The sequence below is a fragment of the Muscardinus avellanarius genome (assembly GCF_963383645.1).
Source record: "Muscardinus avellanarius genome assembly, chromosome: 22".
In the NCBI taxonomy this organism is placed as follows: Eukaryota; Metazoa; Chordata; class Mammalia; order Rodentia; family Gliridae; genus Muscardinus; species Muscardinus avellanarius.
In genome coordinates, this window is record NC_137808.1 from 6,816,356 (window position 1) to 6,887,757 (window position 71,402).

The 71,402-nt window shown below is 48.2% G+C and overlaps 1 protein-coding gene across 1 annotated transcript; it reads left to right on the plus strand.

The window, feature by feature from the left end:
• Positions 1 to 4,906: 4,906 nt before the first annotated feature.
• Positions 4,907 to 45,655, plus strand: TAMM41 (TAM41 mitochondrial translocator assembly and maintenance homolog; the record flags this gene model as incomplete). Its single annotated transcript, XM_080718056.1, has 8 exons — positions 4,907 to 5,041; positions 7,072 to 7,254; positions 8,408 to 8,500; positions 16,283 to 16,433; positions 29,882 to 30,027; positions 33,341 to 33,506; positions 35,472 to 35,534; positions 45,579 to 45,655. The coding sequence occupies 8 exons, from the start codon at positions 4,907 to 4,909 to the stop codon at positions 45,653 to 45,655; spliced, it is 1,014 nt and encodes a 337-aa protein (XP_080574182.1).
• Positions 45,656 to 71,402: the final 25,747 nt, after the last annotated feature.

A 71,402-nucleotide genomic window follows, 5' to 3' on the forward strand; every position in this document is an offset into this window, starting at 1 on the left:
ACACATTTATTAAACTGGCATGGTGACACAAACCTGTCATCCAAGCTAGTCAGGAGGTTGCAAGTTTGAGGCTCATTGGAAGGATGGGTAGAATCCCAATTACTGCAAAAAATTAAAAAGAAAAAAAAAAAGAAAGGAAAAGAAAGGGCTTGATGTAGTGATTTCAAGCCACCCACCCTCTCCAATGTGGAATGTCCTTGGACTTACCTCTGGAGCTTCAAGAAATCGACTTTTGTTTTTAAACAATTACCCAGCCTACGGTATTTTGTTACAGTGGCATGAGGAATACCTCTGTTCCTCTTTGTATGGGAAACATGCTTTAGCTGGCCAAAGGATTTATCATTTTATTTTATTTTATTTATTTTATTTTTTTTTTTGTGGTACTGGGGTTCCTGGAAGCCCTTCTCCCTCCGGGCTACACTCCCAGACCTCTTTTTACATTTTATATTTGGAAACAGGGTCTCCTAAGCCAGCGCGCGCAGCTGGCTTCGAACCTGCGCGATCCTCCTGTCTCTGCCTCCCAAGCGCGGGGATTACAAGCGTGCGCCACCACGCCCGGCAGGATTTATCATTTTAAATGTATCAACCTGCCAGGCATGGTGGCACATGCTCGTAATCCCAGCAAGCTTTCAGACTCCAGATGGTGTTACAGACCCTGACAAGATCATCTGTCGGAGTCCTCTGGATGGTCATAGACACACACCGCATGGACCCATCTGATCTCCCCATGCCAATTACATACATATGTACCCTAAGCCGGGGGCCCCCTTACATCGCCCCTGTTCAGCTCGAAGCAGCTCGATGAGTCGTCGCCCTGATTCCTTTGCTATGGGTACATGTATGTATGTAAAAATGGGGTGACATTGATGGGAAATTAGCTCATGTTACATGTCTGTACACTTGTAAAAGTCAAATTGTATTTTCTGTACTTACCTTTGACCTGACAGGTGTCAGGAAGTTACTAGACAGAGGGGGGAATGTACCAGTATTGGGAACGGGCTAGCCACCCCCCCCATGCCATTTTGGCATGAGACTGTATTTCTATTTTCTGTATTTCTATCTTTCTAATAAACTTCTTTAAATCTTCAGCAAATGTCTAAGCTGTGCATATTTATTCTTAGCTTAGGACAAGAACCTGCAGTAATTTTCTGTTTTTGTTCATTTTGGCTTTTGTTTTGGGTTGGGGGAAAGTGTGTCCGGGACCCTAGCAGGGGTCCCTGGGGAACAGTTTCACCACAACCATACTCTCCCCAAACTGCAACATGATTATTAATATATTTGAAAAGAAAATAATTGATATATTTCAAAAGTAGTTGTGTCAAAATGGCGGCTGACATGGGTAAAGAAAGGACTTGATTTCTGCCTAAAACAGGCAGCTATTCCAATGTAAACTGACCTAGCTCAAAATAATTAACAAGTCAGTAGAGGAGAGCTAGGACTTGTGCTTTCTAAAGACAGATCTACATGATGGTCTAGGGAGGGTGGGGCAGGGTTTGACCTTGCCCTTCAGGAAAGCAGCTGCCTTGCCACACCTGGTTGGGAGGTATCTTACAGGGACAGTTACTACATCAGGATTACGTGAACAAGATGGAGGTCATGGGTATAAAAAAGGCTGAGTCCACGTGTAATTCCTTTGGTGTACTCACTCGAGTCATCCTTCCGTGCCAGTCTAGTATGGGGCTGTTCCTATTCTCTGTATTTCTGTTAATAAACTTCTTTAAATCTTCAGCAAGAGTTCGGGCTAATGTGTATTTATACTTAGCTCAGAACAAGAATCCGCGGTTTTTCTCTGTTTTCCTGTTTGTGTGGTTGTGGTGGGGGAATTACTTCTCCCCTCACACACCAAACACATTTCAACCGCAACAGGTCATACCCCAGGCAACGCATGACCCTTAAAATCCAGGCGTTGGGCTCCTTGGGGAGAGGCTCAGGAGGAGGTGGTACGTGTTCGCCCTGGACCAGCCACGGGTGCCCTAGAATCTCTTCAGCTGTCGGTCTCTCGGCCTGGTCTAGTATGAGCAGCTGCCTGATGATATTCTGAGCCTTGGTGGAAAGGTGAGTGGGCACCCTGTATCCTCCCAGTACTACTTGCTCTTTCAGCTCCTCATAGGTATTTCCTTTCAAGGGGAGAGTCTTTGTCAACAATAGGAACAGAAGGACGCCCAGGGCCCAGATGTCCACCTCAGGGCCATACGGTAGGTTCTCACAGGACTCAGGGGCACAGAATTGGAGAGTGCCACGAACAGATGTGAGCTGCTGCCCAGCCGTGATTACGACTAATCCTGAAATCGATTATCTTACCATTCCCCTCACGGTTCAGAGGAATGTTCTCTGGCTTCAGGTCCCTGTGAATGATGCCTTCATGTCTGAACAGCCGCTCGGCCTCCTCCTCCCTTAGGCCAATGGGCAGCTGGCCCCCACTCACGGACTCCATGACTAAAAATATTGTGTTCAGTGTCTCCACAATCTCAAAAAGCTGGACCACGTGTTGATGGTCCACTGTCCTCATTATCTCCACCTCTGCCATAAGGAGAGGGAGTTGATGCCTTGATTTGTCTATAACTTTAATAGGCACCTCTGTCCCAGTGAGGTTTTGTCAGGCCAGGTGGATGCGGTGAAAGGTGCCCTTGCTTATTTCCCCCATGATTGTATATTGGCCTTTGAGGGCATCCTCCCGGGGACTGGCAACACCTGGTGTTGCCTCAAAACTCTGTATTGTACCAGCCATTAAGTCCCCAGAGCTTGAAGATAAAGCCTAATGTTCCAAAATCCAAAGTCCTAAAATTGAAGCCAAAGTCCAAAATCCAAAGGTCCAATGGCAAAATGCAAAATCCAGAGGTCCAAAGCCAGAAGAAAAAGCCAATCTGAATTCAAAACCACACAAGCACCAAGACACAGTCCTACAGGTCACCACACAATAGCTCCCTGTACACACGGACAAAGGCCCAGCCATGGCCAGGTCCTTATAGAGCTCTTTGTGAAGTCACGGCTAGACATGGCCCCTGCTGGGGCTGCCTTACCTTTCGGCCTCCAAGACCTTTCCCACGTTAATAACAAGAGTGAGAAAAAGTCTAGAAGCTTCTTTGCTTCCATAAATTATGGAGACTAACTAATGTGGAAATTAAATTGTATAGGAAGCGCCAATGGCTTTCTTAATTTAAGTAAAAACAATGTGTAAGTTTTGGCTTTTAAAGACTTCATCATAAGCTGGGCATGGTGGCTCACACCTGCATCTTAGTACTTGGGAGGCTGAAACAGGAGGATCACAGGTTGGATGACAGTCTCAGCAAAGAGACTTTCATCTTCCTGTTTGAAGATGAAAATTAAAAAATAGGACTGGGGGTGTAGCTCAGGTGTGTGGATTACACACACACACATACAATGCCCTCAAGACGGTTGGGTCCACTGTCAACTGGCCTCCGCCGCAGAACTGCTCATCTACATTTCCCGCCTCTCAGAGGCCATGTGTCATCAGCCAGTGATGCCTGTGCGGGGACCGTGGGTCGTGCTGGGAGTTGTGGTCACAGGCGGAGCTCAGCCTATGGTACTGGTTCTGCGCATGTGCCAGACTTCCAAGGGCCCTTTCACAGCAAAAATTTGGGTTTAAAAACATCCCAGTGGCCAGGCGTGGTGGTGCACGCTTGTAATCCCCGCGCTTGGGAGGCAGAGACAGGAGGATCGCGCAGGTTGAAGCCAGCTGCGCGTGCTGGCTTAGGAGACCGTTTCCAAATAAAAATGTAAAAATAGGTCTGGGAGTGTAGCCCGGAGGTAGAAGGGCTTCCAGGAACCCCAGTACCACCAAAAAAAAAAAAAAAAAAAAAAAAAACCAAAAAACCAAACATCCTAGTGAAGCCGGCGTGGTGGCACACATTTGTAATGCCAGCATTTGGGAGGCTGAGACAGGAGGATCGCGGTTAGCGGACAGCACCAGCTACTTAGTGAGGCCCTCTGCAACTTAATGAGACCTTGTTTCAAAATAAAGAATAAAAAATAGGGCAGGGAGTGTAGCTCAAAGGTTGAATTCCCCTGGGTTCCATCCCCAACCCGAATCCCCCCAAAAAAAATTGTCGAAGGGCCTCCTTGTCACCTTGAACATTTTAGCCAGACCCACTTCCAAAATAAAAAATAAAATAGGCCCGGGGGTGTATCTTAGAGATAGAATACCCCTGAATTCAATTCCCAGCACCCAAAAAGAAAAAAAACCCTCCTGCAATTTAGACCCCTATAGAGACGATGGTTGTGAATGAATAAATGCCACTAAACTATGCTTTAGAATGCTTACTTTTTTTTTTTTTAAGCGGTAATGGAGATGCAACCCCGGGGCATTGTACCTCTGAGCACCACCCCCAGCCCTATTTTTCAATCTTTTTATTCTTGAAACAAGTCTTTTATTCTTGCAAAACGGAGTTGCAAAGGGCCTCGCTAAATAGCTGGGGCTGTCTGCGAACCGCAATCCTCCAGCCTCAGCCTAACGAATGCTGCGATTACAGGCGTGCGCCGCACGCCCAGCTTGTTACAGTGTTTGTTTGTTTGTTTGTTTGTTTGTTTGTTAAGGGTCAAGCGTGGTTTAACCAGTTAGCCATCGCCCTCACCCCAATTGGTCTGAGGGGCGGGCCTGCAGTGCGCTCATCCCACCACCAGAGGGCGCTGCAGCGCCACCCCGCTCCACTCGGCGGCGCACGCCGTCCTGGGCGTCTTGAAAGCGCGTGCGCGGAGGGGCGGGGCCGGGCGGAAGCTGCGTGCGTCATCGCCGCGCGCCGGAACTGCCGGGTCTCCCGGGTCACGCCGGCCGCTGACAGCCGGGCGCCCCAGGCTCTCTCGCTCGGGCGCTCCCCAGCCCCCTGCCCCGCGGCCGCGGCCGTCCCAGGCCCTGCCCCGCCGGGTCCTCCGTCCCGAGCCGCGGCCCATGGCGCTGCAGGCGCTGCAGAGCTCGGGGGTGGCCTTCCGCAGGATCCTGTCGCACTTCCCCCAGGAGCTGAGCCTGGCCTTCGCCTACGGCTCCGGGGTGTTCCGCCAGGCGGGCCCCAACGCGGACCAGAAGGTGAGCGGGACCTGGAGAGGCCCTCTGCCTTCCTCCTGCGAGCCCGAGGGGCCAGTCCGCCCTGCGCACTGCAGGCGCCGGCCAGCGGAATGCAGGTCGTGCGGAAGGGCTCCAGGAGCAGGGCGCGAGCTGAACTGTGAAAAGTGGGCGTCCCCTTCAGTCTGCGGGCAGGAGCTGCAGTTAGGCCCGGGGAAAGCTGTCGCATAGGCAAGCGGGAAGAAGGGAAAGAAATAGTTAAGTACCAGGTCGGTGTTTTCAGCCTTGACTGAGCTTTGGAATGTTCTAGGGAATCTCAAAAAACTAAACAACAACAACAACCCGGACGTGGTGGCGCACGCTTGTTATCCCGGCACTTGGGGGGCTGAGACAGAAGGATCTCGCAGGTTCGAAGCCAGCCTCAGCTACTTAGGGAGGCTCTCAGCAATTTAGCGAGACCCTGTTTTCAAATAATGTATAAAATAGGTCTGGGAGTATAGCCCGGAGGTAGAAAGCCCCTGGGTTTTACCCTCAGTACCCTCCCCCCACACACACACACACAGAAAGCAACAACTTGGTTTCCACCTCAAGAGATTCTGATTTAATTGGTTCATGATGAGACTTGGACTTAAGGGTTTTAAAGACACCCTAGGTGATTCTAATGCGGAGCCAAGTTGAGAGTCTCTTTTGTAGCTGTAGAAAAAAATGCAAAAGAGTTCTCTGAGTCCAGAACGCTGATAAATTGACCGTAGGCCCAGGGCGGCTGCTTTGAAGGTAACGGCAGCGGCTAGTGGGCGCCAGTATATTTACTCTTGCTTAGCACATTTAACAAGAGTCTACTTGGGACTCAACATTTTTATTCTTCAGAATTAGCTGGGTACAGCAGCTGTGAAGTTCTCGCTGGTTTGCAGAATCCAGTGTGCAGGTTGCCATAGGGCCTCACTAAGCAGCTGCGGCTGGCCAGGAACCTGCAAGCCTCCTGTCACAACATCCCAAGTCCTGGGGTCACAAGTGTGCGCCACCACGCCTGGCCCTGCAGGAAAGTTTTTCTAGCATGGCTTATGGCCTGCTTGTCTTGTCTCCTCTCCCACCACGTAAATATGTCCTGTTCTAGTGGTATGCTGCAGGTTCCAGAACTTCCTGGCTCTCCTGTCTATAAGAGCAGCTTCCTCTAACACGACTCCCTACCCTTCTCCACACTCCCCCAAGCCCTTCTGTTTACTCCGTGTCCATCTCATACATTCCTCAAGACTCATACTTCTCACCTCTAGGAAAAGTTATACTTCCCAAGGCTAGCCTTGAACCTGTGATCTTCCTGTCTTGGCCTCCCAGGTACTGAGCTTACAGGCGAGTGCCACTGCTCCTGGCTTGCTTTCTGTTTTCTTGATCTGACCCCCACTCTTGAGTGAAGCATTCATCCCTCTATCGAGTCAATTTAGTGAAAACTCGTCTGTTATCTCAGTAGACTGAGCTCTTCTTCCCTAGTACCTATCAGAACTCATCATAGGTACTTCAGGAAGAATGGGTGAATGACGCATTTCCCTTTACGTACCACTGTGTAGAGTTTATTCATGTGATGTTAGTGTGATCCGGAAGAAAAGTGGATATTTACATTTAGCTATTTTTAGTTGAAAGGCAATAGAGCACAGCTCAGCACACAGAATCTGGTAGCACTGCTCAGGTGTGTGCCCGTTAGCTCTGCCCTTGTGCACAGCGCTCTCTGGGCCTCGGTTTCCTTCCTCATAAAATTGGGAGAGTGGCACCCCTGCCATGTGAGATTGTTTTGAAGATAAAATGTGTTACTGTGTGTGATATCTCTAAAGCATTCAGAAGACTGCTGGCACAACACATGTGAAATGTGTGTTTGGCTGCCTCTTTTGTACAGATGAAAATGAATCTCACCTTGTTTCCCGAGACTTGCTTAAGTATCTGATGATAACCATAGATCTTCTGATTATTGATCGTGATAGCATAGTATTTGAGGCCTTTCCACTCCCTCTAGCTGCTTTTCTAGGGATTGAAACTAAACCCACTCTCTTTTCTTGGCTTTCCAGAATGCCATGCTGGACTTTGTGTTCACAGTAGATGACCCTGTTGCGTGGCATTCAGAAAACCTGAAGAAGAATTGGAGCCACTACTCTTTTCTAAAGGTTTTAGGGCCCAAGATCATCACATCTGTCCAGAATAATTACGGCGCTGGAGTTTACTACAACCCGTTGGTCATGTGTGACGGCAGGGTAAGTGCCTTCGGCCCTCGTCTTCGCTGGGTGCTTCTTCCTTGGAACACCTGTGAGATATGTGTGTTCTTGTGGTCAGGAAAGGGTTACACGCCTGCTGGATGTCGTGAGCCCAGAGACAGAGCAGAAACTGGACTCCTCATCTCCCCATGGCTGCAGTGTGAAAGGGCTCGAGGTCATTGATTTGAGCTTTTGGTCTTTGGCCTGGTGATTCTTAGGTTTTAGTCTGTTGGACACAGAGATTGTGGGGATCCATCCCCAGAGTTTCTGCTCCAGTAGATCTGAGGTGCAGCTGGAGAATTTGCTTTTCTAACAGACTCGCTAAGTTGCTGAGGCTGGCCTGGAGCCTGTGATCCTCCTGGCTCAGCTTGCCAAGTCCTTGGATTATAGGCACGCTCCACCACACCTAGCTCGTTGTTTTGTTTTTGAGGGTTTCTCTATGTTGTTCAGGCTGGCCTTGGACCCCTGGGCTCAAGCAGCCCTCCTGCCTCCGCCTCCCTAATAGCTGGGAGTACAGGCACATGCTACCGCGCCTGCTGTTGGGCATGTCATTTACTCTGATGGGCCTCCATTTCTTATTCCTCGAATAAGGAACACTAATTACATAATCATTTCTTAAACCGTCTGTGGGAATAGACCATTGAGGACCAGTACTAGATGGTGCCCAAGGGCCATTCTCCTTTCACATCACACGGACCTAAGTTAAACTCATGGCTGCTTCACCTCACGGACAGGCTCTCATTAAGTCTCACTTACCTGGGGGCCAAGTCAGTCTTGTCCTGAGAGATGTGGGTTTTCACAAGTAGGCATTTTGACTGTCTTAGAAATGAGGGTCCAGCGGGCGTGGCGGCGCACGCTTGTATTTCCCACACTTGGGAGGCTGAAACAGGGGGATCGCACAGGTTCAGAGCTAGCCATGCTGACTTAAGAACCCTGTTTCCAAATAAAAATATAAAAATAGGTCTGGGAGTGTAGCCCTGAGGTAGAAGGGTTCTAGGAACCCCACTACCACCAAAAAAAAAAAAAAGATAAAAAGAAAAGAAGTCAGGGCCCCCTCTGCTCAAGAACTTGATCTGTTTCCTCGTATCTTGACCTTGTAAAGCAACAGCCTGGCACTTAGCTCTTTGTGATGCCCACTTCTTCTCTGTTTCAGCTTATCAAATATGGAGTTATTAGCACTAGTGTCCTGATTGAAGATCTCCTCAACTGGAGCAACCTGTACATCGCTGGACGCCTCCAAAAGCCGGTGAGTAAGGGCTCGGGGCCTAGCTAGGAGGGTGAATACCCCAATATCCCTCCACACACACGTACAAGAACTATGTTAACTGGTCGTAGTTGCTGCTCTCACACCTCTACCAAGGAAAGCTTTTATTACTGTAAGAGGTTCTTTGGCTCCAGAGACGCCACATGGGTTGTTCCCAGGTGTCTCCCACAACGGTGACTTTGACTTCTGTAGTGAGTACTATAAAAGTGCTTCTCCTTTTCTAGTCAGCTATGGGGAGAAGTTGGAGATTTATACAATTTTATCTCACTTGGTTTGAGTCTGAAAAATCTCTCTTTATCGGTGTATATGGACTATTAACGTGCTCTTCCCTTGCACCTGGGCTTGAAATTCATTAGTGTAAATGGAGTTTTACTTAGCCATAAAGAAGAATTAAATTATGTCACTGCAGGAAAATGGAACCGGAGACCATGGTTTTGAGCCCAATAAGTCTGATATTCAGAGAAAAGTATCTTCTGATTTCTCTCACCTGTGGAAGCTTAGAGGGGAGAAACAGGGAGACGAAAGGGATGCCGTAAAAGACGGGAGGGGGCGAGCAGGGAGACATCAGGGAGGGAAGCTCATCACATTGCTTTACGTGTGCGTGTGTGTGGTCCTGGGGATTGAACCCAGAGACATTTTACCTTTTAGCCTCACTCCAGCCCCATTTTTTATTTTGAAACAGGAGCTACCTGAGTCGCAGGAGCCCCCTCTAAGTAGCTGGCATTGGCCAGGAACCTGCGATCCTCCTGTCACAGCCTCCCAAGTACTGGGATTACAAGCATGCACCGCCACGCCCGACTCAGCTTGGGGAATTTAGGGAGACCCTGTCTCAAAAATAAAAAGAGCTGGAGGTGTGGCTCAGTGGTAGACCACCCCTCGGTTCCATTCCTAGTACTGCAAGAAAAAAGGAAGACTATCTCGAAAACTTGAAAATAAGCTGGGAGTGGTGATTTACGGGTGAGGCCTGCAATCCTAGTACTTGGGAGATTTAAATAGAAAAATTGTAGGCTCGATTCCAGACTCAGCAACCTATTTGAAAATTAAAAACAAAAAGGGCTGGAGGTGTAGCTTGTAGGTAGACTGCCTCTAGGTTCAATCCTCAGTATCACCATAAAAATTTTTTGAAAATGATAAATGAGCAGGACGTGGTGGCGCACGCTTGTAATCCCTGCACTTGGGAGGCTGAGACAGGAGGATCGCGCAGGTTGGAAGCCAGCCTCAGCTACTGAGTGAGGCTCTCTGCAACTTAATGAGACCCTGTTCCCAAATACCATATAAAATAGGTCTGGGAGTATAGCCCAGAGGTAGGAAAGCCCCTGGGCTCCACCCCAGGACCCCCCAAAATCAAAGAAAATGATAAATGAGCACTGTGATGCTCCTCCCCTCTCCCGCCCCCATCTCCCTTTCCTGTGGAAATCGCTGTCAACCAGGTTTCTTGATGATACGTTTTAAATGATTTCTTACCTCTAGATGTTAGTATATATTAGTTAAACCAGAAAATCTGATAAAAAGAAAGATGGTAGTATTTTCAACAAGAAAGTTGGTAAATATCTTAAAGAATTATGACAATATAAAAATGAATTCTTTGTTTTTGTTTTTATTTTTATTTATTTATTTATTTATTTATTTGGTGGTACTGGGGTTCCTAGAAACCCTTCTACCTCCGGGCTACACTCCCAGACCCCTATTTTATACTAATACTTTAGTAGACTCTGGCCAAAAAAAGCCTAAGTAGAATGGCCACCAGGTGTCCCAAAGAGGCAGGTACCAAGTCACGGTAGGCACAGCACTCCTGGCGGCTTTCCACGCTGAGGAGCTGTCGACTGTATTGAAGTTGCGCAGCCATGACGCTCGCTTGTGTATCCTGTTAGTGTTGTTCCCGGGTATCCCTGGTGTGTTCATGGAGGTGCAGTAGGTTTTGTTCAAGGTTGCACATACACCACCTCTGTCTGCAAGCAGATAAGCTATTCAGTTGTCAGATGCGACTCCTACTAAAGGTGCATGTTCCCTTTGGGACCTTGTCAGGCGTCGCCCGTGCTGACCATGAAGTTTTCAAGGGGACGGGTTAGATTTGTAATCGTGGCCTCCTGATAGGCAAACCTTCCCCGAGAGGCCAGTCGTCCAGCGCTAATGTGCCCTGCCATTAGGAGCCACACGGTGGCGCCCTTGCTGTTGCCTATATTGTTATCTCATAAAAATGGCAGGTGACCTGACCAGAGGACAGTGACCTCAGAAAGATTTGTTGTTGATGCAGGAATATGTCAAGGCTGTGGAGGGGACTGGAAAGAGCCTGCTGGAGAATCAGAGTCAGGGAGTTCTTTCTGTGGGTGGCCACACAGGATGAGATATCTGGTAGGGCGTACAGGCTTGTTGGCAGGTAGAACTATCAAACTTCTGCTAACAGTTACTGAGCCAGAGGGGTTGTTGGTACAATTGGGGGGCAACAACCCCCTCTGGAAGTGTGGTCCAGTCTTTCCTGTATCGGAGTAGTTATCGCGATGGCATGAACCAGCGAGGTATTTCTGTTCCCATCCCCCTTTCCTAGAGGTCCTGCCCATATACTGCGGTGTGACGTAGGAGTAGGCCTTAGGACCAAATGAGTTTGATTAGCTCAGCGATGCCCCAGTGGGCCCAGCAGAGGACCCTCAGCGAGACGGTGAAAGCAGGTGCATCAGTTGTGCCCATTTGGACAGGGACAGCAAGGAATGTTACTAGGACAGTAGTACTCCCCCACTGTAATATGATTCTGCAGAGGTTTGCTTGTGGCATCAAATCAAAACGGGTTAGATTTGAAGTGTTGTCATTAGTTAGGAAGACAAGCTGAGGATGGCTCAGATCCAAGGAAGCATTGTTTAAGTAGACAGGCTCAGAAGCGTCTACAGTGCGCCCCTGTGGTTTAGCTTTGACACTTACCTCTGGGGAATACGCAGGCCTCGTGCCAGGTCACAGTGACCCTCCCCACAAGATCGGACAGACACTTGTTAGGTCTGTGCAGGTGGCAGCCTCTCGGGCTGCCCTGATGGCCAGGTAATTACCCTGACAAGGTCTGTTCCCTTTTGATCCTCCCTGCAGTGAACTACAGCTACTTGTTTTGGTGGCAGGACAGCTGTTAATAAGCCCGTAATCTGGGACTTGTGCTAATAGAGGATCCAGATGAAGTAAAAAGCCCCCTTTCCTTCCATGTAGCCCCATGGGCATGAATGACCAGGACGGCATATTTGGAATGTGTATAGCTATCAACCATTTTTCCAGCAGCCCTATTAAGGGCCTTGGTAGCACTATTGCTTGGCTAATTGGGCACTAGTGGTGGGTGGCAGTGGCCCTGCCTCTCACTTCAAAAGGTGTCGTGATGGCATAACCAGCACATCGTAGTCCCTCCTTCACAAAGGAGCTGCCATCGGTGAATAAGTAGTTGTCAGAGTTCAGCAGAGGCTGATCTGCGGGTCTTGTTGGGGCATCCGAAGGTGTGTTAGTGTCTCTTTGCGTGAATGGATGGGCCTTCAGTGTCTCAAGGCAAGAAGGTGGATGGGTTGAGGACCATACATTTCTTGAAGGATATATCAGACTCATCCATAAAGATGGCCTGATATTAAGGATGCAGCTGTCTGAGGGCCACAGGTGTCCTTTGGATTCTTTATTTTTTAATTTTGTTTGTGGTACTGTGGGGTGGAACCCAGGGCCTTTCTACCTCTGGGCTATACTCCCAGCTCTGTTTTATACTTTATTTGGAAACAGGGTCTCACTAAGTTGCTGAGAGCCTCACTAAGTAGCTGAGGCTGGCTTTGAACCTGCGCCATCCTCCTGTCTCAGCCTCCCAAGCACTGGGATTACAAGTGTGTGTCACCACGCCCAGCATACAGATGTCCTTTTGATTCTAATGGGCTCCAGAGACCATGGGGAGTTTGTTTTATAAGACGTCTCCCTATTGTTTTTGGGCCTCGGGGATTAAGGTACCCACTGCAGCCATTGCCCGCAGGAGGCTGGCCAGCCATGAGCAACAGGCTGGAGTTCTTTGCAGAGATCAGCTACTGGCTGCAGAGTCTGTCCCTTATCTTGTGTCAGCTCTCCCAACGCTACCCCCGCTTTTTAGAGGTGCAGCCATTGAAGTCTTCGTGTGTCAGCAATCCAAGATCCCTGCCTCGGTCGGGCCTGTTTTAACCTTTCGAATGCCTTTGCTTGCTCGTGGAGGGGAGGAGAGGGCAGGCTGGGAGTTTAGGGCATTCTTGGCATTCTTTAAGGAATCTGTACAAGGGGCTCTCTCAGCATAAGCCAGGAGTAACCTGCAGCTCCTAAAACTTGAAATCTCCTCTGAAAGCCCCGTGAAGCACTGCCCTTCTCTACGGTAAAGACGTTCGCCCTGGCAGTCGTGCTGATGTTACCTGTGCAGTTAGGTCGGCGTTCCCCGTGAGGGCCAAACCCCATTCACGGCGCTGAGGACTTTCTTCTTTCCCCAGGCCCCTCCGGCAGCGCCCCACGCGTACTGGCTTTTCTCTCTGCGCCACGAGTAACCGTGCTGCCGACACGAGGCCCTGGCCCACGTCTCGCTGAAGAGCCAGGTCAGCACAGTGCGGAGCCTCCACACTGGCCTTTTTCCTTCGAGCGCGGATGCCTTTGTTTTTCACTCTCTCAACCTTAAGAGCGAACAGACTGATTTCTTACAGCCTCAGTGTGGAGAACAAAGGGTATTTCGTTAACTGGAACATTCTTACAAACTCTTTTCTTTGCATCTTTGAATTGTTAGCATCTCAAAATAGCTTCTGATTTCACTGGGTTTCGGTAATTTCACAGAGGGGCAGCGTAGAGTTCTGGAGAAGGACCCTGGCGACCAGGGATGCAGGGTGGGGGTGGGGAAGCAGGAGCATCCTGGGGCAAGCCAGGGCCGCGGGTCCAGTGTGGCACCGCTTCTCTTGGAGGAAACTTATAGCCACGCTGTCCTCAGTTTCCCACGCAGTAACACGAGGAGGTTGCCCTCCTAGATCAGCGGTTGCATATGGAATACAAGACATGGGGGAGTTGGTCAGGGAACAAACACAGGCGTGTGTCTGGGCCCTTCGTGTTTGGGGAGCTGGGGGTGTTGCTCAGAGGTAGAGCACTTGCCTGGTGGGTACAAGGCCTGCGTTCAATCCCCAGAATTGCAAAACAAAAACCTTTTTTGTTTGTTTTCATCACCTATAAGATAGGAAGTTAATCAGAATATATCCCTACCGGATTCCACAAGAATAACTCAAGTATGTAGAACTTGGGGTGCACAGTACAAGGGTGCCCCGACTTTCACCACAGATGCATCCTGCAGCCTTAGGCAAGTCCTCGCTCTGGGTCATTCCATGGTGTTACTCTCCAGAGATGACTGAGACCATAGTCAGCTCACCCAGGAGCTGGGTGGCTTCATTAAGGTCTACTTGGTTCACATAATTGTGAGGGTGGACGAGGAGGTGGTGCGGAACAAAGTGGCTTACCCATCATGTGAGGTTTGTTATAAATATTCCCTTAGGAAAAAAAGCAGGGAATGTTTCTTCTCTCTCTCTCTCTCTCTCTCTCTCTCTCTCTCTCTCTCTCTCTCTCTCTCCCTCCCTCTCTCCCTCTCTCCCTCTCCCCCCCCCTCTCTCTTTGGTACTGGGGATTGAATCCAGGGCCATCCTACCTCTGAGCTACAACCCCAGCCCTATTTTATTGTTTATTCTTAAATAGAGTCTTACTAAATTGCGAAGAGCCTCACTAAGTAGCTGAGCCTGGCCACACACCTGTGATCCTCCTGTCTCAGCCTCCCAAGTACTGGGATGACAAGTGTGCGCCACCAGGCCCAGCTAGAGTTTCTTTTATATGCCATCTTAATTTGTCATAAATTGTACGTATTTGACAAAGGCAACCGATGCCCTTTATCTAAATAGGAAGAAAATGTGTTGACAGCACCACATTGTTTAGTGGGAGCAGATATATTTCAGACATGTGAGAGTCCTGTCAGGGGACTTCTAGGCCCTTTGTAGAGAAAATCAGTCAGAAGCAGCAGGCTGAGAAGATTATAGTGAAGTGTAAATTTGCACAACCACTCTCCAGAGCAATTTGGCAGTTCCACTTTTCTAAGTATAATACCTTCGTGTGCTCAAAATGTGCTCCCTAAGCCAGCAACACCAGCATTCCCGGGCCCTTGTTAGCAGTGTACATTTGAGGCCGCACCAGGCTGGATCAGATACTGGGGTTGAGCCCACTAGTAAGTGTTTCCTCCAGCCCTCCAGCGATGCTAATGCTGGCAGAGATGGGAAGCCCCGGCCCAGAAAAACTCTTGCCCTGTGCACCAGGAGGCGCCCAAGGAAGCTCCCTGCAGCTGGGCGCTGGCGGCCTTACCTCCTTCACCTTCCCAGCAAACCTAGGAGCTTGGTTCTGCCCCCCATCTTAGGGATAAGCAATCATGCCTGCCATCGCAGAGCTGGAGAGAGGTGGAGCTGGGCCTGAACACATTCTTAAGTACAGTGCAGCTTTTGGTCCTGGGGGCTTTTGGTCCTGGGGATGGAGCCTAGTGCCTGGTACCTGCCAGGCAAGCACTGCACCCAGTGAGCTACCTCCCCAGCCCTACACTGCCATCTTTTTTCTAAAACATACTTTAATTAGTGCATTGCAATCTCACGTCACAATGAAGTTCAGGGTGACGGGGACATGCGTGCACTGGTCAGCCCCCTGGCTCCTCTCTGCCCTTCCCCATGCATGTCATTGAAGTGGGCGCTGGTGAACTCACGTCTGTACATGGCTTCAGTGAGTGTTTCCTTCAAGTCTCCCTCCTCCTCCCACCTCTGAGGATCTCAGAACGCACTGGAGCTCCTCACTCGGGGGCCTTGGCGAAGGGCAAAGAGAGTAGCCTCTGCTGTGTATTTAGGATAAAAGTCCTTGTCATTGAGGAAGGCAACTGCCTACACCCCGGTACTTTACACTTAGTGTATTCAGTCTGTGACGATTCTTTGAGGCAAATTTGTTATCCCTATTTTATAGATGATGACTTAAGTTCAGAGAATTTAACTCACACACTAGTAAGTACCTGGACTTGAGCCAGACCTGTCTTCAAAACCTGCGATTTAGCCAGGCGTGGTGGCACACACTTGTAATCCTGTAATCCCAGTGCTTGGGAGGCTGAGACAGGAGGATTGCAGGCTCGCGGGCAGCCTCAGCTACTTAGGCCTCTGCAACTTAGTGAGTTCCTATTTCAAAATAAAGGGGAAAAAAATAGTCCCCAGTTCTACACACACACACACACACACACACACACACACACACACACAAATATATCAACTCGTAATTTTTCTGTTGTAGCTAATTTTCTTCCCTTTTCTTTAGTCACGTTTAAAATCAGTGCATCTAAAAATCCTAAGTAGAGCATGAGCTGCCTGCTTGAGCTATATGTGAGCAAGAGAGAGAGGAATTCTAAGTAAAAAATTAAATTTCATCTTTACCAGAAAATTAAGTGATGAATACTAAGATTATAAAATAAAATGATTGACAGTCCCAAAGGATGTTCATTCTCTTTCACAGCCAGAGGTGAGTTTCTTAGAAGTGTAAATTTCGTTTCTTTGGCATTGTGATCCTGTCCCGAGTCACGATTTCTCTGATTTTGGTACACGGCAGGAGGTGCTGGATTTCTTGCTGGATGAACGCTACTTGGTGTCAGTGCAGCTGATCCTTCACGGCGGCTCTGGGGGCTCCAGTGCGTGTGTGAACACGTGGGTTGAACGGCACCCCACTTCCAGGACTTTCCTTCTAGTGTTCTGCTCTTTCCAGGTAAAAATCATCGCAATGGATGAGAATGCCGCCCTCAGATCCGCCCTGGACAAGAACCTGAGGAGCGCTGTGGCCGCCGCTCTGCTCATGCTCCCGGAAAGCTCTTCTGAGGAGGACCTCTTCACGGAGATCGCCGGGCTCTCCTACTCAGGTTGGTGCGGTATGCGCCGAGCCCCCCACGAGGCGGAGGCCACCCCAAGGCCCCGCGGTCCTGCCGCCCTGGAGCCGCCGAGCTCGAGCTCCTGGCCCCTTGCTTAGCTTGGCGGAGCTTCCAGATCTGCCTCGGATCCTCAGTGCCTCCCCCCTCCCTCCCGCATCCCTGCAGAGGCTGCTCGGGGTCCTTTCGGTTGTTACCGTTCATTTTCGTTTCAAAATCATTGCAAAGGTACAGGAAAGTTTCAGGCATTGTACAGAAAACTCCCACGAGCCCTTTCCCCGTCCCACATGCTAACATCTTACCAGTTGTGCTCTTGTTCTGGCAGTGGTTTTGGGGCTCAGCGTCTCTCAAGCACCTGGAGGGCTTGTTAGGACGCGGCGATGAGTCCACCCCAGGCAGCTGGGTTAGTTCCCGGGTGATGGGGACGCTCCTGCTGAGATCCCGCTTTGAGAACCGGTGCTTTCTCTCTATATAAATACATTGTAGGCAGGGTGGTGCCACACATCTGTAATCCTCGCACTTGGGAGGATGAGACAGGAGGACCACGGGTTTGAAGCCAGCTTCAGAAATTAGCGAGGCCCTCCACGACTTAGTGAGACCCTATATCAAAATAAAATAGGGCTGGGGGTGGAGCTCAGAGGCAGAATGCCCCTGGGTTCAATCCCCAGTACCATGCAAACATACACAAAAAAATACATTGTATTATTTATTTTTTTCTGAACTGTTTAGAGTAGGTTTCATATACTGTGTCTTCCTTCGGCCATATACTTTCCTTTGTGTTTTCTAAGAATTAGCAAATTCTCATAGTAACTGTGATACAGTTACCAAATGCAGGAACAACATTTTTTCCTTTGTGATACAGGGGATTAATCTAGGGATGCTTTACCTTCGAGCTATGCCCCAGCACTATTTAATTAAGTAAATAATTGTTTGTGGTACTGAGGATTGAATCCAGGGGTTCTACCCCTGAGTTACACTCCTAGCCCTGTTTAATTTTTTATTTTGAAACAGGGTCTCACTAAGTTGTGGAGGGCCTCACAAAGTTGCTGAGGCTGGCTGCAAACCTGTGATCCTCCTATCTCAGCCTCCCAAGTACTGGGATTACAAGCAGGCACCACCTTGCCAGACTCTTAATTTTCGTATTTTTGTTTGTTTTCTGCGAGTCTGAGAACAGAACCCAGGGTCATTCGACCTCTGAGCTACACCCCCTGCCCTATTTTTTTATTCTTTAATTTGAAACAGGGTCTCACTGAGTTGCAGAGGGCCTCACTAAGTAGCTGAGGCTGTCCGCGAGCTGTAATCTTCTAGTCTTAGCCTCCCGAATGCTGGGATTACAAGCGTGCGCCACCATGCCTGGCTCTTAATTTTTTATTTTGAAACTGGGTCTCACTAGGTGTGGAGGGCCTCGCTATAAGTTTCTGAGGCGGGCCTTAAACCTGTGATCCTCCTGTCTCAGTCTCCTAACTATAGGGATTGCAGGTATGCACCACCACACCTGGCTGAATTCAGGAAATTCAACACTGATACAGTGTTTGATCACGTTGACAGTCTCTATGCTAAATGTCAGGCATCCCAACAATGTCCTTTATGGCATTTTCCCCCTCAAGCATACGACCCAATTAAGATCATATCTTGTATCTAGTGGTTGCTTTTTATTTTCTGGCAGGGGGTTGGAACGGGCCTGGTGATGCTGAGCTTCCTGCACTGTATCTAGAGCACGCCATCAGTCTACCCTGTCTTAGATATCCACAGGCCATTGGCATTCGCCTCCTCCTTTAGCATGCTTCTCCCTTAGGTGCAAGCTGTCTGTGTGCAGATCATAGAAGTACCCTTCTCACCAAACTTCCCTTCTGAGTCTGGCGTCCACTGACGGTTCTTGCTCAAGTCAGTCTGAGCTCTGCTGGTGCACAGTGGTGACTTTCCAGATCACTTCTTCCTCCACGTGATGGGGCGGGGAAAGCTTTCCCTACTTTCCATCTATCTGTTACCTTGTCTCACTGTTAACTTCCTTCCCCTTCCAACCAGGGGTGTTCCTCGGAGCTGTCAGCGGCTCCTGTAAAGGGCAAGGAGAAAGCTGAGAGGACGGAGCCCCTGGCCCTTCACCCTGCTCGCAGCCAAGAGGGTCGCGTTTACCTGTTTCATAGAGTGGCCCCGTGTGGAGCTCTGTTGATTTTCTGAGGGAGTAGCTCAGTGACGGAGTGCTTGCCCAGCATGCCTGAGGCTCTGGGTTCCATCTCTGTCACTCTAACCCCTGCCCCCTAAAAAGATGTCATTAGCAAGAAAAAAGTTTCAAAATCACCATCTTAAATACTCTTCTTTTCAGGTTATTGTGTGTGTGTGTGTGTGTGTGTGTGTGTGTGTGTGTGTGTGTGTGTGTGTGGTACTGGGGTTCCTGGAAACCCTTCTACCTCCGGGCTACACTCCCAGACCTATTTAATACTTTTTTATTTTTGGAAACAGGGTCTCTTAAGCCAGCGCGGCTGGCTTCGAACCTGCATGATCCTCCTGTCTCCGCCTCCCAAGTGCGGGGATTACAAGCGTGTACGCCTGACTTTTCAGTTTTTAAGTATAAGTCAAAGAACCCTATGAACACATTGCAAAAGCCATGTATTTATTCTCCAAATCCTGGCACAGGTAAGATTTTACGGAAATTTAATGCTGAGAGAGTCAGAGGTCTTGTTCTTCCTCCTTCTCTCACTGCATCTAGCGGGGCACAGTAGCAGTTGCCAGGCAGGCAGGGCGGGACGCGCAGTAGCCCTGGCCTTGCGTTGCTTCTGGCTCCACCTGCAGTGGGTGTGGGAGCGCTTGCTTTATCAGGGCGCCTCCTCCCCAAACTGCTCTACGCAAACAAGCTGCAGGAGTTCTCTCTGCGCGGCCCACGGCACCACCACTCCTCCATTTTTCCTTTTTTTTAATTTTTATTTTTTCAGCACTGGGGATGGAACCCAGTAGCATTCTACCTCTGAGCCACACTGCCAGCCTATTTTTTATTTTATTTTTTATTTTGAAACAGGGTCTCACCGAGTTGCAGAGGGCCTCACTAAGTAGCTGAGGCTCTCTGCGAACTGTGATCCTCCTGTCTCAGCCTCTCAAATGCTGGGATGACAAGCGTGCGCCACCGCGCTTGGCCACTCCTCCTTTTTTACCCCAGGTAATTGACATCCATAGTGCTGGGTGGGTTTCAGAGTTCTCCATAAATTTTAACATTGCCTAAAGAAGCTTATGGCTAGACATGACTGTTGTTACCTGTCTACAACTGCTTTTAGTGCCAGGGATCAAACCCAAAGCCCAGTTCAACTCTAAGCGTGTGCTCAACCTCTGAAGTACCCCTCAGCTCTAGACCCCCTTGAGTGCACTCAGGCTGGTATGGCTCTGTGGCTGGTTCTGCTGGGAGAGACTAAGAAGGGTGGAGGGATTCAGGTAGGCCTCTTCACCGGCATGAGACTCGCCTCCGGCGGTGTCGGAAGGCAGCTTCCCTCCTGCCTTTCCTAGGCGTCTGAGAACCCTGATCAAATGCTGTGCCTATGGCAAACTGCTGCCCAGCCCCCAGAACACTCGAAGCTGTCCGCCAAGCTCACGTATGAGTTTGCTATTTCCCATCTTCCCATGTGGGAGGCGAGAGGCGGTTCCTAACCTGTGAAGTTCAGCACTTCTCCTGGAGGGAGAAGGAAAGAGAGAGACAGAGGAAACAGTGTTTCTCTGGGTCACTGGGCAGGTCCCTCTGGTAGTTACTGGCAGAGCAAGATCAGTCAGTGCTGCTAGTAATGATAGCCCTGAGCATTTTATATAGCCCTTAAGGGCCACTCACCGCTCTGGGGCCCTGTTTATGGCGGCATGATTGCAAGTGATGGGTGAGAAAGGAGTCGGTGGAGGAGAGCCCGCAAAACCAGGGAGGAGGACGCTCCCTAGTCCTTCAGCTATTTTTAGAAGCCAGCTTTTAAGTAAATGGAGAAGGAACACCAAATGAATTAGAAGATTCGCTTTGAACTTTCTTAAGTACGTATAAACTATATAAAAACGACTAACTTTAGATAATGACCCTGTTTTAACACTTGTTGAGTGAACCGGCCTCCCATATTCTAAAGAGCCGAAGAGAGAATTTCTGCTCTAAGGAACTTAGTGAACACGTGCAGTCACAGCCAGTCAGCAGTGAACTTAAAAATAACAAGCATGAGAAAGACGGGTGTTTACGGAAGAAGCAGCAGACTGATGCTTAAGGCAGGAGGAAATTGCACTTATTATCGTGTGCCAGGACTTAGTGTCCGCACTTCCAGTGTTACTAACTTAACTATCTCATTGCTGCATTTTACAGGTGAGAAGACAGACGCAGGGAGGTCACCTGGGTAAGGTCCCTCACCTAGTAGGGTGTCAGACCTACTCCTGGCTTTCTGGACTTGCTTGGCCCCTTCTAAGCCTCCAGGTTTTGGGGTGGTTTTTTTTTTTGTTTTTTTTAATGGTACTGGGGGTTTCCAAGCTAAACCCTCAGCACTTTTTATTTTATAACATGCACGCATCTACTCACTGTGCCTGGCCAGTTTTCTTATTTGTGGAATTGAAATAAGAAGCTGGACATAGGTGCACACCTGTAATCCCAGGTACTTGGGAGACTGAGGCAGGAGGATCACAGATTTGAGGCCAGCACATGGCAACTGAGTGAGTCTTTCTCTCAAAAAAAAATAAAATAAAAAGGGGTTGGGAGTTCAGTAATAGATCACTTCTGTGTTCAATTTCCAGTATAAGACAAAAAAACAGAAATAAGTATTTGATCAGGAAGTTTTCAGTGAGATGGTATATATAAGAGCCCTAGCGCCTTATCTCATTGATAGTGCTTAGATAATGACTTTATCATTTGTTATTTTCATGTATTATTATTATTATTATTATTATTATTATTATTATTATTATTTGCAGTACTGGGGATGGAACTTAGCGGTATTCTACCTCCGAGCTAGACCCCCAGCCCTATATTTATTTATTTATTGATTGATTGATTGGTGGTACTTGGGTTCCTGGAAACCCTTCTACCTCCGGGCTACACTTCCAGACCTATTTTATATTTTTATTTGGAAACAGGGACTCTTAAGCCAGCCTGGCTGACTTCGAACCTGCGCCATCCTCCTGTCTCCGCCTCCCAAGCACGGGGATTACAAGCGTGCGGCACCACGCCCAGCTTTATTCTTTACTTTGAAACAGGGTCTCGCTGAGTTGCGGAGGGCCTCGCTAAGTAGCTGAGGCTGTGTGCGAACCGCGATCCTCCTGTCTCAGCCTCCTGAATGCTGGGATGACAAGTGTGCCCACCAGGCCCGGCTTCATGTCTTCCTATTGATTACGTAGATTTTTCTCAAGTTTCAACATTACTTGCTCATTCAGTGATTGACAGGCACTTGGGTTATCTTTGTCGCCGTTTTATTAATGAGATCTTATAGGCCCCTTTTTACCAATGACTTTTGGAGATCGAGGAGCAAAGGTGGGCACTAACTTGAATATGTTCTCCCAAGTGGAGTTATGTTAAAGAATTATAAAACTTGTCACCAAAACACTGCTCATCAAGACTAGCAGATCACTTCCATCAGGGAGACTGGAGCCGGCAGCCCCGCTCTCCTGGCCCTCGGGGCCCTCGGCGCCTTCAAGCACGCCTGTAACGGGCTGCTCTCAACGCCAGATTGTCTGAGCACAGGCAGAGCTCCTTCTAGGAATGCACTAAAGCTGTGGGGCCGTTGCCAGTGGAGTGATTCTTGGGAACGAATCAGTAGCGAGTGCCAGCCCTCTGAAGTTTGAGTAAGCACCCTGGATCGTAGTAAAAGCCAGAGAGAGCCGACTTCCCGAGTGAAAGCCATGCGACTCGCTCTGCCACGGCCACCCCGCGAAGGTGCCCTGCACATGCGGGCTGGCCAGGGCAGGAGTTGGGAGCTGCTCCCCTCTGCTCAGCTTTCTTGAAGGCTCAGTGATGCTGGGGGGCTCAGGGCCACTTTCTAGTTTCTGAGCCTCGGCATTCCCAAAGGGATATGAGTTGTGAATAATGCCTAGCTGTCTTGGAGCTTACTGTGTGTCAGGAACTATCTAAGGGTTTTACGTGCAGCTCATTGAATCCCTGGCATTTGTAAAGTTGAGGTTTGAGCTCGGTGCCTGGTCCTGGAACCCGTGCTTATCCTTTCACCGTCCCTGTGGCGGCCGTGGTGATGGAGTCATGCCTGGTTCATACCCGGGGCGCCCTGAGGCCCACCGGGGCCCTGGTCCCCATGCTCTCACTCCTGGCTCACCTTTGGGCGCTTCCACTGCCCTTTTACCTCTCCTGCCTTTCCTTTCTCCAAAGCGCTTGCACTTGAGATTGGGCCCAGGGCCTTGCATATACCGAGCACATGCGGTGCCCTGAGCTGCACCCCGAGCCAGCTTTTTATTTTGTTTTGCTCCCTCTATTCCCATGCTTACAGTTTGTGTGGGACATGTGTGCAAGGTGCATAGTAAATATTTGCTCAATGAGTGAATAGTTGTTACATTGGTTCCTTCCTGAACCAGCACAGTGAGCCTAAGGCTTCTTTATCCCTCCTTATGTCTCTGAAGTGTTAAAAAAAAAAAGAAAAAAAAATGGGTTCAAATTTATATTACCAAGCTGGGCGTGGTGGCGCACGCTTGTAATCCCAGTATTTGGGAGGCTGAGACCGGAGGGTCTGGTTCACAGACAGCCTCAGCTACTTAGTGAGGCCCTCTACAACTCAGTGAGACCCGGTTTAAAAATAAAGAATAAAAAATAGGGCAGGGGGTGTAGCTCGGAATGTCCCTGGGTTCCATCCCCAGATCCTCCCAAAAATAAAAGAAGAAAAACGTATATTACCAAGTACCTCAGCAAGCCAGGCATGGTGGTGCACACCTGTAAACCCAGCAACTCAGGAGGCTAACACAGGAGGATCACAAGTTTGAGGCCAGCCTTGAAATGTTAGTGAGACTCTGTCTCAAAATCAGAACTACAGCCAGGCGTGGTAGTACACACTTCTAATTCCAGTACTGAGAAGGTTGAGGCAGGAGGATAACAGGTTCAAGACCAACCTCAGCAATTTGGCGGGATCCTGTTTCAAAATAAAAAATAAAATAGGTCTGAAGGTGCATCTCTGAGGTAGAATTCCTCTAGGTTTAATCCTCAGTACCACAAAAAATTAAGTAAAATAAAAACTACAAAAGGGAGTGTAGCTAGTGGTAGAGCATCCCTGGTTCAATTCCCAGTACCACACACACACAAAGTGCCTCAGCGGTTAGTGTGTGTGTGTGTGTGTGTGTGTGTGTGTGTGTGTGTGTGTGTGTGTTGTTATGTAAAAGAAAGCACAAGACCAAGATGAAACTCGGGGCATTCTACTTCTGAGCTGCATCCCAAGCCCTATTTTATTTGTATTGCGAAACAGGATTTGCTAAATTGCCATGCGCTGGCTTTGAACCTGCAATCCTCTTGTCTCATCGTCAAGTACTAGGATTACAGGCAGTGCCAGTGCACCCAGCCTCAGCGGTTCATTATTCCATCCTCTTCTGCGTGAGTTAGTGCAGCTATCATGTCCTTTTTGTAGCTATGGAGACATTTTTTTTTTTTTTTTTTTGGTGGTACTGGGGGTGGAACCCAGAGGCCTTCTATCTCTGGGGCTATACTCCTGGACCTATTTTATATTTTTATTTGGAGACAGGGTCTCACCAAGTTGCTGAGAGCCTCACTAAGTAGCTGAGGCTGGCTTCGAACCTGCGCGATCCTCCTGTCTCAGCCTCCCAAGCACAGGGATGACAAGCATGTACCACCATGCCCGGCTTTTTTTTTTTTTTTTTTTCTTTTGGTGGTACTGGGGTTCCTGGAAGCCCTTAGACCTATTTTATATTTTTTTATTTGGAAACAGGCTCTCTTAAGCCAGCGTGGATGGCTTCAAACCTGTGGGATCCTCCTGTGTCCGCCTCCCAAGCACAGGGATTACAAGCATGCACCACCACGCCCGGCTGGAGACAGTCTTAAGAATGTCTTTTTTTTTTTTTTTTTTTTTTTGGTACTAAGGATTTAGCCTAGAGGTATTCTGCCTCTGAGCTATACCCTAACCCTATTTTATTTTATTTTTTAAAGTACTGTGGATGGAACCCAGGGGCATTGTACCTCCAAACTACACCCCCAGCCCTATGTTTTATTCTTTATTTTGAAACGGAGTCTCACTGAGTTGCAAAGGGCCTCGCTAAGAAGCTGAGGCTTCTCGCAAACTGCAATCCTCCGATCTCTACCTCCCGAATGCTGGGATCACAAGCGTGCGCCACCACACCCAGCCTCTGTTTTATTTTTTATTTGGAAACAGGTTCAGCCAGGTCTGGCAGCACATGCCTGTAATCCCACTACATGGGAGGCTGAGACAGGATCACAGGTTTGTGGTCAGACTCAGCAACTTAGGCCCTTAGCAACTTAAACCATTTTTCAAAATAAAAAAAATAGCCGGGTGTGGTGGCGCACACTTGTAATTCCCGCGCTTGGGAGGGGGAGACAGGAGGATCGCGCAGGTTCGAAGCCAGCCTTGGTGGCTTAAGAAACCCTGTGTCCAAATAAAAATATAAAATAGGTCTGGGAGTATAGCCTGGAAGTAGAAGGGCTTCCAGGAACCCCAGTACCACCAAAAAAAAAAAAAAAAAAGCAACAACAAAAAATAAAATAAAATAAATAGCCGGGCATGGTGGCACACGCTTGTAATCCTAGTACTTGGGAGGCTGAGATAGGAGGATCACACAGCTTTGAAGCCAGCCTCAGCTACTTAGTGAGACTGTTAGCAATTTAGCAAGACCCTTTTTCCAAATTCTGCAACTTAGTGACACCCTGTTTCCAAATAAAATAGAAAATAGGTCTAGGCGTGTAGCCTGAAAGTAGAAAGCCTCTGGCTTCCATCCCCAGCACCACAATAAAAGAAAAGAAAAGGAAAGAAGAGAATAAAAGAAACTATGGCCTGAGGTGTAGCCCAGAGGTAGAAGGCCCCTGGGTTCCATCCCAAACAAAAGCCAAAACAAAAGCTCATATGTGAACGTTAATTTATTTCTAATGCATAGCCAAAAGAGGAAACAATCTAAATCCCCGTCAGCTAAGGAATGGATATATAATAATGGCATATCCAAACCCTGGGATATTATTTGACACAAATAGGAGTGAAGTCCTGATAGATGACACAAAATGATGAGCCTCAGAATCATTTTGCCAAGGTCATAAAGGACCACATGATATATGTATGATCCCACACACAGTGAACTGCAGAACAGACAACTCTATTCTATACTTTTTTTTTTTTTTTGAAACAAGGTCTCCTAAGCCAGAGCAGCTGGCTTCAAACCTGCGCGATCCTCCTGTCTCCGCTTCCCAAGCGCGGGGATGACAAGCGTGCCCACCACGCCCGGTCAGACAACTCTAAAGAGAGAAAATAAAGTAGCTTTTGCCCTGGGCTGGGAGTAGAGGGGCGGGGGAAATGGTGAATGGCTACTAATGGGTGCCAGGTTTCTTGTGGGGGGCCAAGATGTTCTTAGGTAGGAGATGTTCTTAAATATACTAAAAACCACTGAATTATGCACCATATGTATGTATGTATTTTGGGTACGGGGGATTGAACCTGGGGGGCATTTTGCCTCTGACCTACACCTCAGCTCTATTTTAGTTTTTATTTTTGAAACTGTGTCTCACTAAGATGTGGAGGGTCTTGCTAAGTTGCCAAGGCTGGCCACAAACCTGCAGTCTTCCTGTCTCAGCCTCTTGAGTACTAGGATTATTGGCACGCGCCGCTACACCCAGCTGTGTGATACACTTAAACTGAATGGTTTGAACAGTATATGAGTATGATCTCAAAAACAGCTGTTATAACTGTAAATGTTATTTTTGCTGTATGGACACTCAGTTCGAAAGCTGGATGCAATGGCCTGTGCCTATAATCCCAGCTCCTGGAGAGGCTGAAGCAGGAGGACCACAGGTTCCAGTGTGGGCAACTTAGTGAGACCTGTCTCAAAAATAAAAATAAAAGCTGGGGTATAGCTCAGTGCCAGATGCTTGTCCGGTGCACGAGAACCCTGGGTCCGTTCTCTAGAACCATGTAAACAAAAGGACGCGGTGTGGCTGGAGCTCGCACGTCACCACGTGGGAACCGCGGCTCAGGGACAGCTCTGGCCTGGGCCGCCGGAGGGCACCCTGTGCCTTTGTGCCGCAGCATCTGGCACAGCGCCTGGCGCTTAGTAGCCACCCAGATATCCACTGAGCCAGACTGACAGCAATAACGTGATGAATTTAAGAAGAGAGCAGTTAAGCAAACTTGTTCTTGTAGATGCCGGCTTCTCCACCCTCTGTACTTTGCCTATCCTATGTATACATTATACTATCAATAGTATCTGCTTTATTACTAAACGAAACAGTCTCTAAGACTTTGACTCACTTAAATCTGAAAGCAGCTGTGAGGTTGTGAAGTTAGTATGGTGGTGAGGCCATTCTACAGAGAAGGAAACCGACTCAACTCGCCTTGGCCGTTAGCAGAATTGAAAGCCAGGCCCTCCCCGTGCCCTGGGCTCCCCTGCCGCCCAGCGCCACGGGAGGTCGGGCTGCTGGCTGCACGACTCGGTCTGTAGACCAGGCAGCTGCACGTGGTCTACGAGCCTCTACACTGGTCTCGTCAGACTCAGGGAAGTCATCCTTTTCCCTCCCATTGTTCACTCTGGCCATTCCCCGGATAGAACAGTCAAGAGTGGAAACCAGCAGGAGAGGCACACAGTAAAAGCAGCAGTCCTGGCTTTGTCGCAAACAGATCTCTGGAAGTAGGAAAAATTGATTCTTATGATCAGAGGCTGGCTCACGCTAGGCCTACGATTTCATTCATTTTGTTCTGAAGAAAAGAGTAATCAGCCCATTTTCTTGCCATCCCCTGTGGCTGGACACGTTCTGCCACACAGCAGCTGGAGAAATTCAACTCCGCAGACGTTTGTTGACGTATCTTCTCCGTGCCAGGCAGCACAAGAGGGACTCGGGCCCAGAGCCGAACAGTCCCGGCCTTGTTCTCATTTCCAGCACGTGTTCTGGGTCCTTTCACCACGCATGCCAGTGTTCTTTGGGGGGAGGATTTGGATTCATTTGCTTTTATGTTTTGGTCAAGTACAGCCCACTTAGCAAGTCACTGTTTAAAACAAAAGCTTTTTGTTTACAGGATGTACAGAGAGGCGATGACACAAATGTGTAGAACTCCACAGTGATCCAAACTCATCTTTCCCTCCTTTGTCAGTCGCAGAGGTGGATGCTGTTTTTTCCCTTCCAGGTTAGCCGAATCCACTTAGCAGCTTGCAGTCAAAGTACAAGGGTTCAGCCAGTCAGGAGGTAACCCGCCGCCCCTCCCTTCACGTTCCTCATCTCCTTTCTGTGCCCTATGAGTTTATTTTAAAGGGTTAGAGGTGCTCTGCCAGCATTATAGAAGTGAGGGAAATGGAGGAAAGTTACAAAGAACAGTAAAATCGTCCCCAAACACGTCATTACCCTCCAGCTGAGAGGGAGCTGGACCCTGGGCAATTTATCTTTACCCCTCAATATCCTCATCTGTCAAACCAGAATAATATTGACTCTGTGGGGCTTTGCTAAGGTTAAAAGAAACAGGAAATGCAAAGCATACACACATGCACGCACACACACACGTACATCCCACAATAAATGTGCATTTTATTAGAGTAAAAATGTGTGTGTCTGTGTGTGTGTGTGTGTGTGTGTGTGTGTTGCTGAGAAGAGCAGAAGCCTGGTGCATGCCAGGCAACATGAGCATTCCGAGGTACACCCCACCCTTCACTTCTATATAATCCCTTTGTCCCATTTTTCATTGTTTGTTTGTTTGTTTGTTCTGGTGGTACTGGGGTTCCTGGAAATCCTTCTACCTCCAGGCTACACTCCCAGACCTATTTTTATATTTTTTTTATATTTGGAAACAGGGTCTCTTACACCATGCAGTTGGCTTCAAACCTGCGCGATCCTCCCGTCTCTGCCTCCCAAGCATGGGGATTACAAGCATGCGCCGCCAGGCCTGGCTTCCTGGTTGTTGTTTTTTACAGTGTTTTTTGTTGTGTTTTTGTACTCTGTTTCTTACTGTTTATGATCATTTTCCATGCTGTTGGGTGTGGTGGCTGTAATTTTAATGGCGGCATGGTGTTCCGTGATGAGGGATGGATGTACCATCATAGCTGATCTGTTCCCCTGTGGGACATTTGGGTCGGCTCCAGTATTTTTAGCACTTCAAGGAGCAGGTTACTTTTGTTTTTTCAATACATTCCCAGGGTATATTTTTTGTGCTGAGGACCCAACCCAGGGGCTTGAACCTGCCAGGCAAGCTCTCTACCACTGAGCTGTCTCCTCAGCAATGAACCATCTTTAGACAGAGTGTATGCACTTGCTTCTTGTAAGTTACTTAACTTCTGTGTGTCTGCTGCCTTGTTTGCTACATGGAGAGAGAAGAATGCCTGCCTGAAAGCATGGCTGTGTGGACAGAGGAGGCAGGACAACCTAGCACTGGGACAGCCTGATAGATGCCACAAACTCAGTAAGCACTCTCTCCTTTGTTTTTTCTGCAGTACTGGGGCTGGAACCCAGGGGCATTCTACCTCTGAGCTACACCCCCAGCCCTATTTTTTATTCTTTATTTTGAAACAGCCTCACTAAGCAGCGGAGGCTGTCCATAAACCTGAAATCCTCCTGTCTCGGCCTCCCAAGTGCCGGGGTTCCCAGGGTGCAGCACCACACCTGGCTACTTCCCACCCTCCTACTACCTCCCAACAGAGATTAAACCCCAACATGAGTTTTGGAGAGTACACATCACATTCACACCATTGGTGGACACCTTAGTCTTTTACTTTCTCCAAAACAGGCCAGCAGTTTGCTCTAGGAAAATCTACTGTGGCAGGCAGTGACCTCTTCAGTCCCTTCTTCCATCTAGAGAAAAGAAACGGGCAAGGAGAATATATGCATTGTTTCGCCCAGTTAATGCTTGTTGTCCTGATGATAATTCAGAGCTCTCTCTTCAGCCTCAAAAATGACCTACTTTGAACGATAAATTGTATCAGCATCCTGTCCCCTGAGTTTCCTCAGCAGCTGGGCATCTGCCTGGCGTTGGCACCTCCCAGCTCCCTGGCCACACGCTGTCTGTCCGGCAGGTTCCAGCGGCATTGCTCCCCAGTGCTGAGGCCGGCCCTTCTCCTGCACGTGCGGGCTCTTGCGTGGTTTGTTTTGTTGGGGTTGGGCTGGAACCCAGGGCCTCACACAAGCTAAGCACGCTGCAGCCCTGAGCCCCGGCCCGCAGGTCCCCCATTCCAAGGAGGGAAAGCAAGTTCCCATGAGGAATGCTGCCAGGTCGAGGCAGTGCAGGGCCGATGTGGGAGCTACAGGCGGAGATCAGAGCGTGGACTCCTAACAGGAGGTGGGTTTCTCTGTTGGTTTTAACCAGGTGACTTTCGGATGGTGGTTGGAGAGGAAAAGTCCAAAGTGTTGAATATCGTGAAGCCCAGCGTTGCCCATTTCCGTGAGCTATATGGCCACATCCTCCAGGAGAATCCCCAGGTGGTGTACAAGGCCCAGCAGGGCAGACTAGAGGTAAAGTGCGCGCGGAAGGAGCTTCCGCCCTTCCTGAGGCAGAAGCTGCTTGAAGGGAAAAACCAAGGCTGGTGCAGTGTGGCCAGGGCGAGGCCAGGTTGGAGTCCTGCGCACACACGCACTTTTGTGTGTGGGGGGAGCAGAGGCTAGTAATGGGGCCTTTCGGGGAGGAAGCAGGGCAGCATGGGAGGACTGCTTTCCTTTCATAGTTGGGGGCTGAGGCGAGGGCAGCTCTACACTGAGCTTCATCCCCAGCGAGGGATGTGTTCTCACCTCGGTCCTCCTGTCACCTGGGTGTTAATCACCAGGCAGAACATGTGCCCGTGAGCTCCCGGGGCCTCTTTTCCACCCCGGCCCCTTCGCCTCCCTGGCTCTGGGCCGGGTTAGCAGGCCTTTCTGGAAGTGTTTGTAGGGAGACACGGAAATGAGGGCGCTTGTTCTTCTGGGTTGGGTTGGTTTTAATGAGTGCGATCCCACACATTACTGCGAAGCTTGCTTTTCTCCACTTGATAGGTTTATTAGATCTTAGAACTTTTTAATATACCAAGTAAAGCTTACTTATCAAGGTATTTTTTAGGGATAACATTTGTATTTAATTAAATTAAAAGTGTGTTTTGAGCTGTGTGTGGTGGTGCACGCTTGTCATCCCCGCGCTTGGGAGGCGGAGACAGGAGGATCGTGCAGGTTCGAAGCCGGCCGCGCTGGCTTAAGAGACCCTGTTTCCAAATAAAAATATAAAATAGGTCTGGGAGTGTAGCCCGGAGATAGAAGGGCTTCAGGAACCCCAGTACCCCCCCCAAAAAAAATACTTCTAATAATATAAAACATCCAGAATTCTTTTGCCAGGCGTGGTGGCGCACACTTGTAATTCCTGCGCTTGGAAGGTGGAGACAGGAGGATGGCGCAGGTTCGAAGCCAGCCACGCTGGCTTAGGAGACCCTGTTTCCAGAAAAGCAAAAAAAGTATAAAATAGGTCTGGGAGTGTAGCCCAGAAGCAGAAGGGCTTCCAGGAACCCCAGTACCACCAAAAAAGAAAAAAAAAAAGTATGTTTTGGAGAAAGTATTTCAAGTTTAGGTTTTGTTGTTCTTGTTTAACTATAAAAACCATGGATTTTTAAATTTAACATGAAGAATACTATTTGATTTCCTATATGCTCTTCCTCATCCATAATAGGGGCAGTTAGTATTATATTGAATAACAGATTAATGGAATTTCTAGAACTAAGAAGAGAACTTTAAGAAATATGATTTTTTTTTTTTTTTTTTGCGGTACTGGAGATGGAACCCAGGGTCTACCTCCCCAGCCCTATTTTTTACTCTTTATTTTTTGAAACAGGGTCTCACTGAGTTGCAGAGGGCCTCACTAAGTAGCTGAGGCTGGCTGTGAACTGCGATCCTCTGGTCTCAGCCTCCTGAATGCTGGGATGACAAGCGTGTGCCATCACGTTCGGCTGAAATATGAATTTTTTTTTTTACAACTAAGAATAGACAGGAGCCGGGCATGGTGGTGCACGCTTGTCATCCCAGTATTCGGGAGGCTGAAACCGGAGGATTGCGGTTCGTGGACAGCCTCAGCTCCTTAGTGAGGCCCTCCGCAACTTAGTAAGACCCGGTTTCAAAATAAAAAATAGGGCAGGGGTGTAGCTCGGAGGTTGAATGTCCCTGGGTTCCATCCCCAGACCCACACACACACAAAAAAAATAGACAGGGACCGTGAAGGGCTAGAATACCTGCCACTCAGTTAACTGATTACGCCGCCATGTTTGCTTCAGGTTGAGGGTTTTGTTTTTGGTGGTGCTGGGGGTGGAACCCAGAGGCTTTCTACCTCTGGGCTATACTCCCAGATCTATTTTACATTTTATTTGGAAACAGGGTCTCACTAAGTAGCTGAGGCTGGCTTCGAACCTGTGTGATCCTTCTGTCTCAGCCTCCCAAGCGCGGGGATTACAAGTGTGCACCACCACGCCTGGCGAGTTTTTGGTTTTTGTTTTTTGTTTTTTGGTGGTACTGGAGTTCCTGGAAACCCTTCTACCTCCAGGCTACACTCCCAGACCTACTTATACACACACACACACACACACACACACACACACACACACACATATATTTTTTATTTTTTTTATTTTTTTTTTAAATAAGGTCTCTTAAGCCAGCAGGGACGGCTTCGAACCTGCGCGATTCTCCTGTCTCCGCCTCCCAAATGTGGGGATTACAAGCGTGCGCCACCACACCCGGCTTCAGGTTGAGTTTTTTTTTTTTTTTTTTTAATTTTTACTTTTATCAAAGTCATAGCAGCAAGTGGTTTAAAAGCCAAACGGAGCTAGGCGTGGTGGCACATGCATGTAATCTCATGGGAGGCTGAGGCAGGAGGATCGCAGGTTTGAGGCCAGCCTCAGCAAGTAGTGAGATGCTCATCAACCTAGCGAGACCCTGTTTCCAAATGAAAATCAAATAGAGCACGGGTGTAGCTGGGAGGTGGATGCCCCTGGGTGGTTCAGTCTCCAGTAACACACACACACACACACACACACACACACACACACACACACACACTCTCTCTCTCTCTCTCTCTCTCTCTCTCTCACACACACACACACACACACACACACACACTCACACACAAGAACCCTCACAATGTAGCTTATTTTTTATTTTTTATTGTTGCCCAGCTTATTTTGTATTTGTTTACTGTTTGTGGTACTGGGGATGGAACCCTGGAGCATTCTACCCCTGAGCTACACGCCCAGCCCTATTTTTTATTTTTTATTTTGAAGCAAGGTCTCACTGAGTTGCAGAGGGAAGACCTCACCAAGTAGCTGAGGCTGGCTGCGAATCTGCAACCACCTCCCAAGCACTGGGATTCCAAGCATGCACCACCATGCCCAGAATTTACCTTATTTTCAACAGGAAAAGCCCATATTTAATGATGTGTGTGCATGGGAGTCCTGCGTAAGAGTAGGTTCCTGTTGGTGTGATTTAAACCGCGGCCAAAAGCCGGGCGCGGTGGCGCACGCTTGTCATCCCAGCATTCGGGAGGCTGAGACCTGGAGGATCGCGGTTTGCGGACAGCCTCAGCTACTCAGTGAGGCCCTCTGCAACTCAGTGAGACCCAGTTTCAAAATAAAGAATAAAAACTAGGGTAGGGGGTATAGCTTGGAGGTCAAATGCCCCTGGGTTCCATCCCCAGACCCGCAAAAAAAAAAGAAAAGAAAAAATAAATAAATAAATAAACCGTGGCCATGTGTCTTTGAGTGTTTACACAGTTCACAGTGCTTCCACAGACGTCATCCTTCTCGCTTTCATTTTTCCTCAGATAGATAAAAGCCCAGAAGGACAGTTTGCTCAACTAATGGCACTGCCCAAAACCTTGCAGCAACATATAAATCACATTATGGACCCTCCTGGAAAAAACAGAGATGTGGAAGAAAACTTGCTCCAAGTTGCCCATGATCCCGACTGCGGCCCCGTGGTGCGGCTCGGTACGTGTGTGAATTATTTTTTAATTATTATTTTTTTTTTTGGTGGTACTGGGGGTGGAATCCAGAGGCTTTCTACCTCCGGGCTATACTCCCAGACCTATTTTAAATTTTATTAGAATCAGGGTCTCACTAAGTTGCCGAGAGCCTCACTAAGTAGCTGAGGCTGGCTTCGAACCTGCGCGATCCTCCTGTCTCAGCCTCCCAAGCGCGGGGATTACAGGCGTGCGCCACCACGCCCGGCTTGTGTGTGTGAGTTAGACGTTGAGGAGGAGCGGCCAGGGGCCAAGGCCACCTCTGTGTGTGATGGGGCCTGTGGCTTCTCTCTTGTTGAGTCAGATTGAAAGAAATCACGTGTGGGCTTTTCCAGATCTTAGTTTCATGGGCTGGGGATGCAGCATGGGGCAGAGCGCTGGCCTAGGGTACGTAGAGCCCTGTTTGAAGTAAGGGAGTGGACATACTCCTGTTTTTACATTCCTGTATCCTACATCAGTGTCAACGGGGGACGCAGTGCTTCCTTTGGTTCCTAGAGCAGCTTCTGGAAGTTATTTAAAAGACGTTCTCTGCGGTGTCTAAGAAGAAAGGGCACGAGTGGCACTTCACGCTTTCAGTAAAGGAGACAGCCTTTGTCTTCTGCTCCCTTTGATGTGTCCCAGGCTGCTGAGCAGCTTCCCTCCGGCATGGCCTTGTTCCACAGCACTGTCCCCACAAACATGGCCTCCCTAACGCTTGGCAAAAAAGCCAAACTGGGCGGTGGTGCTCACCAGCGATACCTGGACCCGAGAGCCTATGACAGGAGGATCGCAGGTGCCAGGCAGCCTCAGCTGCTTAGCAAGACCTGACTCAGTGGGGCCCTCTGCAGCTTCAAGCCTGTTTCAAAATAGGAAATAAAATAAGGCTAGGGATATAGCTTGGAGGTAGAGTGCCCTGGGTTCAATCCGCATTAGCACACACACACCGCCGCCGCCACCACCTGGAACCCTTAGAAGCCCACATCTCTAGAGGTAGTAGCCGTGATGCAGGGTCAGTCAGTAAGGAAGTCATGAGGAATTGTGAACGGCTGCCTCTCTGATTAGTGTCTTCTCCTGTTTTCATTCAGTAAGTCTGTATGAAGCCCTCCAGGGTGCCAGCCTCTGTGCTGGGTGTAATTCACAGGAAGCTTAACCGCTGACCTGCAGTTGGACACTGGGGACGCTGAGTGAGTCCACCCTCCCCGGGGCCATGCGTGCTTCCTGGGGGGAGAGAGGAAGCCCTGGGTGTCTGTGTGAGTTGATCGTGCAGTCCTAGGAACTGGCGGCCTCTGCCGTCTCGAGGGGTGGACGCCTTCATTGTTGCTCCTCCCTCGAGGGCCCGGAACGTGTGCTTTTACAGTGAAGGCTTTTCTCCGAGATCTAAAGAAAAAATGGTTTTTAATGAGAACCAGAAGCCTTAAAGCAGACCTGACTCCTGAAGATGACTCTGGAGGGCCGCCGACGCCGTCCTCTTGTTTAAGGCGAGGGGGCCCAGCTTCAGAGCAGCGGGATCATTGGCCGAGCCACCGCTGGCCCCTCCGGCGTCTGGTCCTGACCTGACACTGTCACTCCATGGCTCCAGGACAGAGGTCGGCTTGTGGACTTTACTGGATTACCAGAAAGGATAGTGTCGGGTTTTAAAACAGTGAAGGAGCCGGGCGTGGTGGCGCACGCTTGTAATCCCTGCGCTTGGGGGGCGGAGACAAGAGGACCCACCTGGGTTTGTGGCCAGCCTCGTCAACTTTGCAAGGCTCTCAGCAACCTCGTGAGACCGTAAATAAGAATCAAAATCAGGCTGGAGTGTGGCTTGGAGGCAGAATGCCTCTGGGTTCAATCTCTAGTGCCAAAAATAAAAAAAAAATAATAATAAAACTGTTAAGAAAACTAACATCTGTTTCGGGTTTTCTCAGTATCCTTTTTTGTTTTCTCTCTCCCTCTCTCTCCCTCTCTCTCTCAGGGATTTCAGCAATTGTGAGACCTTCAAGTATAAGACAGAGTACCAAAGGCGTTTTTACTGCTGGTAAGAACTTTAGAAACTCGCTTATGTTGGAAGCTGGGGGTGTGGCTCAGTGGTGGAGTGCTTGCCTCGCATGCTTAAGACCTGGATTCCATCCCTAGTACCTAGGAAGGAAGGGAGGGTTGGGAAGTAAATTCATGTGTCACATATCTGCTGGGCGGAGTGGCCTCAATGCTTTCAGTTAAAATGTTCAGCTTTAAGCCGGGTGGTGGCGCACGCTTGTCATCCCCGCGCTTGGGAGGCGGAGACAGGAGGATCGCGCAGGTTCGAAGCCAGCCGCGCTGGCGTAAGAGACCCTGTTTCAAAAATATAAAATAGGTCTGGGAGTGTAGCCCGGAGGTAGAAGGGCTTCCAGGAACCCCAGTGCCACCAAAAAAATAGTAAATAAATTAATAATATAATAAAATGTTGATCTTTACCTTTATTGTTCATGGACTCGTGAAGTGCTGTATATTGATGGCCAGACACTGGGATGTTGCAGAACTGAACTGTACAAATGAGCATAACAGCAGTATAATCTGATAGTCTAAAAAAGCCAGACTAGCCGGGCATAGTGGCACACACTTGTAATCCCAGCCCTTGGGAGGCTGAGACAGGAGGATTGTAGGTTTGAGGTCAGCCTCAGCAAATAGTGAGATGTTCATCAACCTAGTGAGACCTTGTTTCAAAATGAACATAAAATAGTGCTGGGGTTGTAGCTCAGAGAGAGAATGACCCTGGGCTCAATCCCTAGTACCAGAAAGAAAAGAAAAGAAATGACCATTTGAGATGCTGTTTGAAGATTTCATGCTTCTCTGATTTTTTCTTGCACCTCCTGTGCAGGGCGGCTCTTCAGACCGTAGTGGAGAGCATTGCAAACACAGCAACCTGCTGACTCCCTTCAGCGACGACTGCCGCCCAGTCTCTTAGGGACTTCTTTCGTTTTTATTGCTATTCCTGGAAATACTGGGTTTCTATTGCTCCTCCTCTGTTTTACCTTTAGCCTCCATCTCTGCACGTCTCTCTAAGGAGACGAGAATTCGGCTCTGGGCCCACCTCGCCGCACTCGCACGCTTGCCCTCGCCGCCTCATGTACTCGGCGCGTAGCCGTGGCTGCGTCAGTACTGGGCATTCGACATCGCTCTGAGCTGCGTACTACACTTTTTCTCCTTTCAGCGGAGACTGTCTTCACGTGTCCCGTATGGGAATGGTTTCCCTTGTCTCTTGGTACACAGTCTCATTTCCGTGAAGCCCTTGATCCAGTAATTCCCTGAGAAAGGGTGTGTAGGCCATAGATTTGGAGACTGCGTGCACCTGGAAATTCTTATCTGCTCTCATATTAATACTTAGGCTGGGTATAGATTAGAAACCATTTTCTAGCTGGGCAGGGAGGCCCGCTCACATAGCTTTAGTACTTGAGAGGCTGAGACGGGAGGATCACAGGTTCAAGGACAGTTGATCCCCAGTACAAAAAAATAAATAAAAAGAGCATTTTTCTTTTCTTTTCATTTTATTTATTTATTTATTTTGTGTATTTGGCACTGGGGATTGAACCCAGGGATATTCTTCCTCTGAGCTACATACCTAGCCCAATTTTATTTTTATTTGCTGAGGCTGGCTTCCAACCTGCAATCCTTCTGTCTCAGCCTCCCAAGCACACCCAACTGCCATTCTGATTCTTAATCCTTTTGTTGCAGAAATTATCTGGAATAATTGACCCACTGCCAATTAGGGTGGAAAAGAGAAAGTTCATTACACCATCCGGCTGATGTTCGGGTAGCTCCTAAAAAACTCCAAGTAATGTGCCACCATGCCCAGCTAGGAAAAAAGTTTTTCAAAAACCCATAACACAAGCCAGGCTTCTACCTCTGAGCTACCCCTCAAGCCCTATTTTATTTTTATTTTGGAACAGGGTCTTGCTAGGTTGATGAGAGTCTCACTAGTCCTGAGGCTGTCCTCAAACCTGTCTCAGGCTTTTGTCCTCCTGTCTCAGCCTCCCAAGTACTAGGATTACAGGTGTGCACCAGCACGCCCGGCTCTATTCTGTTGTTGTTTTTTGTTTTTGTTTTTGTTTTTTTTTTTTGGTGGTCCTGGGCATGGAACCCAGAGGCTTTCTACCTCCGGGCTATACTCCCAGACCCATTTTATTTTTTATTTGGAAACAGGGTCTAAGTTGCTGAGAGCCTCACTAAGTAGCTGAGGCTGGCTTCGAACCTGCGCGATCCTCCTGTCTCAGCCTCACAAGTGTGGGGATGACAAGCGTGCGCCACCACTCCCGGCTCTATTCTGTTTTTTATAAGCTTTAATTTTTCTCTAATAAATGATTTTAAGAATCCTCTCCACCATCATCTCTTGATACCTCAACCTGAAGTGAGCCTTTGGGCTCAGCCTCTCTCTGCTCAGTCTTTAACAGAAGATGGAGGGTGGCAGAGCCTGCAGCCAGACCCCGCCTGTCCCTGGGTGTGGCTGGTCATCTGTCCCCACCTTCCTCACTGGCTTCACCTTCTCTGACTGTGCCACCTTGTTGTGGACATGTCACTGGCCCTGAGCCCGCAGAGCGTGTGCAGTGACAGGCACCCTTCGGGTCCTGTGGGTCTGCCTACAGCGATCGTGGGCCATGAAGAAGTGCTAGGCAAACTGCCAAGGGCCTGCTTGTGAGCCCCAGAGACCAGACCATCACATCACGATTTTTTTTTTTTTTTTTTGCGGGTCTGGGGATGGAACTCAGGGGCATTCGACCTCGGAGCTACACCCCAGCCCCATTTTTTATTCTTTATTTTGAAACCAGGTCTCACTGAATTGCAGAGGGCCTCGCTAAGTAGCTGAGGCTGTCCGCGAACTGTGATCCTCCAGGTCTCAGCCTCCCGAGTGCTGGGATGACAAGCGTGCGCCACCACGCCCAGCATTATCACATCACAATTTAACCACTGTGACTTGTCCAGTTACCTAGCTTTCCTGACTTCTAATTTCACAGGGATTACTATATCTGCCTTGCCAGGTGGTGAAGATCACATCTCAAAACATGTAAAGGACCTAGCACTGGGGGTGGTCTCGCTTCCAGCCCTGTTGCCTAAAAGTTTCCCAGTGTGGTGGTGCATACCTGTAATCCAGTACTCGGGAGGTTAAGACGGAGGATTGCAGGTTCAAAGCCAGACTCAGCCACTGAGTGAGGCTCTCAGCAACCTAGTGAAGACCCCATTTTCTTTTTTTCTTTTTTCTTTTTTGGTGGTGGTCGTGAGGTTCCTGGAAGCCCTTCTACCTCCGGGCTACACTCCCAGACCTATTTTATATTTTTATTTGGAAACAGGTCCTCTTACGCCAGCGCGGCTGGCTTCGAACCTGCGCGATCCTCCTGTCTCCGCCTCCCAAGTGCGGGGATTACAAGCATGCGCCACCACGCCCGGCCTGTGAGACCCCATTTTCAAATAAGAAATAAAAAAAAGTCAGGCTAGGCTAGGGGTGCAGGTCGGAGGTAGAATGCCTCTGGGTTTAATGCCCAGCACCACAAAAATAAAACTAATAGAATGATAAAGTGTGCTCTTTTGAACTCCAGATGGCGCTAGCCTTCTCAGCGGGTCTGTGGCTGGGCCGCGCCGAAGGCTGCGTGGCCAGCTCGGCTCTCCTCTGCGCTGCCCTGGTCTTGCTGTAGTGTTGCTTCTGTCGCCTCTTCCGTCGTTCTGCCTGGCTCTTGCTGGTCCTTCTGCCTGAAGTATCCAAGGTTCTGCCTCCATTTTTTTCATCCAGCTCATAGGTCACCTGCAGGGAATTTGTTGTCATTTTTCTTTCTCTGTATCCGTTATTTCTCTTCCTCCCCGGTGCAGCCTTCTGCTTGACATGGGTAGAAAGGAAGAATCAGTCTCTCTTTTAGCCAGCAAATACCTTTGCCATTCTAGTTCAGTTAAATGCAGGGAGCCAGCTAACCAACCAAAGGGGCCAAGCTTGGGATAAGAGCAGGTGGCACCGCGGTAACAAGAGACCAGCCGGGCAAGTGTCACGTCCGGAGCAGCAGCCTTTTGTAAGATTGGAGCCCTCTGAGCATGGTGCTGTGGGCACAGGTAGGTGTGATGGAGAGAGAGGGGCAGAAGCCGGGCAAGGAAGGCCCAGAAGCCCTGTGACCCAGCACCGGTTCCCTGAGGGCGGAGGGAGGTCCTGACCCCAGGGCAGGTTGCAGGAGAGAGGCTGAGGGCTGCGGTCCACCCAGCCCAAGCGGCCCCAGCAGGACTCGCAGGGCGGGCCTGGGTGCTGTCGGCAGAGGCAGGGGAAGGAAGGGGAGGAGGAGCCAGACTCGTGCACAGGCTTCTGGCCTGGACGGCGCGCGCGAGGGAGGTCGGGGGAGGTGACGAGTCTGGTCTTTGAAACCTTGCTTTATTTCCCCCACCTGACTTTCTGGTCAATCAGAACTAACTCTGGGGGAAGATACTGTTTACCTCTGTAGCTGCAAAGGATTCAACTGAATTACCAAGGCAGGTCTAGTCTTGTTCCCAAAAGGGTTCTGCAGGCCTCGGTTGCTGTTTCCCAGCGCTTTCCTGGAACACGACGGAGCGTTCGCTACCTCTGGTCTGATTTCTCATAACTAACGTGTTTCTCCCATTTGGAGGTACCTTCTTATTAAGTAAGAAGGACGTGCAGTAATGTAGTTTTTGTGATGCATTTCTCACTTAAGCCTAAATGTTCTTAAAATAGTTGTACTTTTGCTTCAGAAGAGATTTTCTTTGTCTGGGTATGGTTGGAAAGTAATTGGAATAGTGTTTGGGGACTCACTAATTTATTCACCAACTATCTAAAATATGGAATTATGTGAAGGTAGAGACCAGGTACAACCTCGTCATAACTTTGTTTTCTGGAGAACTTTGTCTGTTGAAGGACCCATCTGTTTAGAGTCACACAGAGAGTTTGTGGTCTTACATATGTGTTACATTTGCTGTAGGTCATGTGCGGCAGGCTGGAAATCAGCGTAGTGATGTGTGCATGTATGGGTATATCACTTTGAATGTCACTGTGACGTATGATTTATGGCACCAATGAAAGTATAAGAGCAAAAGGCTCGGGAACCATTTGTTGATGCAGGTTTCTGCATGCTTCCAAAATCAAGTCTTAACTTTAGACACTAATCGGTATTCAGAACATAGAGTTTTAGGATGGCTGCATTGAAAGAGAGGTGGTATCAGGCATGGTGGCACACGCCTGTCATCCCAGGCGTGTGACAGGCGTGGAGGTGGAGACAGGAGGATCACAGGTTCGAGCGCAGTCTCAGCAACTTACTGAGAATATCAGCATCGTAGTGAGACCCTGTTTTGAAGTCAGAAATAAAAAGGGCTAGAAGTATGGCTGGAGATAGAATACCCTCGTACTCAATCTTTGGTAAAGGATAAAGAGAGAGACAGAGAGGTTGTAGCTTTGTCCATCAAGGAAGAAGAAGCAAAGACGAGGACCATAAGACAGAGTAAAGTCCTCTCTTCGCATTCTGTCTTCCTTCAAAGGCAGCCTGCATGGATTCTCAGGAGTGTGGAATTACTAAATCACATCTTTCTCTCTAGAAAGGAAGCAGAAACCAAAAGTAATAGTAATGTGGACCAAGCCAGGCGTGGTGGCGCACGCTTGTAATCCCAGTACTTGGGAGGCTGAGACTGGAGGATCGCGGCTCATGGCCAGCCTCAGCTACTTAGTGAGGCCCTCCGCAACTTAGTGAGACCCTGCTTTAAAATAAAGACTAAAAAAAAAAAAAAGGTTTGGGGGTATAGCTCAGAGGTAGAATGCCCCTGGGTTGCATCCCCAGTGCCACACACACACACACACACACACACACACACACACACACGTGATGTGGGCCAAGTCGGGTCTTGTGGATTATAAACTCAGAGAGCACCCTGCTGCTTGTTCCAGTGACTCGCACAACCTGCACGGTGTCCAGAAGGTTACCGGTGCTTGCAAACCCCCGCACCCCCACAGGCGCTGTCCCCGAAGGAGGCACGCTAGGGACCTCCGCCACCGCGGCCTGTTTGTCTGCTCTCGAGCTCTACATCCTCTCCGTGCCTCTCTCATGAAGTCCTCGTAACGTCAGTGAGCCGGCTCGTGCTGCAGGAATCGCAGGAGTTCATTTATTCTCCCTGCAGACTTCTGTTGTGTGGAATACATATACCACAATTCATCCTTTCTACTGCTCATTGGATCCCCTGGTGGTTTTCAGTTTGGGACTATTGCAAGTAGAGCTGCTGTGTAGACTTTTGTACTTGTCCTTTGGTGAGTGTATATATATCCATATCCATTTCTCTCAGCCGTCTACTTAAGGGGGATTTCTGGATCGCAGAGCGTGTGGGGGTTCAGTATTAGTAAATACTACCCCTTGTCTGGCTTGACACTCCCACCAGCAGAGTTCATGTTTCAGCGCCCCACCACCTGCGACCACCAGTACTTGATAGCTTATGTCTTTTTCACTTAGGCACTCTGATAGGCAACTACTGGGATCATCATGGTCTTGTTTTTATTTCTGTGTGTGTGTGTGTGCACGCGCGTTTGTTACTAGGAACTGAACCCTGGGTCTTCTATCTCTAAGCTATTTTATTTTAACACTAAGTGAGATCCTCTCTGAGGACCTTGCTAAGTTAATGGGTCTGTCCTTGAACTTGCAGTCCTCTTGCCTCTGTCTCCATGCACTGGGACCACAGGTGTGTGCCACTACACACAGCTCATCTTGGTTTTTTTGTGTGTGTGGTACTGGGGGGTGGAACCCAGGGGCTTTTCTACCTCCGGGCTATACTCCCAGACCTATTTTATACTTTATTGGAAACAGGGTCTCACTAAGTTGCTGAGAGCCTCACTTAGTAGCTGAGGCTGGCTTCCAACCTGTGCGGTCCTCCTGTCTCAGCCTCCCAAGCACTGGGATTACAAGCCTGCGCCACCATGTCCAGCTATCTAGGGTTTTTTTTGTTTTTGTTTTTGTTTTTGTTTTGCGGTTTTGGGGATGGAACCCAGGGGCATTTGACCTCTGAACTACACTCCCTACCCCATTTTTTTTTTATTATTATTTTATTTTGAAACAGGGTCTCACTAAGTTGCAGAGGGCGTAAGTAGCTGAGGCTGTCCGCAAACCGCGATCCTCTGGTCTCAGCCTCCGGAATGCTGGGATTACAAGCATGCGCCACCATGCCCGGCTTATCTTGGGGTTTTTAATTCACATTTTTCTGGAGAACTGTGGCAGTTGAGCGCATTTTGGTGTGTTTACTTGGACGTCCTCTTCTGAGAAGTGTCTCATTTGGTCTATGGTTCATTTTTTCCCTTGTGTTTCCTGCCTTTTTCTTACTAAAATCTGTGTAGTCTGGCTAAAAGTCCTTGATTTATTTCTTGGTGCTAGGGATTGAACCCAGGGACTTATGCGTGCCTGCTCAACCACCACGCCACACCCCGGCCTTTATTTTTATTTTTATTTATTTATTTATTTTTTTCTGGTCTGGGGATGGAACCCAGGGGCATTCGACCTCCGAGCTACACCCCCTGCCCTATTTTTTTTTTTTTTTAATTTTGAAACCGGGTCTCACTGAGTTGCAGAGGGCCTCACTTAGTAGTTGAGGCTGTCCGCGAACCGCGATCCTCCGGTCTCAGCCTCCTGAATGCTTGGATTACAAGCGTGCGCCGCCACGCCCGGCTACACCCCGGCCTTTAAATATGATCCTTTGTCAGCTGTATACGTGATGTGAAAATCTCCCACTTGGGTTGTCATTTCACCCTATCAATAGTGTCTTGGTGAAAATTCTTGATTTTACATAGTCTAGTTTATCCGTTTTGTTCTTTATGGTTAGCATTTTTTTATGTTCTGTTTAGGAATCTTTGCTGCTTTCAGAAACATGCATAACATGCAAATTTTCTGCATTCGTGGAAATTAGATTGGTATGGCTGAAAGGACCCTCCTTCTAAGAGTCTGGTTCTTAATTGTTTGCAAATATGGGACTCCTGTAAAAATCTGCCTAAAACTGACCCCTCTACACGGAAGCACGTACGTGCACATGCGCAGCAGACTTTCCCGCAGCTTCCAGTTGTGCAGACTGATTCCAAGCTTGTCCTTGAACCCTTTGCAGATGAGGAAATGGAGGCCAAGGGAGGGAGAGGCACGCTGTCACACAGCCTGGCCTGCTGGGCCTACAACCCACGTGCCTTGACTCCTGCTCCAGTGCATTTTCTACTGTAGTTCCCTCCAGTAAACTTTCTGAGAATGGCTTGTTGGCAGAGCCATGGAGGGGCGTGTGGTGAAGGGAGATTTGTACCCGACCCGGCAGAAGATGGCTGCATGGTGACACTCACCTGCTTCGTATATTTACCTTAGATGTTTGTGCTCCAAGGGTTCCGTGACTAAGCGTTGAAGGTGAGCTGGGAATTGCCATTGTCCGCACATTTGCCTCTGGCCATGACTCAGCACCCTGGGTAACTGTACTGAACATGTACCTGTGATTCTGCGTGGGCTCTGGTTGGTTCTGGCTGGAATTTTAAAAAGCAGCTCGTGGAGTAAGCTCCTAGTCTCAGTTCTCAAGTGGGCGAGGCTTACCAGAGTGCTGTTCCAGGGAGATCATTAAAAGAGAGCGGGCAGGAAAGGAGCTGTGAACTTCTTCACTAGGCTGTCAGTTGTGAGCCAGGAGAGAGATCAGGCCAGAGGAGCCAGACACATTCGCTAATAGTCTTACTAGTACCTACTTTTCTCCCTTTCACTGCCCCCCAGAGCCCCATCAGAGATCCTAAGAGGGCCAGGCACGGTGGTACACACCTGCAACCCCAGGCAGGGGCAGGAGACAGCCGACAAGCTCTGTACAGTGTGGTGAGTGCCCTGTTGGAGGCCAGTGCAGGTGCATGGCCCAGCCTAGAGGAGCGCTCTTGAAGGGAGAGCCAGGCACGATGGGCTGGCTTGTCATCAGGAGGCTGGTACCGGAGGATCGCAATTCAGTTCAGAGCCAGCCGTGGCCACTTAGTGAGGTCCTGTTTCCAAATAAAGAAAACTGGGCTATGGGTATAGCAATCCCCAGTAGCTCAAAAAAAGAAAGAAAGAAAGAAAGAAGAAAGAAAGAAAGGCAGGCAGGCGGGAGGGAAAGAAAGAAAGAAAGAAGGAAGGAAGGAAGGAAGGAAGGAAGGAAGGAAGGAAGGAAGGAATCTTGAAGGGGTTCCGCACCTGAGTGGGACCTGGAGGAACAGCTTGTGGTGGACGGACAGACGGCCCACTGTCATTTACCCGTGGAGCCACAGAAGCAAGGGCTGCAGTCGCTGAACCAGGCACTGTGAGGAGGCAGAAGGGAGCGGGTACCCAGCAGCAACAGACTCTTATCTGTCTCCTGCCTTTTTCCTATTTATTTATTTATTTATTTATTGTGGTGCTGGGGATTGAACCCAGGGGCATTCTACCTCCAAGCTACACCCGTAGCCCTATTTATTTATTTATTTATTTATTTATTTATTTATTTATTTTGGTGGTACTGGGAATGGAGCCCTTCTACCTCCGGGGTACACTCCCAGACACCTATTTTTTATATTTTTATTTGGAAACAGGGTCTCTTATGCCAGCGAGGCTAGCTTCGAACCTGCGCGATCCTCCTGTCTCTGCCTCCCAAGCGCGGGGATTACAAGCACGTGCCACCATGCCCGGCCCTATTCTTTTATTTTGAAACAGGGTCTCACTGAGTTGCAAAGGGCCTCACTAAGTAGCTGAGACTGTCCTCGAACTGTTACCCTCCTGTCTCAGCCTCCTGAATGCTGGGATTACAAACATGTGTCACCACGCCCGGCGCTGCCTTTTTCCTTTTTAAAAGAGCTTCACAGTCCAAAGGCTGCCAACAGGCTCCTAACAAAAAACTCGCTTATCCCAGAATCTCAGGTACCGTTGACAACAATATCACTGTTTCAACAGATGCCTGAATCAAAATCTCTTTCCCTCGACTTTACACTGTGCCCTTCAGTTTAACCTTCAGCTCCCTGGTCGGCCTGGTCAGCCACTGCTGTCCCGCTCCAGAGATGAGTCTCTGCGTCACTGGAACTCTTGCAGTGTGCCTACCCAGAAGCCTTCACTTTCTCACCCTCTCTTCTCTCTTTTAGGTGTGAAGAAATCGGTGGTGTATGGTTCACTAAAGCTGAACAAAATGTGGAAAGGATGGCTGAGGAGAAACCCCTGATATTTTCCTTGTTTTATATATGTTATGTATAGACGAATAAAGACTTTGATCCTTTTTACTAGAACAGCATTTGTTATGTTGACCCCTGGCTTGGATTTGAAGAGATCCAAGTTTGTTAGTACTTGTCTTTGTTTTTGTTTTTGTTTTTTTGCAGGTCAGGGGATGGAACCCAGGGGCATTTGACCTCCGAGCTACACCCCCTGCCCTATTTTTTATTCCTTATTTTGAAACAGGGTCTCACTGAGTTGCAGAGGGCCTCACCAAATAGCTGAGGCTGTCCGCGAACTGTGATCCTTCGGTCTCAGCCTCCCGAATGCTGGGATTACAAGCGTGCGCCACCACGCCCGGCTAGTACGTGGTTTTTTGAAATGTATGCATGAGACTCAGTTATGTAGAGAGTCCTCTCTACATCCGGAAGTGTGAGGGCCTCGCGTCTTGTAGCACTCAGGAGTCAGAGGTGAGTGCTGTGGTGCTGGTGACCACACAGCCAGGAGGCCGGGGCGGCTGGGCCTCTGCCGTCCGGTTCTCTCCATAGCCCTGCTGTTCCCTTTGAGAGCTCACAGCGCTGCAGCAGCATTCTTCTGGATTAGGCTTTTCACTCTTCTTTTTGTTTTTCATGAAGGTGCATGGCAGAGTGGCTTGGGTGAGGAGCCTGAGAGAGACGCTTTGCAGAGAAACCCACGAGAAGCCCTCGAGTACCACAGGACGGCTGCGCTTGCCCGCCCCGTCGGGCCCCGCTGCTCTCTCTGTCCTTCAAGCAAAGTGCTGCCATCACCCTCAGGCTGGCTTGCCTTATAATCACAGCTTCAAGGGCTTTATACTTCCCTGGCCCCTTTGGGGGCACAGAAATTTTTTTCTGAAGCTCTCTTAGGAAAGAAAGAAGATAATTACTGTGGTGCACACCTATAATCTTAGCAACCCGGGAGCCAGAAGCAGGAGGATCCCAAGTCCAAGCTCAGCCTGGGTAACTCAGTGAGCCCCTGAAGTAAAAATAAAAAGGAGAGACAGGCATGGTGCTGTATGTTTATAATCCTAGTACTTAGGAGGCTGAGATAGACTCTCATCAACCTGGCGAGACACTGTTTCAAAATAAAAATAAAAAAATAAGCCTGGGGCTAACAGCTCAGAGGTAGAATGCCCTCGGGTTCAATCCCCAATACCAGAAAAATAAAAAGGAGCCTAGCATGGTGGCACACACCTGTAATCTCAGTAAAATGGGAGGCTGAGACAAGATCGCAGTTTCAAGAACAGTCTTAGCCTGAGGGTGTAGCCCAGAGGTAGAAAGCCCCTGGCTTCCACCCTCCAGTACCACCAAAATAATAATAATAATAATAATAATAATAAATAAAAAGAACAGTCTTAGCAACTTAGTGAGACCCTGTTTCCAAATAAAAATGAATAAAATAGGGATAGGGACATAACTCAGAGATAACAATGCCCCTGGATTCAGTCCCTAGTACCACTAAATGAATACCTTAAGAGCTGGGGATGTATGCAGCTCAGTAATAGAGCACCCCTAGATTCAATCCCTAGTACTGAAAAAGGAAAAACTCCCAACAGCCTTCTTGCAAGCCTGTGTGCATTCGTGAGCCCTAATTGGGTGGCATGCCTAGTCCTGAGCCAGTAAATGCCCAAAGGGTGGGACTGGGCTGATTAGCTCAGGCCTGAGCTACCTGCCCCACCCCAAGAGGTGGCTGCTGCCCAGGACCGGGCACCTGAGTGGAAATGAGGAAGAAGCATCAGGAAGCAACTACCTGCCCCCCTTATGTCACCTCCACCTGTCACGCTGAACCTCATGTTCTGTCCTTTTTTTCCTTCTCATTGTCTCTACCTTTTTTTTTCTTCTACTAGGGATTGAACCCAGGGGTGTTCCACCTCTGAGCTACACCCCAGACCTATTTTAGTGACTTGTTTTGAAACAGGGTATCACTAAGTTGTGGAAGGCCTCACTCAGTAGGTGAGGGTGGTCCTGAACCTGTGATCCTCCTGTCTCAGTCTCCCAGGTACTGTAATTATAAGCATACACCACCACACCTGGCTACAAAAGTTTAATAAATGCTTACTGCATGACAGGAACTAGAGCCCTGGAGAGTTATCCCACCTTACAATGCAGAAAAGTGGTCAAGTAAGTAAGCTGTGGATGATATTGCTCTGTGACTAATTACACAGGTAATTATAGGGTGCTGTGGAGATGCATCAAAGTAATGGCCACATGGGTTGAGCCATACAGTGTGTCGGGCGCTACTTAAGTGCCTTCTGTAGATTTATTCACTCATTGCCTTATGTAATAGCGACTCGTTAACGATGCATGAGGCATCAGAGGCACAGAGAAGTGAGATCTCAGTGCCACGGTTAGTACACCACAGCCAGGTTTCAAAACTGGGCCATCCGAGCCGGGCGTGGGGGCGCACGCTTGTCATCCCGGCATTCGGGAGGCTGAGACCAGATGGTTCGCAGGCAGCCTCAGCTACTGAGTGAGGCCCTCTGCAACTCAGTGAGACCCTGTTTCAAAATAAAGAATAAAAACTTGGGCAGGAGGTGTAGCTCAGAGGTCAGATGCCTCTGGGTTCCATCCCCAGAGCCAGAAAAAAAAAAAAAATAAAAAAAAAAATAAAAAACTTGGGCCATCCGGTTCCAGAGTGCTTTCTCTTAACCTCTCGGCTAAACTGTCATTTCGTGCTTTCTCAGTCGGAAGGGGAGGAGCAAGTGATGCCCAGCCTACCGTTAAAGAACAAGCGCGAGTGGCCCAGGGAAGGAAGAGCAATCGAGGCACCGGGGTATGGATGTTCAAAAGCCCTGAGCGAAGATATCGGCGGCGTGTTTAGGGAGCGAAGGTTAGTGCACGAAGAATCAAGTGCCGGGCAGGCGCTGCACAGGGCCGAGGCTCAAGCCGTCATGCGACAGGTCAGGAAGGGTCTCCTTATCCCCAGAGCATCCGAGAGTCGTCACGGAGTTTTGAGCTACAGATTGACAAAATAGGATTTGTGTTTTATAAAAAAAAAAAAAAAAAAAAAAAAGCAGCGTACTTCTTTTTTTGTTTTTTTGTTTTTTGTTTTGAGGTATGGGAGATGGAAGTCAGGGGCATTCTACCTCTGAGCTACACCCCAACCCTATTTTTTAGTCTCTTTAATTTTTTTTTTTTTTTTTGGTGGTAGTACTGGGGTTCCTGGAAGCCCTTCTACCTCTGGGCTACACTCCCAGACCTATTTTATATTTTATTTGGAAACAGGGTCTCTTAAGCCAGAGAGGTTGGCTTTGAACCTACATGATCCTCCTGTCTCCGCCTCCTAAGCTCGGGGATTACAAGTGCGCGCCACTATGCCCGGCCTTCTCTAATTTTTGAAACACAGTCTCACTGAGTCGCGAAGGGCCTTGCTAAGTAGCTGAGGCTGCGAACCGCGATCCTCTGGTCTCCGCCTCCCAAATGCTGGGATTCCAAGTGTGCGCTGCCACGCCCGGCCATACTTTGTGTACTATAAAAACACAGCATGGAGCCGGGCGCAGTGGCCCACGCTTGTAATCCCAGCATTCGGGAGGCTGAGACCGGAGGATCTGGGTTCACGGACAGCCTCAGCTACTTAGGCCCTTTGCAACTCAGACCTCTTTCAAAATAAAGAATAAAAAATAGGGCTGGAGGTGTAGCTCAGAGGGAGAATGTCCCTGGGTTCCATCCCCAGTACCACACACATACACACACACAAAAGCAGTATGGTGGCACATACTTGTAACACCAGTACTTGAGAGGCTAAGACAGGAGGTTCACAGGTTCAAAGCCAGCCTAAGCAAGGCTCTTAGTAATATAGTGAAACCCTGTTTCCAAATAAGAAATAGAATCAGGCCGAAGATGTGGCTTGGAGGTAGAATGGTTCAAGTCCCTAGTACCAAATAAATAAATATAAAAAGCAGCTTGAAGCCGGGCGTGGTGGTACACGTTTGTAATCCCAGTATTTGGGAAGTTGAGACCAGAGGATCGCGGTTCGCGGACAGCCTCAGCTACTTAGTGAGTGAGACCCTGTTTCAAAATAAAGAATAAAAAATAGGGCAGGGACACCGGGCGTGGTGGGACACATTTGTAATCTCCACGCTTGGGAGGCGGAGACAGGAGGATCGCTCAGGTTTGAAGCCAGCCCTGTTTCCAAATTTAAGAAATATATAAAATAGGTCTAGGAGTGTAGCCCGGAGGTAGATGGGTTCCATCCCCAGTACCACACACACACAAAAATAGGGCAGGGGCTGTAGCTCGGAGGTCAAATGACCTTGGGTTCCATCCCCAGACCCGCAAAAAAACAACAACAACAAAAAAAAACAGCTTGAAGCTGGAGCTGGGTATGGTAGCACACGCTTCAATCACATACTTAGGAGGCTGAGACAGGAGGATCACAGCACAGGTTTGAGGACATTGGGCTGGGGGTGTAGCTCAAAGTAGAATGCCTCTGGGTTCAATCCCCAGTGCCACAGAAAATTTTAAAAAGATAAAAAGATAAAAAAGATATAGCTCAAAGGTGGAATGGCCCTGGGTTCAATCCCCAGTGCCACACATACACACATAAAAAGCATGAAAGCAGGGTGTGATGGCACACTTGTAATCCCAGTACTTGGGAGACTGAAACAAAAGTATCACAGGTTCCAGCCAACCTCAGCAACTCATCGAGGCCCTCCACATCTTAGTGATACCTTGTTTCAAAATAAAATATAAAATAGAACTGTAGGTATAGCTCAGAAGCAGAATGCCCCTGGATTCAATCTCCAACACACACACCCACCAGCAGCAGCATAGTTGTATATAGCATGGAGAATGGGTTTGAGAGACCAAAACCATGGCCCTCAAATAGTGGTTGTTCTTTCAGCTGGGTCAAAAGCCAGAATCGTTGAGAATGGACCAGAAGGGACAGGCTTGAGCAATGTTTAGGAACTAGACTGAGTACAACTTGATGGTTGACAGATGGTTGAAGGTCGTGTCAACGTGCTGGCTGGGGAAGCCAGGAGAATGGTGTGCCTGTGTCTTGCACCGGGAAGCAGGAGCAGTAGTAGATCTGGAAGTGGTGTGAAGACAGTGAACAGTTCCAGTCTGTGTGCGCCCTGGGAGGTCGGTGGAAGACGTTCTGTAGTAGACAGCCGACTACTCAAGTGTGGAGCTAGAGATGTAAACGTGAGAATTCACAGGTGATGTGGAGGTGGAGGTGATGGCTACAGATACCACAGGAGTAGATGGGATCACCCTAAGAAGTCTACAGAACAGGAAATAAAGAGCCAAGGGCACCCCACCGGTGACCATCAACATCAAAGAAGCAGGTGGACATCACAAGGTGACTGGAGGTCGGAGGGAAGCCACGAGAGCAAACGTCAAGTCATATGGGATGGAAGGCAAGGATGGTTCATTCCTGCACTGTTTTTTTTTTTTTTTGTTTTTTGTTTTTGGTGGTACTGGGGTTCCTGGAAGCCCTTCTTCCTCCGGGCTACACTCCCAGACCTATTTTATATTTTTGAAACAGGGTCTCTTACGCCAGCAAGGCTGGCTTCGAACCTGCGCGATCCTCCTGTCTCCGCCTCCCAAGCGCGGGGATTACAAGCGTGCGCCACCACGCCCGGCCTGCACTGTTTTTTTTAAAAACCTATTTTCCACCTTGCAGCGCCACCTCCCGTATGAGAGGAGTGATTTTCCTCCCCAACCAACATCGTGGGGCCTTCTGACTTATTTTGGCTAATGAGATAAGAATTCAGATGCCATGTGTCACTTCTGAGCAGAAACTTTAGGGCCAGCCCAGAGTTTACTGTCTCATTTTCCCTTTGCCGCAGGACTGGCAACATTCCAGGTAATGACTGTTCATTCAGCTGGCTCATTCTGGCACAACTGGTCACATATCTCATGGGAAGTCCAGGGTCGTGAAAGCCCGTTTCTGGAGTTCACACTATTAGGTTAAAAAATGAACTAAAAAGATACATCACCATCAAGCTTGGATATGCTAATGCTAAGATCTACACACTTTGATGTCGCGGGTTGTCCTCGGCCAGGGTGTTCAGGTCACGTGGAAGCGACTCCCAGGATGCTCTTCCTACAGACATTCTAGGGACCAAAGGCAACTTCAGACATGTTTCCTTGTCGACTCTCCTGGCCACAATGTTTTGATGGCTTCTGTGCTGAATGGTGCAACGGTTATGGATACAGCTCCTCTATTGATAGCTGATAATGAATCTTGCCCTCAGCCTTAGACTTCTTAAAACCTGGCTGCTACAGAAATCATGAAAGTGAAGCATATTTTGATTCTACAAAATAAAATTGATTCGGTAAAAGAAAGTCAGGCTAAAAACAATATGAACGGATCCCTGCATTTGTACAAGGTACAGTTGCAAAAGGGGCTCCCAGGATTCCAATATCTGCTCAGCTGAAGTACAATATCAAAGTTGTCGATAAGTCCGTAGTAAAGAAAATGTGTAGACTAATCTTTTCCAAAATTGTCTCTCTTTTTGCGGAACACTTGGAACAAAAATCAGCCCCACTTTGTATGGAGCTGACGGAAGGGTGAGCCAGGTACTTGGTGCATGGGGAGCGCTACCTGAGATTCTCACGGATTGGAAATTTCCTGCTTCCTGCTTGGACAGCTTCTAGGTGCACACACTGAAGGAGACAAGCAAGCAGCAAAGGCCCAGAAGCTGCCGAAGAAGGAAGTGCTCGCGGTGAGCAAAGGGTCTCGGTCGCAGGCGGGAGAGTCCGTGCTGCCGAGGCTGGTTGGGGCCAAATCGTTCTAACCAATCCCGTGTGCACAGAGGCCGGAGGAAAACACAGGTATTTAATTGATCGGGGTCAGGTAAGACAAGGAGTGACAACCAAGCCAACTGTAGGTGATGACTGAAGAAAGCCAGCAAGAAATGCATTTGGACAAGCGGGAGTCGCTCTTCACAACCCAGGGCTGTGTTTTCAAAGCAGTACTGAGGAATTCATTTCACAGTTCATTACCGTAGTATGTAGCTATTTGGTGATGAAAATTTAACCTCTGCTACTAATATAGGATCCACAATAAATGTAAAAACTGGTGTGCTGTTGGATCGAACATCTTAGTAGAACTGAAGCATTGCCAAGTAATATATAATGTATGTATCAATGCAGGTTTGAAATAAAACTGCTACAACCAGCCTTCATCGTGGCACGCACACCACTGAGCCAGTCCGAAGTGGTTTTTCTTCTTAAAAATAAAAAATATGGAATATGTACATATATATAAATATGTGTATATATATATTTTTTGCAGTACTGAAGATTAAACTCAGGAACATTCTACCTCTGAGCTACTACACCTCCAACCTCATATTTATTTATTTATTTATTTATTTATTTATTTATTTATTTATTTATTTTGCAGTTCTGGGGATAGAACCCAGGGGAATTTGACCTCCGAGCTACATCCCCTGCCCTGTTTTTTATTCTTTATTTTGAAACAGGGTCTCACTAAGTTGCAGAGGGCCTCACTAAGTAGCTGAGGCTGTCCGCGAACGGTGATCCTCTGGTCTCAGCCTCCCGAATGCTGGGATTACAAGCGTGCGCCACCACACCCGGCCAACCTCATTTTTTATTCTTTATTTTGAAATGGGGTCTCAGTTGCAGAGGGCTGCATTAAGTAGCTGAGGCTGGCCTTGAACCTGCAATCCTCCTGTCTGAGCCTTTCAAGTACTAGGATTGCAAACATGCAACACCTCACCCAGCTGGATTATATGTTGAAATGATAATATGCTGGTCATATTTAGTACTAATATTGATACAAATTTTAACTTTTTTATTGTGGTGCTAAGGATTGAACCCAGGAGCATTCAGCCTCCAAGCTACACCCCCAGCCTTATTTTATTTTATTTTTTTAATTTTGAAACAGGGTCTCACTAAATTGCTGAGAGAGTCACTAAGTGGGTGAGGCTGACTTCGAACCTGCTATGCTCCTTGTCTCGGCCTCCCACGTACTAGGATTACAAGTGTGTGCCCTCACACCCATGAGATGTATAGATGTATGTGTATATATATATATATATATATATATATATATATATATATATATATATTTGTGTGTGTGTGTGTGTGGTATGGGGATGGAACCCAGGGGCCTTCTACCTTCTAGCTACACTCCCAGAACTGTTTTATAATTTTAGAAACAGGGTCACTAAGTTGCCGAAAGCTCCACTAAGTAGTTGAGGCTGGCTTTGAACCTGCGCGATCCTCCTGTCTCAGCCTCCCAAGTACTGGGATTACAAGTATGCGCCAACATGCCCGGTTGAGATGTATATTCTTAATATCCTTATTTTTTTTAGATGAAGTAACTTGTCTTTCCCAACTCTGGTGTATATTATCTGTCTAGCACTGTGGGATTGGAGGTTCTGACTACAATTTCTTGGCCAATGACTTTTTAAATTTAAATTAAAACCCAGGGGCCTGAGAGTGTCACTCCGTGGTAGAATGCATGCTTAGCATAACAGGCCCTGGGCTCAGTCCCCAGCACTGAAAACTTCCCTTAAAACCAGAAAACTGGGGTCAAGGGTGGAAAAAGGAAAATGGATCTAATCAATGCAGGGTACACGGAAATACACGGAACTCCATTAATGTGGACAAATAATGTGTGTTAATAAAAATAGATATTTAAAAAAACTTACTGAAACCAAATGAATAGGGTTCTAATCTAAGTAGTGTGTGTGTGTGTGTGTGTGTGTGTGTGTGTGTGTGTGTGAGTGTGTGTTTCTGTGCTGGGGATGGAACCCAGAGCCTTATGCATGCTAAGTAGGCACTATATATCCCTAGCCCCTAAGTTTTAATTCAAAGATTGGTTGAACTTGCTTGACTTTTTTTTATTTGTTTCATACGGTCTCCCTAAGTTGCCCAGGCAGGGGGTGTAGCTCAGAGGTCAAATGCCTCTGGGTTCCATCTCTAGACCCGAAAAAATAAAAATTGGCAAAATGTTAATTGCTAGATTTTTGTGTGTATGTGGTACTAGGGATGTAACCCAGGGGCAGTCTACCTCTGAGCTATACCTTCAGCCTGATTTTATTCTTTTAGTTTGAAACAGGGTCTCCCTAAGTTGCAGAGGACCGCACTAAGTTGCTGAGGCTGGCCATGAAACTGTGGTCTTCCTGTCTCAGCCTCCCAAGTACTGGGATTTTAAGCGTGCACCACCATGCCCAGCTATCATTGTATTTATTTATTTATTTATTTATTTATTTATTTATTTATTTATTTATTTTGCAGTGCTGGAGATTGAACCCAGGGACATTCTACCTCTAAGCTACACTCCCAGCCCTATTTGGGGGGGGGGTTATTGGGGGTGGAACCCAGGAGCATTCTACCTCTAAGCTACACCCCAGTCCTATTTTGGGGAGCATTTAACCTCTGAGCTACACCCAGGGGCATTCTACCTCTGAGCTACACCCCCAGCTGTATTTTTTATTCTTTATTTGAAAAAAGGTCTCACTGAGTCGCAGAGGGCCTCACTAAGTAGCTGAGGCTGTCCATGAACCGCGATCCTCCAGTCTCAGCCTCCCGAATGCTGGGAATACAAACGTGCGCTGCCACACTTGACAGGCTGATTAATTTTTAAAGAAAATTAACAAATCCTATTGTAGGGGCTTTGGAGTCATAGTGTTAGCTGCGGCAGTGGGCTCCTTACTTATCTCTAGGAACTGCTTCCTATGGAAAGCGGAGATAATGATGACCTCACTTAGCCTGACTCTAGAGATCAGCATCCATGACCGTGCCCCTGGGCAGCATCGAGTCCTTGGCAGGAGGCTTAATCAAGGTCAGATATTGTTACTGTTACTGACCAGCTTTGTCCAGCTCATTAAACACCAGCGATCCATTAGGAGGAGCAGGCTGAGCCGGAGAGGACCAGGTTGTGTTACCCCCACTTAACGGAGGCTCAGAAGGGAGCCCAGAGCCACACCGACCGCAGGGTCACCAAGCCAGGCTCAGAATCGCAGCCCCCATGGGCCCTTCTGCCAGCCATTATACTGTCTCCTCCAAACTCGAGGCCTCTCAGAAATGCCTCCCATGCCTCTGTCAGGCCGAAGCTCTGGCATGAGTTCTCCTTTGGTAGCCTGCCAGGGAGAGTGACTGTGTGTTGACTCACCAGGTGAACCAGTCCCCAGTCCCCAGTGACTCTTCCTGTTAAAGAAAACACTCCTCTCCCAACTGAGCCCACAGGTTTATGTTCCGTGTTTTTTCTATTCTTCTCCTCTGTTTACAGAATTAAAAAAGGAGGGGTGCGCTGCTGTATGGGGCTGCAGTTTGAGAGGCTAGTGTTGTGGCCACCAGAAGTAGATACGGGCCCAGGCCGCAGCCTGGCGCAGGCTGCCGAGGCGGAGGTGGAGGCTGGCTGCCAGGCCAGCTCGGAGCTGCAGAGAGCAGGTTTGGGCAGAGAGGAGGGGACTGGGAGTGGAGTGGGGAACGTGTAAGCACTTGTGTGTGAGCCTCAGAGGGACTGCTGGGGAGAGGGACAAAAGACCCCAGAAGGGTCTTCTGGATGGTGCAGAGTTCTCATCGTGAAGACCTCCTTTTTTACTTAAAACACAAATGTGATACTTTAAAAGATGTTGGTTGGTTGCTTCCCCCTTCACACACACACACACACACACACACACACACACACACACACACACACTGAAGCATGCAGTATTTGCATCCAACACCTGCAAGGTTTGCGGCTCTGCTTTGAGCAGCTACCAGCCAATAGCGTTCCTGCAATGCCCATGACATCACCAGCAGCCAATCAGAGCTTCTGATCAGCCCGCACTAACCGGTGTTGCTACTACTACCTGGGTTGACATAATCTTAGCCAAGAGCAGACACTCGGCAGCTTCTGTCAGCAGGCAGAACCTTTTAAGTGGCTTTTTGAAAGCCTGCAAATACTTGTAGGACGACCTCGCTATTCCCTTGGGGAAATCCCGGTTGAGATCCAGTGATCTAGCCCAGCGAGGGGAAGGGGCTCAGCCAGGGTCACCCAGGAGAGGTCAGCAAAGCGACAGGGTCATTCCTGCTGCCCTCCAGACACCAGCACATAGGGCCCCCAACCCCCCATCCCATCTCCATCCGCACCAACTGATGAGCTGTCTGCACACAGGTTAGGAAGTCTGCATGCCAAGACAGCAGCGGACTTGGAGAAGAGGCTGCCCAGCCCAGCAGAGACCAAGACTCACCTGCTTCTAATATGCCTGGTCCCAGCACCCAAGACCAACTCCAGAACCCTGTGGGTTCTGAGATGTCTTCAGCTCAGCAATCTGGGATGGAGCCTTCCTATATCTCTGGCCAGACAGTGCTTTTCCAAGACCAAGACGGTCTACTTTGTTTTCAAGGTTCCTCCTTCCTGGGTGGGATTATTGCAGGTCGAAGCTTCCTGCCTCCCATGTCGCCGCAGCTTAGGCAAGGCTAAGGGGCTCTGCCTTGCTTTGTAGGGATGGCGAGTTCCACTTTAGCCCTGCCTCTTGGGTGGAGGCCCTGACTCCCCTGAGACCTAAAACAGGGCTCTGTCTCATCACGCCTCCCTGGCCCATGCATATATTCACCACCAGAAAGAGAACTTCCAAGCTGGGCATGGTGGTGCACGCTTGTAATCCCAGCATTCGGGAGGCTGAGACGGGAGGATCCAGGTTCATGGACAGCCTCAGCTACTTAGTGAGGCCCTCTGCAACTCAGTGAGACCCTGTTTAAAAAAAAAAAAAAAAAAAAGAGCCGGGCGTGGTGGCGCATGCTTGTAATCCCCGCGCTTGGGAGGCTGAGACAGGAGGATCGCACAGGTTCAAAGCCAGCCTCAGCTACTTAGAGAGGCTCTCAGCAACCTAGTGAGACCCTGTTTCCAAAAAATATATTAAATGGCCGGACGTGGTGGCGCACGCTTGTCATCCCCGCGCTTGGGAGGCAGAGACAGGAGGATCATGCAGGTTTGAAGCCAGCTGCGCGCTGGCTTAGGAGACCCTGTTTCCAAGTAAAAATGTAAAAATTGGTCTGGGAGCGTAGCCCAGAGGTAGAAGGGCTTCCAGGAACCCCGATACCACCCCCCAAAATATTATATATATGTATGTATGTATGGTCTGGGAGTATAGCGTAGAGGTAGAAAGTCTCTGGGTTCCACCCCCAGTACCACTGAAAAATAAAAATAAAATAAATAAAAAATAGGGCTGGGGATGTAGCTGGGAGGTAGAATGCCCCTGGGTTCTATCCCCAGTATGCAAAAAAAAAAAAAAAAAAAAGGAATAAAAAATAGAGCTGGGGGTATAGTTCAGAGGTAGAATCCCCTAGGTTTCATCCCCAGTACCACAAAAAAAAAGAAAGAAAGAAAGAAAGAAAGAAAGAAAGAAAGAAAGAAAGAAAGAAAGAATTAAGAAAGAAAGGGAGAAAAGAAAGAAAACTTGCAGAGAGTGGTCTGCTTGCTTTCATCCTTTCTGCAGCCTCATCTAGGCATCAGTAAACTATGTAAGGACACTTTTATTACCCCACGGCCATGCCCCTTTATTCAAGTATTGTCTTAAGGCTGCTTTCATGCCACAAAAGCAGAGGCTGTGATGAAGGCCCTCTGGCTGGCAAGTCCACAAATGTGCACCATTTGGCACTTTATAGGAAGAACCTCCTGAGCCCTTGCGAGTATCTGGCCGCCCCCAGCAATCGCTTAACCCTCAGATCCCATGATACCACTCTTCGGGTTAAAAAAAATTCTCAGCCAGGCTTGGTAGCACACGCTTGACATCCCAGTATTTGGAGGCTGAGGCAGGATCGCAAGTTCATGGCCAGACTCAGCTATTTAGTGAGACCCTGTTTCCAAATGATAAAATAAAAAGGGCTGGGGATAAGCCGGGCGTGTGGCGCACGCTTGTCATCCCCGCGCTTGGGAGGCTGAGACAGGAAGATCGCGCAGGTTCGAAGCCAGCCTCAGTCACTTAGTGAGGCTCTCAGCAACTTAGACCCTGTTTCCAAATAAATTATAAAATAGGGTTGGGATGTAGCCTGGAGGTAGAAAGCTGCTGGCACCACACACATACACACACACACACACACACACACACACACACACACACACACGGCAGGTGGGGATGTAGCTCAGGGATAAAATTCCCCTGAGTTCAGTCCCCAGTACCACACACACACACACAAGTATACGTGACTTGAGGTACACGGTACGTGAAAAGGTCGGTAAACATCTTAAGTCAGGTTTGGTTATACGTTTGCCCAGTGGTCTCCACTGAAATCCATTGAGAAAGGATTGGGTTATAGGATATGGGGACTTTGCCTACTTCAGGGGGTGTGACCTCAGGGCAGGTGTCTAGAATCTGCAAACGTGTCCGGGCCAGATCCTCACTAAGCACTGGATGTAAAGCAGCCCCCGTCCTCAGGCATTTACAGGATCGTACCTGCACCAAAATGTAGCAACAAACAGAAACCAGGAATAAGTAGAAGTCAGTGGTTCTATGATGTTTTTATTTATTTATATTTATTTATTTTTGTGGTACTGGGGATACAACCCAGGGGCATTCTACCTCTGAGCTACACTCTCAGCCCTATTTTTTTTCCCTTTATTTTGAAACTGGGTCTCACTGAACTGCAAAGGGCCTAAGTAGCTGAGGCTGGCCTCGAACTGCAATCCTCCTACCTCAGCCTCCCAAGCACTGGGATTACAAGTGTGCACCACCATGCTCGGCTTTATTCTTTATTTGGAAACTGGGTCTCACTGAGTGGCAGAGGGCCTCACTAAGTAGCTGAGGCTGGCCACAAACCCAGATCCTCCTGTCTCAGCCTCCCAAATACTGGGATTACAAGCATGTGCCACCATGCCCAGCTAGCCCTGTTTTATTTTTTTAATTTGAAACAAGGTCTCACTAAGTTGCAGAGTCTCACTAAGTAGGCTGGCTGTGAAACTGTGATCTTCTGGTCTCAGCCTTTTAAGTACTGGGATGACAGCATGCGCCACTATGTGTGGCTTATTTTATATTTGAATAATATGAAATCTTTCTTGATTTCATATCTAACCAGTAAAATTAGTATTCTTCAGAGCTAGAATGTAGCTCAGTGACAAAGCACCTACCACCTTGTAGGTGTGACACTCTGGGTTTGATGCCCAGTTCCAAAAAGACAAAAAGAAAAAAGACCATAAAAAAAAATTAGTGTTGTATTAGGTTTCTTCTTCTCAGGCAGATGAGGAGATCCAAGCAGAGAGCTCAAGTTATTTGGCTGAACCCACACAGTGGATGGAGGGTAGAGTCTGTACCCAAAGGAGGTCTTTCGGTTGCTTGCTTGCTTTCCTTTGGACAGTATTGGGAATTGAACCCAGGGCTGCTCTAACTCTGAGCTATATATTCCTAGCCCTGTTTTATTTTCTATTTTTTGAAACAGAGTCTCAAAAATGGTTAAGGGCCTCACTAAATTGCTGAGGCTGGCCTTGAACCTGCGCTCCTCCTGTCTCAGCCTCCCAAGCACTGCCGTGGCATGCATGCGCCACCACGCCCAGCTAGGTCTTTCTGTTTCTACTTTTTATTCTGCCTAGCAGATCAGTGCTAATTCCGCCATCATGCTGTTTTTCTAAAACACTGCTTTTCACTGGGTGTGGTGGCACGTGCTTGGAACCCCTGTATTTGGGAGGCTGATTCAGGAAGATCACAGGTTTGTGGCCAGCCTCAGCTACTTAGTGAGGTCCTCTGTAACTTAGTGAGACCCTGTTACAAAATAAAGAAGAAAATAGGCCGGGGATATAGCTCAGAGGTAGAATGCCCTGGATTCCATTCCTAGTACCACAAAAATAAATAAATAATAAAGCATTGCTTTTCAAGGGCCAGACACATGAACATGATTTTTTTTTTTTTTTTTTTTTTTTTTTTTTAGTTTCAGTATTATTGGAGAACCAAGCCGGGCGTGGTGGCACACACTTGTAATCCCCGCGCTTGGGAGGCTGAGACAGGAGGATCGTGCGGATTGGAAGCCAGCCTCAGCTACTGAGTGAGGCTCTCGGCAACTTGGTGAGACCCTGTTTTCAAATAGAGTATAAAATAGGGTTGGGAGTATAGCCCGGAGGTAGAAAAGCCCCTGGGTTCCACCACACACACACATACAAAGAATAAAAAATAGGGCTGGGGGTGGAGCTAAGAGTAGAATGCTCCTAGGTTCAATCTCCAGCACCACACACACACACACACACACACACACACACACACACACACACAAATAGGGTTGGGGGTGTAGCTCAGAGTTAGAATGCCCCTGAGTTCCATCCCCAGTACTATAAAAATAAGTAAATAAATGAAATGTTATTTTAAAAAAAAATGTAGCAACTTTTCTCAGCTGGTCAGCTGGAAGCTCTAGAATTAACTTGAATCCCAGAACTGCATCATGTCAAGATGTTTTTCTCCTTCCCATTTTAGAGCAGTAATTAACAATTCCAGAAAAATAGAAGGACACCACTGCAGGAACCGAATTTTTCCGCTGTTCTATGTTTTGTCTTTCAAGAGCCTTAGGTACTTCCAAATGGTGGAAGAGAAATGTGTGTCTATACCAAGAGAGACAGCGTCATCAGTTAAGAGCCAGGCTCGGCCTGCTGGGCAAGGAGGAGTCATACGGTAAGGTAGTGCGAGGGGCTCTCTGGCCTGTTGTGACGTCTGTCATGGCACAGAAGGGCAGGACAGACAAGAACGTTAAGTGTCCACTTTCTCTCTCTCTTCCTTCCTCCCTCTCTTTTTCTTTCTTCTTTGGAACTATGAATTGAACCCAGGGCCTTAGAGATGCTGGACAAGTACCACAGAGCTATTATACCAGCACCCCTTTTTAATTTATTCTGAGATAGGATCTTGTCAAGTTGCCTGGGCTGGCCTCGAACTTGGGATCCTCCTGCCTGAGCCTCCTGAGTAGCTGGAGTTACGAGATGGTGCCACCCCGCCCAGATCCTTGCATTTCTTTTTGTGTGTGTGTGGTATTGGGGATGGAACCAGGGGCCTTCTACCTCTGTGCTATACCTCCAACCCTATTTTTTTTATTCTTTATTTTGAAACAGGGTCTCACCGAGTTGCAGAGGGCCTCACTAAGTAGTTGCTGAGACTGTCCCTGAACCAATGCTGGGATTACAAGCCTGGCTGTTTTTTTTTTTTTTTTTTTTTTTTTTTTGGTGGTACTGGGGTTCCTGGAAACCCTTCTACTTCCTGGTTACACTGCCAGACCTATTTTATACTTTATTTGGAAACAGGGTCTCACTAAGTTGCCGAGAGCCTCACTAAGTAGCCGAGGCTGGCTTCGAACCTGCACGATCCCCCTGTCTCAGCCTCCCAAGCGCTGGGATTCCAAGCGTGCCCACCACGCCCGGCTATGATTTGGATTTTAAATGTCCCCAAAGGTCTATGTGTTGAAGACTCGGTGCCCGGTCTGTGACAAGGGAAGGTAGTGCAAACTTTGGGAGGGGAGATGAGTGGGAGGAAGTCACTGGGGGCAAGCCTTTAGCTCTCCTCCTTTCTCCCCCTCCCCCTGGCACTTTCTCCCACCCCATGATCCCATCATGCCTTGCTGTCTTGCCAAAGGCCCAAAAGAATAGGCCCAAGCAACCCAGAAACTAATGAGCCAGAATGAACCTTTCCTACTTATAAGGTTTTTTTTTGTTGTTTTGTTTTTTGCAAGTCTGAGGATGGAACCCAGGGGCATTCGACCTCCGAGCTACACCCCCTGCCCATTTTTTATTCTTGATTTTAAAACCGGGTCTCACTGAGTTGCAGAGGGCCTCACTAAGTAGCTGAGGCTGTCCGCGAACCGCGATCCTCCAGGTTCCAGCCTCCCGAATGCTGGGATTGCAAGCGTGCGCCACCACGCCCAGCTCCTACTTATAAGTTATTGACCTCAGGTATTTTGCCATAATATGGGGAAGTGGACTCACACAGAGTTTAAGGCTAAATCACTCAACAAATACTAAATGAACACACATTTTGTGTCAGGACACGTGGTGGGAGATGGGTGGGGCTATATTTAGCAGTGTTTTAGACAAGAGGCAGGGCACCAAGACACAGGTTCAAATCCTAGCTCTGTTACTTGACTGGTAACTTTGGGGAAAGCGGGCTTTAAGAGGCACGTAACAAGATTGTGGGCAGCTAGCTGGGGTGGTGGCGCACTCTTGTAATCCCAGCATTCTGGAGGCTGAGACCAGAGGCAGGCTCAGCTACTACCAAGTGAGGCCCTCGCAACTCAATGAGATACTGTTTCAAAACGAAGACTAAAAAACAGGTCTGGGAGTTTAGCTCAGAGGTAGAATGCCCCAGGGTTCCATCCCCAGTTCTAAAAAAAAAGAGTGAACTGCTTTGGGCCAAAGCCATGTCTTCATTTGTTTTTGGATTGAACCTTGTATATGGTAAGCACATTATCTACCACTGAGTCACACCCCGAGGTGAGAGAGAGAGAGAGAGAGAGATTCGCTCCAGATAAAATGCAAATACTACAGTGGCCTGAAAATGACTTTTAGGATGACTATGTTTAGGACCGAGGGCAGTGGCTCTTGCTTGTAATCCCAGCATTCGGGAGGCTGAGACAGGAGGATCGCGGTTCACGGACAGCCTCAGCTACTCAGTGAGGCCCTTTGCAACTCAGTGAGACCCTGATTCAAAACAAAGAATAAAAAATAGGGCACGGGGTGTAGCTCAGAGGTCACATGCCCCTGGGTTCCAGCCCCAGACCCACAAAATAAATAAATTAAATAAATAAAATAAAGAATAAAAAATAGGGCTGGGGTATACCTTGGAGATAGCATCTAGGTTCCAACCCCAGTACAGTAAAAAAACAAAAACAAAACAAACGAAAAAAATCTATGTTCACAGTCTTCAGTCTTCTAAAGGACAGAGGGAAGAATAGAATGTATTTTTGTCTGGTTTTGTTTTGAACCCAGAGACTTTCTACCTCCAAGCTACTCCCTCAGCCTGATTTTATTTCTTTACTTGGGCACAGAGTCTCACTAGGTTGCTGAGAGCCTTGCTATTTTTCCGAGGCTGGCTTTGAACCTACAATCCTCCCATCTCAGCCTCTTGAGTACTGGGAATACAAGTGTGTGCCACCATGCCTGGAAAATCTATTGTTTTTATAAATGGGTAAAAATTAATGTGGGAGTAGATGAAAACAGAATATGGAAAGGAAGCAGATATTGAACATGCAAAAAAAAAAAGGCATTTGTGAGGGTTGGAAAGATAGATTCTATTCAGCTTGGCGGTGCGTGCCTTAATCCCAGCACTTAGGAAGCTGAAACAGAAGGATTTCCGGTTTGAGGCCAGCTTTGGCAATTTAGCAAGACCCCATTTCAAAACAAAAAGTGCTGGGCGTGTAGCTCAGTGGTAGAGCACCCCTCAGTGCAATCCCCACTACCACACACCCACACACCAAAAACTCTGGTGGAGGTGCCCCCTGTAATCCCAGTATTTGGGAGGCTGAGACAGGAGGATCGCAGGTCCCTAGCTAGCACATGGTTGCATAGCACACCTCAAAGTAAAAACTAAAAAGAGCTGAAGATGCTGCTCAAAGGTAGAACACCCCTGAGTTCCATCCCCAGTATCATGTGCAACACACACACACACACACACACACACACACACACACACACCTGAATCCTTAACAACTTTCTGCGTTGCTGCCCCCATAGTCACCGACAGCCATACCTGTGGGGCCGGCCCAATTGCTCTGTGACCTCGGAGCAGCAGGGGTTGTCTCACTCCCTGGGCTTTGCCATCTGCTTTTCCCATGGTGCCACCTTTTCCTCTTTTTTTTTTTTTTTTTTTTTTTTTTTTGTGTGTGTGTGGGTCTGGGGATAAAACCCAGGGGCATTTGACCTATGAACTGTACCCCCTGCCCTATTTTTTATTCTTTATTTTGAAACAGGGTCTCACTGAGTTGCAGAGGGCCTCAGTAAGTAGCTGAGGCTGTCTGTGAACCGTGATCCTCCTGTCTCAGCCTCTCGAATGCTGGGATTACAAGTGTGCGCCACCACGCCTGGCTCATCTTTTCCTTCCTTTGCTTGGCTGACTCTCATAGCAAACCCTAGCCTCTGCTCAGAGGTCATTTCTGCAGGGACACATCCTTAGCCCTCCTAAGACTCAGTGAGGATCCTGTGTCTGCCTCCCTGGCTCTCTGCACCTTTCCCTTATAAAAACCCCAAATAAGGCAGGCGTAGCAGCGCACACTTGTAATCCCAGTACTTGAGAGGCTGAGACAGGAGGATCACAGATTTGCTGCCAGCCTCAGCAACGTGTGAGGCTCTCAGCAACTTAGTGAGACCCTGTTTCAGAATAAAGAATAAAATATAGGGCTGGGGGAGTAGTTCGGAGGTAGAATAACCTAGGGTTCATTCCCCAGTAATAATAATAATAGTAATAATAAGCCAAGTGTGGGGGCGCATGCTTGTAATCCCAGCATTCGGGAGGCTGAGACAGGAGGACCACTGTTTGCAGACAGCTTCAGCTACTTAATGAGGCCCTCTGCAACTCAGTGAGACCCTGTTTCAAAATAAAGAATAAAAAAAATAGAGCTGGGGGTGGAGCTCAAAGGTAGAATGCCCCTGGGTTCCATCTGCAGTACCACACATAAATAAATAACAGTAATAATAATAAATAAATAAAAGCCAAGCATGGTGGCATGTACTTGTAATCCTAGTATTTGGGAGGCTGAGACTGGAGGATCACAAGTCACACCCAGCCTTAGCTACTTAGTAAGGCACTCCGCAACTCAGTAAGACCCTGTTTCAAAATAAAGAATAAAAAAATAGCTGGGCATGGTAGCGCACGCTTATAATCCCTGCGCATGGGAGGCTGAAACAGGAGGATCTCGCAGGTTCGAAGCCAGCCTCAGCTGGTTTAAGAGACTTTGTTTCCAAATTTAAAAAATATATAAAGCCAGGTATGGTGGTACATGCTTGTAATCCCAGCATTTGGAAGGCTGAGACCAGAGGATCACGGTTCGCGAACAGCCTCAGCTACTTAGTGAGGCCCTCCTCAACTCAGTGAAACCCTATTTCAAAATAAAGAATAAAAAATTGGGCAGGGGGTGTAGCTCGGAGGCCAAATGCCTTTGGGTTCCATCCTCAGACCTGCCCCCCCAAAAAAATATGTGTGTGTGTGTGTGTATATATATATATATATATATATAAAATAGGTCTGGGAGTGTAGCCTGGAGGTAGAAGGCCCCTGGGTTCCATCCCCAGTACCCCCCCATAATAATAATAATAATAATAATAATAATAATAATAATAATAATAATAGTAATAATAGTACTACTGCTACGAATAGAAATAGAATACAATTTTGTTTCTTTGTAGGTCAGTTCCTACATAACAGGGCCGATTGGCTCTTATTCCTGAGCGGCTCAGTGAGCGGGCCTGGGAAGGGCTGTCGGCTGCGTTCACATTGTCTCCAGGAGGGTTTGTCCCTGGCCCTGGAGCAATGGCAGGACCCATGATGAGGGCAGTGACCCAGAATCGCTTCTCAGTCCAGAGTGAAGATGAAATGGCCCTGTGATTTACTTCTTGGTGGCTTTCAGGAGAGGCCCTCCGGCGGGTGTAAAGAGTAAGTTAGAGAGCATTGTCATTTTGCTGTCTGGGCAGGGGTTCAGCACACCCCAAGGGGGCCCGATTCCCAGGCGGGGAATAAACAAGGTGACGTCAGTGCGCCAGACTCCCAGGAGACGGGGCAAGTGTGCCAGCTCCGTTGGTCGGGTGGAGGGCCGTCTGTGTGCCGTGCACCGCTAATCATGACTCCTTTGCTCTCCAGGGATGGCTGACAAACTTCAGCCCTCAGCTCCCTTTCCCTCTGAATGGCCTTTGGCATCTAGCTTGCTTGTCTCTGGTGACAGTCACTGTCTATACAGAGTTCCAGGAGAACAGTGCCCAGGCTCACTGGCTTTTTTTTTTTTCTTTGTGGTACTAGGGGTGGAACCCAGGGGCTTTTCTACCTCTGGGCTATACTCCCAGACCTGTTTTATACTTTAAATTGAAACAGGGTCTCACTAAGTTGCCGAGAGCCTCACTAAGTAGCTGAGGCTGGCTTTGAACCTGTACGATCCTCCAGTCTCAGCCTCCCAAGCGCGGGGATTACAAGCACGTGCCACCATGCCTGGCAGCTCACTGGCTTATGACCCCCAAGTCCATTGAAAACCCTACCCCCCCAGAGCCAGGCGTAGTGGTGCACGCTTGTAATCCCTGCACTTGGGAGGCTGAGAAAGGAGGATCACACAGGTTTGAAGCCAGCCTCAGCTACTGAGTGAGGCTCTCAACAATTTAGTGAGACCCTGTTTTCAAATAAAATATAAAATACGTCTGGGAGTATAGCCCAGAGGTAGAAAAGGCCCTGGGTTCCACCCCCAGTACCACACACACACAAAAAAATAATAATAAAAAATAAAAAAACAACAACCTTACCCCCCTGACTTTCAACCTAACAACTAACAGCCCTGAAGCACAACATGTGTTTTTGTTTTTGTGTTTTAATAGCAGGGACTAGCTGGGCATGGTGGCGCACGCTTGTAATCCCAGTGTTCCTGAGGCTGAGACAGGAGGCTCGTGGTTTGCAGACTGCCTCAGCTACTCAGTAAGGCCCTCGGCAACTTAGTGAGACCCTGTTTCAAAATAAAGAATAAAAAATAGGGCAGGGGGTATAGCTCTGAGGTCAAATGACCCTGGGCTCCATCCCCAGACCTGCAAGAGAAAAGGAAGGAAAAGAAAGGAATAGAAAAGAAAAGAAAAAGAAAGAAAGAAAGAAAGAAAGAAAGAAAGAAAGAAAGAAAGAAGGAAAGAAAGGATTAAGGGTCTGGGCAAGAATGCTGAGCTGGTTGAGTCTGGCTGCTGGCCCCAGGGTTGTACTCTCTCCCCTCCTTGGGCCTTCATAGATCTAGTCCGTGGAGTATTTCCCCAAATGGGAAGGCGGCTAGACACGGGGGAGCCAAAACTCAGCCAGTGTGCCGGAGACGCACTCTCTACTCAAGCAGAGAGTGGCATCAGTTCCAGAGAGGTCGGCATTAAATGAGATGCCCTCACGGGCAGCTAGTGAAATGTTGCCTGCAGGTCAGATGAGGCCCTCTGTGAGCAAGGCAGCAGTAAAAGACCAGACCCCACCTGGGACTTTTGTGTCATCACCCAAACAAACCATGTCTTCCTTGAAAAAAAAAATTCCTCCCATTTAAATCTATTTTTTCTGTGGTTATAGAAATGAGCTAATAAGCCGGGCGTGGTGGCGCGGGTTTGTAATCCTAATGCTTGGGAGGCCGAGACAGGAGGATCGCGCAGGTTCGAAGCCAGCCTCAACTACTGAGTGAGGCTCACAGCAACTTAGCGAGACCCTGTTTCCAAATAAAGTATAAAATAGGTCTGGGAGTAGAGCCCGAAGGTAGAAAGCCCCTGGGTTCCACGCCCAGTACCACCAAAAGAGAGACATCTTCAAAATAAAGACTAAAAAATGGGGCTGGGGGTTTAGCTCGGAGGTAGAAAAGCCCCTGGGTTCCATCCCCAGTACCGCGCGCACGCACGCACACACACACACACACACACACACACACACACACACACACACACACAAATGAGCTAATAAAAGACCTTTGGCTCAGGTTTAGAAGTTGACATTGAAATTCAGAAAACGCAGCATTTATCATAGCAGCGTTATGTTTTTATTCTCTGGGGCTGATTGGTTTTGCTCCGAGGATGAGCCTGGAGATGGGAAGTATTCTTCCGGGTCTCTGATAGCACTTGACAAATTCTACCCTGAGGCCCCCCTTGTGACTGCAGTGACCTCCATGGGAAACCTGCGGAACCAGGGCAAACCTCTTCTCACATTGCAAAATGGTCACATTTTGCTCACAAAGTCTCCACCTTGAAGGTGTTTCATTTTGGGAAATGAACAGGAAGTTTCCAATTATGCATTGTTTTCTTTGTAATGATTCTTGCACCAGGAGATAGGTTTATTTTTCTCCCTCCTTCTCCGGTTACTGAAGGTGTTTGGAGGAAACCCGGTGATTTTGGTTTCTGCACAGTCCCTCTCTTGTTCTCTGAGCTCATCTTGGGTTCAGTCATCTTGGAATGAACCCAAGGGCATTCAATCTCTGAGCTACACCCCTAGTCCTGTTGTATTTTTTATTTTTTTTTCATTATATATAATGAATTTTTTTTTTTGCAGTACTGGGGGTAAAACCCAAGGGTTTTCTACCTCTGAGCTACACCCCCCAGCCCTATTTTTTATTCTTTATTTTGAAACAGGGTCTGACTGAGTTGCAAGGGGCCTCACTAAATAGGACAAGAGAAACCCAGATCCTCCTGTCTCAGCCTCCCAAATGCTGGAATTACAAGTGTGTGCCACCATGCCTGGCTATCCCTAGCCCTATTTTATTTTCATTTTGAAACAGGGTCTCACTAGCTTGATGAGAGTCTCACCACTTGATGAAGCTGTCCTCAATCCTGAGAGCCTCCTGTCTTAGCCTCCCATGTACTAAGATTATAAGCATACACCCTCATACCTGGCCTATTTATTTATTTACTTATTTCTATTTTATTTTATTTTTTTGGCAATGGAGATGGAACCCAGCGGCATTCTACTTCCCAGCTACACCCTAGCCCTAGTTTTTTAATTCTCTATTTTGAAACAGGGTCCCACTAGTTGCAGAGGGCCCCACTAAGTAGCTGAGTCTGGACGTGAACATGCGATCCTCCTGTCTCAGCCTCCCAAATGCTGGAATTACATGCGTGCGCCACCACACCCGGCTTATTTTGAAACAGAGTCTCAGTACATTGCTAAGAGGCACACTAAGTTGCTGAGGCTGCCTCAAATCTGCAGTCCTCCTGTCTCAGCCTCCCAGGCACTGGGATTACAGGCCTGTGCCACCATGCCCGGCTTCTTTGGTGCTTTTTTGTGGGACAAAAAGAGGAGTGAAGAGAAGAAAGGAATGGGAGAGGCTGGTGTGAGCACACCTTTAAGCAAAGGGATGTGAGGCAGAAGGACACACACTTCAGTGCGTTGAGGAGAACAATGGACGTCTCTCTGTAGGAGGAGCAGCCACTGGCAGCCACTGTGATTCATCTGGAAGTCTGTCCTGAGAAAGCATATTGAAAAATAAACTGTATCGACCCTTGGACAGTGCAGGGGTTACCCGGGAAATCGCCTCCTTGCCCCCAGATAAAAAAAACTGTCCTGGAGGATTTTTGACTCCCTTGAAATAGAAACAGCAGGTGACTAGGAAGTTGTTACAATAGTACAGTATGTACTACCGTTAATTTCATACAGTTATTGAAATGGGGGTTTCTTCTGAGCCCCAAGATGAAACGGGGGTTTCTTGAGAAGAAACTCAGCGTTTCCTTACCGGATTCTTGTCTGCGGCGAGAGAAGAATGACACCCACAGACCGCAGGAAGGGGAGTAAATAGGTTTATTGGAAGTAGCAGGGAATAGTGGAAAGTGGCCGAACACCCCAAAGGGGCTGTCGGAACTCTGAAGTCCAGCAGCTGCCTTCAGAACAATACCTGAGGGTAGCCCAAGCTGAATGCCTTCAGTTGCAAGCTGCTTTCTCCCAGCAGAGGCCTTCAGGTCACTACCCGAGTGTAGCCAGGGCCACGTGGCCATCAGTTGCACTCTACCTTCTCTCAAGGCTAATGCGACCTGCAAGAGAGAGAAAAGCTCCCCAAAGGGGAGGGGTTCCCCAAGAGGGAAAAACCATCTTGGTGGCTGCACTAGGGGTTTATATATTTCTGCATGTCCTCTGTTGGTTGTGGTGAGTTTGGGATTCTGGGAATTCTGGGAAGCAGCTCTCATAATTTGCATAGGGTATTTGCATGTCCTTTGAGGGGTCTCCTTTCAGTAGGAGTCTCATTTGCATGTCCTTTGAAGGGTCTCCTTTCAGTAGAGGTGTCAGACTTGCTCCAGTGATGTCTCCTGGGTTTGTTGATTAGTAAAGAGATGGTTTTGTGAAGCTTTGGTCCTTCTTATCTCTGAACCTTGGAAGAGCTGATCTCAAAAGCCTTGGAAGTTAAGATATTCAGGAAATTAACTTTTTTTTTTCTAGGGAGACCTCTTCCCTATTTGCCTGTTTCCTTTCTATCTCCTCATTATGATTTAATACTGATCTTAAGTTTGTTGGCATTTCTTTTGACTGAGAATGGTACTGTGTATCATCTGTGTGTGTGAAGTTTTGATATATATTTTTGTGTGTGTGGTATTGGGGATGGAACGCAGGGGCCTTCTACCTCCAGGCTATACCCCCAGATCCATTTTATATTTTATTTGAAAACAGGGTCTCTCACTAAGTTGCTGAGAGCCTCACTAAGCTGCTGAGGGTGGCTTCAAACCTGAGAAACTCCTGTCTCAACCTCCAAGTACTGGGGTTACAAGTATGCACCACCATGCCCAGCTAATTTTTTATTTTTTCCTTTTGCAATATTGGGGATGGAGCCCAGGGGAATTCTACCACTGAGCTACATCCCCAGCTCTATTTTTTATTCTTTATTTTATTTTATTTTATTTTTTGCGGGTCTGGGGATGGAACCCAGGGACATACAACCTCCAAGCTCTATCCCCTGCCCTATTTTTTTATTTTTTACTTTGAAACAGGGTCTCATTAAGTTGTGGAAGGCTTCACTAAGTAGCTGAGGCTATCCGCAAACCATGATCCTCCAGTCTCAGTCTCTTGAATGCTGGGATTACATATTCTTTATTTTGAAACAGGGTCTCACTGAGTTGCCAAGAGCTTCACTAAATAACCGAGGCTGGCCATGAACCTCAATCCTTCTGTCTCAGCCCTCCCAAGTACTGGAATTACA